General features: G+C 48.4%; 1 protein-coding gene across 1 annotated transcript; it reads right to left on the bottom strand.

Annotated features, from left to right (window-relative positions):
• Positions 1-10,888: 10,888 nt before the first annotated feature.
• SCARA3 (scavenger receptor class A member 3) lies at positions 10,889-47,851 on the bottom strand. The gene is made up of 6 exons (XM_054576006.1): positions 47,747-47,851; positions 32,503-32,598; positions 31,132-31,251; positions 27,970-28,068; positions 25,983-27,026; positions 10,889-12,734 (listed from the first exon to the last, which is right to left on the bottom strand). Exons 1-6 carry the CDS (start codon positions 47,751-47,753, stop codon positions 12,283-12,285), a joined length of 1,818 nt encoding a protein of 605 aa, XP_054431981.1. The 5' UTR covers positions 47,754-47,851; the 3' UTR covers positions 10,889-12,282.
• Positions 47,852-60,948: the final 13,097 nt, after the last annotated feature.

Here is a 60,948-nt window from a genome sequence, read left to right as displayed (position 1 = left end):
TATTGAGGTATAAATTGCATACAATAAAATACACACATTTTAAATGTATAATTTGGTGAATTTTGACAAATGTGTATGCCCACATAATTCACCATCTCTAATCAAGATATAAAACATTTCCATCACCTCAGGAAATTCTCTCATGGCCCTTTACAGTCAATTACATCCCACTTATGCTCCAGGTAACCACTAATCCTATTTCTAAGACTTTTGATTTGTTTTGCCTGTACTAGAATTCCATATAAATGGAATCATGCGCTTTGTACTCTTCCTTGGGTATGGGTTCTTTCACTCAGCGTAATTATTTTAAGATTCACCAATACTTTCGTGTTTAGCGTTAACATTTACCTTGTTATTGCTGAGTGATATTCTGTGGTATGGATGTACCACAACTCGCTTATCCATTCTCCTAATGATGGACATTTGGTTTGTTTTTACTTTTTATCTGTTATGAATAAGTCTTCTATGAATATTCTTCCACAAATATTTTTTGAATACATGTTTTTGTTTCTCTTGGATAAATTCCTAGAACAGAATGGCTAAACCATTTGATAGGTATGTGTTGAACTTATAAAGAAACTACCAAACTGTTTACCAGTAGTATATGAGACTTTCAACGGCTTTATATCCTAATATTTGCAAGGTTGGGCTTTTTAATTTTAGCTATTCTAATAAGTGATATATCACTATGATATCATAGTGATATCTCATTATGGTTTCAGTTTGTATTTCCTTGATCACTAATGATGTTGACCATCTTCTCATGCACTACTGTCTTTTGTGAAGCGTGTGTTTTGAAGCATTTCATAATTTTTGTGGATTGTTTTTATTCTTATTACTGAGTTGCAAGAGATATTTATATATTCTACTTATAAATTATTTGTCAAATATTTTCTTCCTGTTTTGTGACATACCTGATCTACTAACTGACTCTCTTACTGTGCAGATTTGAATTTTATGAAGTCTAGTTTATCAATTTTTTTCTTTTATAGTTAATGTTTCTTTCATTTTAGCTGAAAAATCTTTGCTATCCCAAGATTATGAAGGTATTTTCCTGTGTTTTAATCTAGAAGCCCTATCATTTTAGCTTTTGTAGTTGCTCATCTTGAATTAATTTTTGTTTATAATATGAGGGAGAGGTCAAGACCTATTTTTCACCATATGGATATCCAACTGTTCCAGCACCTTTTTTGGTGTTGTTCACATTTATATGCTAATGTATTGCTAGGAGAACAATAGTAGAATGGGAAGTGAGCTAGGAAGGAGGAAAAACAAATACCAAATTGTGTGTTTCTGAGTCAAGTACAGTTTCAAAAGAAAACAGCTGGTTCCACAGTCATGGGGAAATCTGTAAGGCACAAGATGGGAACAATTACTGCCAGATTCCTGCTCTCTACTGTCTCGTAGTTATTAATCCCCTCACCTTTTTCACCCTGTCTGCCAATCTCCCTCCCTCTCCATCTTTCTGTTTTCTATATCTATGAGCCTGTTTCTATTTTGTTCTTTAGATTACACATATAAGTGAAATCATGCAGTGTATGTCCTTCTCTAGCTTACATCACTGAACAATACTCTCTAAGTCCATCCACACTGTTGTAAATGGCAAGATTCCATTCTTTCTTATGGCCCAGTAACATGTCCCACAATGTTTTTTATCTACTCATCTATTGATGGGCATTGGAGTTGTTTCCGTATCTCTGCCTTTTAATTGGAGTGTTTAGCTCACTTAAATTTAATGTAATTATATAATTAGTTTAAGCCTACGTCTTTTTTGGTTTTTTATTTGTCCTATTTTTTTTGTTCCTTTACTCCTCTTTCTCATGTATATTTAGATCAACTGAGTATGTATAGTATTTCATTTTATCTCCTATATTTGCTTTTCAACTGTATCTCTTGGCCTTATTTTTTAGTGGTTCCTGTAAGAATTACAACATACATCCTTAGTTCATCATAAGCTGATCTTAAATAAAGACAGTTTTACTTCTTCCTTTTCAATCTAGATATCTTTTTTTCTTTTACTGCTTTATTGCATTGGCTAGGATCCCCAACACGTGATTAACTTAGAGTAGTAAAACCATATATCCTTGCCTCTTTTCTGACTCCAGGGAAAGCATTAAGTATTTTACCATTAACTATGATATTAACTGTAGGGTTTTTTTCTTTTTAGGATGTTCTTTATCTGATTGGAAAAGTTCATTCTAATCCTAGTATGCTGAGTTTGTTTTTTTTTAAATAAGTGAATTTTGGATTTTTTTCAAATGCTTTTTCATATCTATAGAGATGATCATATTTGTTTATTTTCTGTTACTGTTGTGAATTATACTGATTTTTACATGTTAAAACAACTTTGCATTCCTGAAATAAAACTCATTCATGATTGTGTATTGTGGATTCAATTTGCTAAAATTTTGTTAAGAAATTTTTCTTCTGTGTTCTAAAGGTATTGATCTGTAATTTTCATATAATGGCTTTCTTTTCCTGTAATATGATCAGGTTTTGTTATTAAGGTAATGCTGGACTCTGAATGACTGGCAAGTGTCCCCTTCTCTTCTGTTTTCTTAAAGAATTTGTAAGAATTTGTATTATTTTTTTCTTTAAATGTTTGGCAGAATTAATCAGTGAGCTCATTTGGGTCTGGAATTTTTTTTTGTGGGAAGGCTTTTAAATTAAAATTTCATTTCCTTATGAGTTATGGAGCTATTCACATTTATTATCATCTGTTTTTTATTGTGTGAGCTGTGGCAGTTTGCACTTTTCTAGAGGTTTGTCTGTTTCATTTAATTTGACTAATTTATTGGCATAAAGTTGCTCATAATATGCTTTTGTTATTCTTGTCATGTTTGGAGGATATGTAGTAATGTCCTCACTCTTATCATTGATATTAGTAATTTGTGTCTTCTCACTCTTATTTCTGATTACTATGATTAGAGGCTTATCTATTTATTAATCTCAAAGAAAGAGATTTTTTGTCCTATGAAATTTTCTCTATATTTTTATTCTCCATTTTCTTTTATTTTTCTTTTTATTATCTCTTTTCTTCCATTTATTTTGCATTTAATTTGCTCTTTTTTCCTGTTTTTTTAAGGTTGAAGTTTAGGTTATTGATTTGAGAGCTTTTTCTTTTCTAATATGTGTTCAATGCTATAAATTTCCCTCCAAGCACTGTTTTAACTATATCACACACATTTTGACATTATGTTTTCATTTTAATGAAGTTCCAAATATTTTCCAGTTTGTCTTGTGATTTTTTTTTGACCCAAGGGCAATTATAAAAGTGTTGTTTAGTTTCCATTCATTTGGAGACTTCACAGGTATCTTTCTGTGTTGATTTCTAATTTAATTCCACATGGTCAAAGAAAATATTCTGTATGGCTTGAATTCTTTTGAGTTTATTGATACTTGTTTGATGGCCCACACTATGCTCTGTCCTGATAAATATTTTGTCTGTACTTGGAAAGATTGACTATTCACCGCTTGTTGGGTGCAGTGTTCTGCTTGCACCATCAGGTCATATTGGTTGCTAAGTATTGTTCAAATCTCCTATGTCCTTAGTGTTTTTCTGTTTTGTTATTCTGTCAACTGTTGAGAGAGAGAGATGCCGTTTTAGGCTTTGTTTCTCTGAGTCTAGCATCAGCTCCCAGTCAGCTCACAGGCACCCACAGATGGGTACCCTGCACAGCTGAGCCAACCACTGGGGAACTCTGTGCAGGTTTCTGGGGCTCCTTTTCTGCGCAGCTCCCTCCTGCCCAGTACCCTGCCTGGTATCTAATTCTAGCTGCTTTGTCAGCCTCAAACTCCGACCTTTTGTTCTCTCCACGCAGTGGGACCGTTGCTCTCTATCTGGGCCCCACGTCCCTGTGAGGTGGTTTGAAAAGTGTTCCTGGGCAGGAAGCTAAAGTGAACCTGGAGCTCACGTCTCCTGTACTGAGTACAGTATGTGGCAGTTAGTCGCACCTCTATTAACTTTTTGTTAAATGAGTGAACAAATGCAGTGGGACCCCCCCACACTGTTAAGTTATTAAATGTTTCTATGTCTAAAAGAAGGGAGCTCTGTGAAGCTGAAATAAGGACAAAGATGGATAATGGGGAGCAAGCAAGTTCCTAGTTATAAACTTGGTGGGGGAGCAGGGGCGGTCAAGCGTCTGGGGCATTTATGGGTCCCAGGGGCTCAGAAGGAGGGTCATCAGATTACACATCTGGGTAAAATCATCATGTGAAGATTCTTTCTCCCTTTCTGTACGAAGTTCTGCTCTGTCCAAAGGAGGACATCAGAAGCAACAGAGCTGGCTTAGGACAATAGTGTTCAAATATTTTGATGCCACCCTTATTAGTAAAAAATTTTTGTTCATTTTTTTATCTCCTAAGATATGTAAATTTATTTATTTATAAATTATTTTCTACATTTCTACTATTGGCTAATATCTTAGGGCATAATTGCACTTAAGGTGATATTTATCATTAAGGATAGTAAACACTAATTCATTTTCAAATCGGGTTCTTGGTCATTCCAAACGTTTTGTCTGACTTCATGTCAGATCTGATTGTGTGAAAACAAAGTGTGACCTCGAAAGGATGAAACACAATAGGAAAATGTTTGATTATGTAACAGTTTGTTTCTTGGCCTGGAGGGTTGGTTTGGTTGGGTGCCCATCTGGAGACCTGGGGTTTAAGGAAAAGGCCACCGGGAGGTTAGTGGCCTGGCGGAGGGCTGGCACAGGGTTTCCCTTCACCCAGCCCCCAGCTGCCACAGTGGGACGCATGTTTCTGTCTCTATCTCTTGTACTGCTCTCTCTAATCCCTAGTTATGTTTAGTGACAGGGCAGCTGGGATGGGGGAAGCTCTGAGATTTGGGGCTTGGTGATCGCTTTGTCACTAGCTTACTCTGGGACCTCAAACAAGTCTGTTTCTGCGATTCTTGGCTTTCTCAGGTATGAAACACAGGCTCCCTAAATTCTCGGTCCCAACCATTCTGAAAGAAGTAGTTCAGGGTAGCTGGCTTCCATAAATCCTGGATTCAAATCCATGTAACATCTATGTGGCCTTCGATGAATCACTTTACTTCTCTGAGCCTTATTGTTTGACCTATAAAATGAAAATACATTTAGTTTGTAAGGATCAAATGAGACAGTATACACCCCCAAAATAATATTTTCCTTTCTTCATCTCTTACACCTGTGGTTCTCAAATTTTATACTGGCAATCAGAATTCCCTGGGGAATCCTCCCCCGACTCCTACTCCACCCCATCTCTGTGATTCTGAAGCAGCAGGTCTGGGGTGGAGGCCCGTAGTCTGCATTTTTATGGGCTCCTAGGTGGTTATCCCTACCCAGAGCACAACACCAAGCTTTGTAGATCTCCCACCACATCAAACACGGAGGCTTGCGATTTGAAGTGTTGAAAAGAAAACAAAAGAACTAGACAGGTGAAGGCAAGGAAAACAAATGACTTGTGCTTCTGAGGGTCAAGCCGTCCCCAGGGACCACTCAGTGAACCGCCCGTGTGTGTCCAGGCAGTTCCTTGTCAGCCCAGCCAAGCCCCACCCTGCTGGAAAGTACGGGCGGTCAGACCATGTTTGTCAGCCCTTCGCTCTCCGCTCCCCTGGCTCTGTTTTGACAGGTGTGTTCAGGGCTGGCGCCACAGACGTTGCCAGCTCAGCCCCTGCCAGGGAAGAGTTGCTGGAGGAAGGCCTGGGGGTTCTGCCCAGCCCACTGTCCTCCCCCGCTGGCTGGAGGGGTGGCGAGGCCGTTGGGGAAGAAGGATGGGGATGTCTGGAGGTTTTAGGGGTGCTCACGAACGTACCCGAGGCCTGTGGTGTCCAGGGAGCCCTCCCACTCTCCTTAGAAGGAGGCCCAGGAGCTCCTTTAAGGCTTTGTAGATCTGGCTGGGATTCAGACACCCCAGAGGTGAAGGTCATGATTTTAATCCAGTGACTAAACCCTTCGAGCCATCACCTCACAGTCTGGGGTCAAGCTTTATCGCCTTGGCCCTGGCAAGTTCCAGGAAAGTCACCAAGACGGGCAGGAGGAAGGGCACTTTGTTGGTTAGAATTGCCGACCAGAGGAATCCAGCACATTCCAGAAGGAGTCAAGACCAGGCCACTCTCTGTTTCCTGATAAAGAAATCGAAGGTCAGAGCGGGACAGGGTTGGGCCAACGGTCCCACAGTGAATGAAGGGCCTGGTGGGGGGAGCCTGACCTGCCCCGGTTTCATGTCCACAGAGGGGCTCCACTGCGAACCCACGCAATGTCCTCACGCAGATATGGCTGGATCCATTTCACCAAGTTTATGCACAGGACAACATGTGGGTGCCGCGCGCTCGCTGCGCCCTTTGCGGTGCTGCCTGCCCGCCCCACCAACCCCCTGGTCGGCAGTACCCGGGACGGCCCGGGTTCTCGGGGGAGTTGCTTTAGTTCCAGGAGTTATCTGATGAGGTGGGACAGAGGGATCAGAGTAGGGGCCCTTTTGGGGGAATGCGCAGCAGGAGCTGTTCAATGGTCTTCCCCAACAGGAAAGGGGCCTGAGACCTAGAATGGCAGCCAAACCAGAGGCATGAGAAATTGCATTGACCAGGAACCAAGACACCTGAGCTCTAGTCCCAAATGGGAGGTAAACCCCTCAGCTGCTCCCAGCCTTTGGTTTGTCACCTGAAAAGTAAAGCATTTGAGCCTGATGGCTCTGCAGCTTGGTCCTGGCTCGAACCATTAAGGGAATGTGGGAGCGGGAGAGCGCTGGGCCGCCAGTTCTGGCCACTCGCCTGCAGAGGGACCTGGCAGCCCTGCGATTCAAGCAACTCTGGATCGGGGCGATGAGGGCCATCGTGCTAACGGCTGCGGTTCAGGGAACGGCAGCCACTGCCAGGTGCTCTGGACAAATCCGGTCGCTGAAGCCCTAATCCCCAGTGTGACTCTCGGGGGATGGGTCTTAGGAGGTACTAAAGGTTAAATGAGGTCCTAAGGGTGGAGCCCTAATCCAGTAGGCCTGCGGCCTTCTAAAAAGAGGAAGAGACCCTCTCTCTCTCTCTCTCTTTAAATTAAAAGAAAGTTTGTATGTATGTATGTATGTATGTATTTTTAGAGCAAGAAAGAGAGAAACCAAACAGTTGCCTCCCATATGTACTCCCACGGGGATGGAACCCCAACCTAGGTATGTGCCCTGACTGGGAATCAAACCCATAACTTTCTGATGCATGGACAACACTCCAACCAACAGAGCCACACTGGCCAGAGCAGCTCTCTCTCTCCTCTCTCTTCCCCCCACTTTCCCCACAACTGTCTCCCTCAGCCATGTGAAAACAGAACAAAAAAGCAGCTATCTGCAGGCCAGGGGGAGCTAGAACCTTGGTCTTGGACTTCCAGCCTCTGGGAAAGTAAATTTCTGTTGTTTGGGCCACCCGGCCTGTGGTATTTTGTTATGGGAGCCCGAGCTGACTAATACCCTGGGCAGCTGGACAAAAGGATCGTCTTACTTCCTCCTCAGCAGCCTCACAGGGGAGGTTTGATTAGAATGCCCATTTCACAAGAGAGGAAGAGGAATGCTCGAGGTTAATTCACAGAAGGCCGAGTTTCAACAGAGAGATGTCTAAAAATGTCATTGTGTGACCGTGGGAAGTTAACTAATCTTTCCAAACCTCAGTTCCCCTATTGGTAAAGTGGTAATAATAATAGTATATATAGAGATAGATAGATAGATAGATAGATAGATAGATAGATAGACAGACAAGCATGATATATGGAAATATATAGCTATATAGATATACTAGCTACATTATAAATTGTAGTGAGCATTCAATGAGTTAATATACGTAAAGTGCCTAGAATGGTATTCTGTGGCATAGTAACTCTTCCATGGGTGTTTGTTATTATCATTGATGTTATTCTCTTAGTCCTATGTTGTCAATTGCAGATTTCATGTCCAGCTTTGCTCGTGTTCACTCTTGCTCTTTGTGCCTCTAGTTTTACCACACGACCCCTCTTACTCTGCCTCTGCCTCGCCTTCCGTGGTCATAGCCCATTGGATCAGGGGCAGACCCCCGGCCCAAGGGGTTAGCAATCCAATTGCTCTCCTAGGCTTGGGAATCAGGAACACTGGTGCTGAGTCCTTTGGTGGAGCTGCAGCCTTGTTCTGCTGCGCCTTGTGCAAACAGAGGATGCTGGTAAGGAGAATGGAGACAAAGACTGGCAGAGAAGAGAGATCAAAGCCACTAAAAGAGAGATGAGAGGCTGGTCTGTTCTCTGGAGTAAAGACAGAAGCCTGAGACACTGGCAGCTTCACATGTCTAGAAACCCTGAGGCTTAGCTACACTTCTGTTTCCATACCCTTGACTTTACCGGTTGTATCCTTATCACGAATGCCCACCCCACATTTCCTTGCTTGAGAGGACCTCTGTGACCAGGGAGACCAGAGACCCGGACCGACTGCATGGGTGAGCTCAAGGTGCCTGCCTCCACCCTGTGCCTTGGAATCAAGTTGATCCTTGAACCACATGGCCAAGATATGTTGGTGGCAATTGTCCAGGACCCATGGTTTCCTCTGCCTTTGTTTTTATGTTCTTGAATTGCTGCAGTTTTTGATTCTTGCGGACTTGTCTCTCGTTTTGGCCCCACTCCCCCTTTGGAAGTGACCTCAGGCCCAGCTTTTCTGCATTTTGACCCCAGGGCATCTCTTGCCCTGCTGCCTGGGCTCTTCCTGCCCCGACTTGCCAGGTCCAGCAGTGCCCCTGTCACACGTGACCTCCGTCTCACCTTGGGCAATGAGTCATTAGAGTCTCCTGGAGGTTTCCTTGGGGACCCAGACTGAAATGATACCACTGGCTCAGCCCCGCTGCCTCCTCCATGACCCATCCTCTCAGTGCCACCACCAGGGGACACCTTCCCTCCCTGCTCAGCCTCACCTGCCAGACTTGTCCTCAGGCGCCCCTCCTAGCCAGCCCTTGGCCAGACCCACCCACGGCTCACGGTGGAGAGCTGTCTTTTACTCTGCGCTCCCCTCCCCTGCTAGAGATGGGCACCCTCAGGACAAGGCCTCCTTCACCCACCATACCTAACTCGGTGCCTAACACGTTCCGCCGTTTCTTGGAAGGAGAGACCCCATGCCACCATCGGTCATTGAGCAAATGGTGGGGGCTTCTATAGTGGCCTGATTAGACCCATCCCTATCCTTCCACTTCTTCACTCACTTTCTCCACCAAGAGCCCTGGGAGGGTTATTTTCACATACCAACTTGACTGAGTCACAGGATGCCCAGGTATCTGGTTAAACATTATTTGTCGGTGTGTCTGAGGGTGTTTCTGGAAGAAAGTAACCTTTGAATCAGTGGACTGAGTAAAGATCAATACCTCAACTACAAAGCATGTAGTTATACAGTCTGTGGAGAGGCTGAGTAGAACAAAGAGGTGAGGAGGGGGAATTCTGTCTCTGTGTCTGACTACATGAGCTGGGACCTAGGTTTCCTGCCTTGGACTGGGACTTCACCTCTGGCTCTCTGTGGTCTACAGCTTGCAGATGGCAGATCATCTTCTCAACCTCTCTCTCTCTCTCTCTCTCACACACACACACACACACACAGATATACACACACACAGATATATATACACACAGATATATGTGTGTGTGCATATATATCTATATATCTGTATCTTCTTTTAGTTCTGTTTCTCTGGAGAACTCTGATTAATGTTTACTCCCCACTTCCCACTCCTCCCCCCCAAAAAGTAAAACAGGGCACAAGGCTTATACTAGGCTACGTTTTACTAGAGAAGGGAGTTACTGTGCTGCCACAGACTGAAGGCTTGTGCACCCCCAAAGTTTGTATGTTGAAAACCTAACCCCCAATGTTAGGAGGTGATGCCTTTAGGATGTGATTAGGTCATGAGGATGCAGCTCTTATGAATGGGAACAGCGGCCTTCTAAGAGACCCCGGAGAGCTCCCTGGACCCTTGTGCCGTGTGAGGACAGTGAGAAGATGGCTGTCTGTGAACCAGCAAGCGGGCTCGCCTTGAATCATGGTGCTTGGTCTTGGGCTTCCCAGCCTCTAGAACTGTGAGAAATAAATTTGTTACATTTATAAGTCCCCGGTCTATGGTATTGTTATAGCACTTCCTATGGACTAAGACATAGGACTTAAAGGCTGGCCCCAAAGGACACCCCCACAAAGTCCTGCTTCCTGGAGCAAGCCAGCTGATTCACTGGGGACCGAGCTGTCCTTTGTGTCCTGTGGACCCTGGAGAGTCACACCATTTGAAACAGGTCTATCCTGGTCTCTTCATCCTTTTCTGTTTTAGCTCCTTGTCTTAGAGACAAAAAGGGGAAGCAAGAGGTATCACTCAGCAGTCCAGGCCTGTTTTATTTTCCAGTCTCATTTTATCTTTTAAGATTTTATTTATTAATTTTTAGACAGAGGGGACAGGAAGGAGAAAGAGAGAGAGAGACATTGATGTAAGAGAGAAACATCAATCAGTTGCCTCTTTTACACACCCCGGCCAGGGACCAAACCTGCAGCCCAGGCATGTGCCCTGACCGGGAATCAAACCAGTGACCTTTCACTTTGCCAGACGACTCCCAATCAACTGAGCCACGCCCGTCAGGACTCCAGTCTCCCTTTACCTGCTGCCTGATTAATAAAGCTCCCCTTGTTTCCTACCAGGTCCATGCTCTTCATGGGTAATTCCCTCAGACACCCCTGAGCCCTGGTCCCAACAGGACCCCTGTGAGCTCCCAGCAAAGCTCAGTATTTCTGGAGGGAGGAGACGGGATTTAGACCCAGACTCCACGCTGGGAATGAATACCTGGGGGACCGCTGCTCCACAGGTTCGCTTTCAAACGCCATGTGAGGCAGAGCCCCGAAAGGCATCATGCCTCCAGTCGAGCAGAAAGGACCAGACAACACCCCCTTCTTGGAAACAACTCTTTACTGAGTCAGTAATACTATGTTGCATGATATCATATGTGGACAGAAGAATTACATGACAGTGGGGACGGGCGAGAGTGCAAACCAGTTGCACATCTATTATGAGCAGAGAGATGGCATCAAGGCAATTGGAATGGGGAGAGGGGCTCATCTCTGAGTCAGGCTGGGGAGGAGACAGCTCCCTGCTCCGCCCCAGGGGTGGTCGGGCTCTGCTGGAACACGAAGGCAGGGCCGCTCCCCGAGTTGAGCCTATGGGAAGCCTTCTCCCCACTGGGGGGCTTCCGCATGCTCCCTCCTGCCGGGGTGTACAGCAAGTCAAGAGGTGGGCAAGGGGTGATGTCCAAATGAGCCTCTTGTGGATGTTCAGGGCCATCCCTCCTCGTTCAGTTGTGCTTCTCATGCAGAGAGGTCGTGGGCCATTCTGGGTCACAGGGCGTGAGGTCACTGGGCAGAAGGAGAGCTGGGTGCAGAAGGGAGAGCTGCCCTGTTATCCGCGGTCAGTCCTCCCCCAGCCACCACAGAGAGGCCCCCCCCAGGAATGGACAGCAAGGGGGACAGCTTTCTAGGCAGCCTAGTGACCACAGCCTTCGCCAGCCGTCCTCCACCTTCCATGGGCTGGGCGCCACTTTGGCGGAATGGTCCAGTGCCTGGCGAGTATCCCTGCACAGATGAAACTGCATAGATTTCTTCTGGAATGCTCCTGACAGGTGGAAGCATGGGTGAAGCAAGGAATTTTCTGGAGATGTGGAAAACACTGCTGAACTCCTGAGGGCACGGTATGCAGGACGGCACTGTCCTGAGGACGGCGGCCACAGTGGATTCCTCTGTCCCGTGTGAGGCCGGGTGCTCCCAGGTCTCCGCTCCCACAGTTAGGGGGAGGATCTGCCAGGCGCCAAGTCCATCTTGTCCCTAGACTTTGAACCCTAATCCCCTGTAAAAGCTCCCCTGGGTCCTTTTAACCACTGAGAGCCCCAGGAAACTGCTGGCCGGGATGGGTGTGAAGATGCTGGGAAGTCTGACGTTGGTCACCAATTCAGGGATAAGTTCAAGGCCTTCCTCCCGAGGTAGCCACCTCCCTGGCTGGCTCAGTCATGGGAGAGGGAGGCCTTCCTCTCCCCCCTCCTCCTGCCCAGCCAGGGAAACCCAGTTGGCCCCCCGGCCAGCAGGGAAATGCATGTGTGTGTGTCTGGGAGGGACTGTTTTCCATGGTACAGCCACTACAAGGGAGCCCAGAGGTGCAGGGTCCAGGCCTGGGGCCAGCCCCCTCGGGCTCAAAGGAGCACGGTCATCTGTACGTGAGGCTTTCTGGGAGCTCGCTCTGCCCTAAGCCCCCTTCCTGGCATTCTGCATGGCAGTGTCTGGGACTGGGGACCCTCCTCAGTAGCGGACCTGGCTTCCTGGTGGGCCTGGGGGCCCAGGAAGCCCAGGGGGACCCTGGATCCCGGGTTCGCCCTTAGGTCCCACGGGCCCCCGCTGGCCTGGTGAACCCGTCTTCCCAGCAATCCCCGGTTTTCCCTGAGGCCCCTCTGGCCCCGGAGGCCCTGGGGGCCCCTCTGGCCCTGGGGGCCCCACATCCCCTTTGGGGCCTGGCTGTCCTCTTGGACCTCCAGTTCCAAAACTGCCCTTCGAGCCTTTGAGGCCTGGGAAGCCTCGCAGGCCAACTGGCCCCCTCTCTCCCATGGGTCCGGTTTCCCCCGGCTGCCCCTGGGGGCCCTGAGGTCCCGGGGGACCCAAGCCGCCAGCATCTCCTTTTGGTCCTCTGCCACCAACGGGCCCTTTCATGCCTACATCTCCCTTGAGTCCTCTTGGTCCTGGAGGGCCAGGGGCACCTAGGGTTAGAGAGAAGAACGGAGAGGTCAGTCTACGAGGGTCAGGTCTCTGAGGTTTTCTCATGAAATAGGGGCAGTGCATTGGGCACTGTGACACCCGTGGGTTCGACAGACGCAAAGCCCAGGTCTGCCAACTGCAGGCCTGCGACTTGACCTCTCTAAGCTGGCTTTACCGTCTGTGAAGCAGGGATGAGAATACTCACAGATTCTGAGATAACACGTGGAAGTGCCCAGCGTGAGGCCTGGTGCACGGGGGGCCGCCGCTGTCCTGACTCCAGGGTTTGTCCATAGTTCTACACGTGCGCTCAAGTTGGGGACTAACAGCTGTCCTGCTCCAGAGGCTGGCCTAGCCTTCCACGTGTCCTCTTGGTCCTAGTTTACTGTACTCACCCCTGCCACACCCTGCTCCCCAATCCCAGCTCCGGGCTTTGAGCATGACCTGATAGGCCTCTGAGACCAGGAATGGAGTCAGATGTTATGGAGGAGGCCAAGAAAGTGAGGCATGAGAAGCAGATGCCTCCCAGTGTGAGTGGGCACAGTAACAGCCCAGAAAGAGGGCATCTCCTCCAGGAAGCACACCCTGACTACTCCAGCCTCTTCTTTGAGCTCTTCGGGCTACTGCTTTCGGAATATTTTAGGTGGCACGTAGTAAGAGAAGTCGCAGGACAGAGAAAGCAAACCCTTGGAGCCTATCTGGTGGGTCCTGCGAGACTGTGGAACCCCAGAAAGATAGTGAGGGCCTTGGTTTACATCCTCCATCCTGGGATGGGAGCCTAGCACGTGGCAGGGAGAGCTCAGTATATACTTGAAGAGGGTGATTCATCAAGCAGCTGTGGACACCTGCTCCCACCCAGCTCTGGCCTAGGGCCTAGGGGAGATGCCAAGATGAAGACATGGCCCCTCCTTAAAGGGCCCAGTCTAGTGCCCACGCCAGGGTTCAGAGGCGTGCACATCACCACATCTCAAGGCTGTGCTGACCCTGAGGACACAAAGCAGAGTATAGCCATCCCTCTGCCCAAGGCACGTCAGAGAGCTCGGGGCACCGAGGCAAGGAACTGCCTGGCCTCGCGAGGATGGCAGTGGGGAGAACAGCTTTAGCCCCGTGGGGCCAGGGCTCAGCAGAGGCCTGGCTTTCTTCTGTGGGCTCGGCATTGGAGTTGTAGGAGCTGGGGACCTCAGGGCTGGCCTGGGCGGTGAAGTCCAGTGCCCACAGTCAGCTCTCTTTGAGAACTCTGCTGTTACATCATCCCTTTGGCAAAGAGAGCACTGGAGTTCTTGGGCTGGGTGGGAGCCAGTCCAATTCCTTTATTTCACAGAGGAGGTAGCTAAAGCCCAGAGAGGTGAAGTGATATCCCCAGAGGCCCCCACGTGGAAGCCAGACCCAGGTGGCCTCCCAGAAAGAAGGGACCCTGTGTGCCGGAGGCCGGGAGCCCTCCCCGTGGCCATGGTCCGGTCCTGCGTCAGGGCTCGTTCCCTGGCTGCTGCCACTGCTGCCAACCCGTCCTCCCCCACGCTCCCCACCCCTGCCGGTCCCCTCTTGTCTCCTCCCCAGAGTGTGTGTAAGTGGGACAAAGCATCTGTGAATACCGTCCTCTGTTGCCATCTAAACTGGAAACCAGAACCCAGAGGGAGTCAGCCCCACCAAGGCCAACAAAAACCTTCCAGCTGTTCCCTGCACCGCCTCAGTGCCCGCCTCCCACACACAGCAGGGCTGTGGCTTGCGTGGGCTTGACTCACGTGGCCTGCCAGCATCAGGCCAGCTTGGGGCAGGGGCGGGCATTGTCCCGGCCAGGTCGTGGCTCCAGGTAGGACCTGCCCTCCGGTCCAGAGTGAGCCCCACCCCCACCCCAACAAGGCAGCCAGAACAGCACAGAACAACAGGAGCACAGGGAGATGCCCGAGCAGGGACTGCCTCCCCCACTTTGGCAGGATGGTCTGGGAACTGGCAAACCACCACCGTCTTCACCCCAACTCTGCTCTTGGCACGGGGCAGCTGAGGCTGGGAAAGCAGCGTGTCCAGAGGAGGCACGGCCCTGGAGGCCGTGCAGGCAGACGAGAGTCAGGAGGCCATGGAGGGACATTCCGAGCTCAGGCCCTCATCTGTAAAATCGAGGGTCTCACTGCCAGTTCCTCAGGCGCCGTGACTCCACAGCCACCGTTACTCCTCTGCCTGCTCCTTTCCACTCATGCTCTGCCCGCACGAGGAACCAGCTCCCAGGGCTCATCCCCGGCTCCCTGGCTCTTCACTCTCTCTTCTTACAACCACTTCTGTGGCTTCCACTCTTGTCCTCTGGACGGATGGTCCACATCCCCTGTCTCTAGCCTTCACTTGGCAGAAACCCGAGAAGTTTCATCTCCATGAGAACAGCCGGCCTGCCTGGCCCCAGGCCCAGCTGGAACCCCTCCTTGCTCCCGTCGCTCTCCCCTGTTCCTTCCCATGCCACCTCTCGCCTTCTGCAGGGCACAGAAGCCGGCTGCAAGATTTCTAAGGGTTTCTATGCCCTCTCTCTCACTCCTCCCCATCGGGCCCTTCGCTCCTCTTTCTGGGGAAGCTCTTGGTATCTTCTCTGGATGGGGAAGGCTGAGCACCCGCATGCCCTGGGTGAGGGTTTGTGCCGAAGCCTGGGTCACAACTCTACCTCATTTTCCAGGGCGCTGCAGCCCCCAACATGAGTGGAAGGAGGGCGATGAGAAGGGGTGACTTCCCTCTCCATGCCTCCACCACCGCTGCCACCGCTGGCACCACCTCTGAGAACCCAGACAGGGGTCCCGGACGCACACCCAGTGGGGCGGCTTCATCTGGGGCCACTAACAGGTGCCCGCGCTGCAGTGTGGCCTCCCTTGCGGGCCAGTGGGTGCAGCCGGCACCACGTTGGTGTGCCTCTGGCCGCCCTGCACCGTGAAGCCTGTCTCCCTCTCCAGCTTCTCTGTGACCTGCCTTCTCTCGGAGCAGGGCAGGGCGATGAGAGCAGAGAACTCTGAGTTCGCTGAGTTCTCTCAGTTCATCCACTGAGTCTCTCCTGTGGACACGGAGAGCACTGCCCCCACTTTACCGATGAGAAACGTTAGAACAAAGAGTGGCAACTTGCCCGATATCACCAACAAGAAAGGGGCAGAGACGGGATTCGAACCCAGGCGCGAGAAGCTCTGAAACCCATCTCCCTCCTCCCTAACCAGCTGCCTGTGCTCATCACATGGTGGGTGGTTGGGGCTCCTGGCCCTTTCCCTCACCGCCCCATTCTCCCACTGCCAGGGCCTCCCGCCCTGCTACTGCCCTGGAGGAGGGGGTGGCGGGTTCCCGCAGAGAGAGGAAAGGGTCACCAGAAGGACTATGTTCCCCAGGTGAGCCCAGCCTCTGCCTAGCCTTCCTGGGCCCGCCATGAGTCATGTGGTCGGAGAACGGAGACGGGGCAGGAGCTGGGTCTGGCCAGGAGGAAGTCAACAGCCATGCTCTGTGGTTAGCACAGGCAGAAGGCATGTGGATGCAGGCTGACCTACGCGCTCTCCAGGACAGGGTGCCCCTGACCTAGCCGGGAACAAGGTCTTGGCATCAGCAGAGCTGAAGGGCAAAGGACGGGAGGACTGAGAGCTACTCTGAGCAGCAGGGGGACATTTCAGGCAAAGGAGGCAACGGGAGCAGCAGAGGCTGAGCTATGGAGTTGGGAGCGGGGAACAGAGCACCCTGGCGTCCTGGGGAGGCCCGTAATTACGCAGGAAGCCAGAGGCTGTAATTACGCCATCCTGGCCCATTAGGGCAGAGCCGCAACTGACTGCATGTCTGGGACAAATAGGTGGCCTGCCCTGTCTGCACCGGGAGCAGGGAGGGTGTGGGGAGTGAGCAGAAGTACCAAGTCTTTCGGGGCACCAACACTGCCCGCCCCGGGGTTGGGGTGGTGTATGGGCCGGAGGGGCCCAAGATCCACCTGACAGCCCACAGAAACAGCCAGCATACAGGGCAGAAGGGCATGGAGGCAGAAGGGGTCCCCCGGGGGGAACTGGCCTGTGCCATGAAAGGCACATGGCCTGGGACTCAGGGGACGTGGGTCTGAGTTCCAGCTCTGGTATTAACACACGGGGTGGCTGGGTAAGGCTCTGTCCCTCTGTTCAGGGTTCCCTCTGTTCATGAGAACATCGGTCTGGCTCCTGAACTCTCGAGCCCGGCTTTTGTCACCCGAGGAGCACTGAAAAAAGCGCCAGTGGACTTCCGCTTCTACTCTAATGGTCTCGTTTGTAACAGACTAAACCTCCCAGCAAGTGCAACCAGCATCATTAGATAAAATACCAAGACAGCTTTCTGAAGGCTTTGGCGAGAGTTCAAAGACCAAAAATCCCAGGGGGAAGGGAGACTCATTGAACTAAGCCTAGCATTTGTTGATTAGGTTTGGGCAGAGAGGCTGAGAAGCAAAACGGAAGACTGCAGCTGTCAGGCGGAGAAGCTGAGTAGGGCTTTCAGCAGCTTCGTGGGACTACAGGTCAGGGCTGCCAGTTCAGGGTTGGGATTCGGGAGAAGAGGAAACAGTGTGTGCACTTGTTAAAAGAACCACCAGGCAAAGAAGCTGAGCAGAGCGTTCAGTTTCGTTGATTCAGCCTTGTGGGCTGGTGAGAGTTCAAGGCCGACACAACGGTAGCGCCCTCAAGGATCATGCCCTGGAAGTAAGTCTGTGTCAAACATCACGGTGAGGTCACCTGCAGGAACCAACAGAAGCTCCCACGGCCCTCCTTTTCATCAACCACCTTTGCTGCTCAGCAACAAGCAATTGCCCACTGCAGGCACTTTCCTCACTTCCTCATCGCCACCTCCGCAAGTAGGTCCTCTGCCCTAAACAACAAAATAATGCGACACTCTGTTTTCGTCTTTTTAACATGTAAGCTCATACACCCTTTGGTGTGGGAGAAGGCTGGAGAGTGGTGCTTATGGAACAAGATTGCAAATTTAACTCCTCTGCACCTCGCCTTTCTTGCCCAACCTCGGCATCCACCCTTCGTTCACGCTTTCAGTTACTCATTCACGGAGCAAACTTTTCCCAAGTAGCCTCCCAGAGCCAGGCACGCTGCCGGGCTGCTGGGAGCTTGGGGAGGAAGAACACAAGGGGCCCGCCATCAAGCAAATCAGAGTCAGAGTCGTCCCTTACATTAGGTCACCTTTTATATTTTGCAACAACGTGTTCACACTGATGCTCACAACTACCCCATGGGATACAGGCAAGGCAGGTATTTTATTTGTGGATGAGGAAACTGAGTTGAAACCGAAGCCAAGAGCTTCGTCCAAGGTCATTCGGCTAATAAGCAGTGATAGATGGCTTCCTGCCTCCAGTTCCCAATTCCCATAAACACTGTCTAGCACAGACATAGAACTCATCATACAGGGTAGGAAGTGAGAAATATTCTGAGAGGCACAAACACTCTGGAAATACCACAGGCTTTCTGTTGAATTAATCACAGAGATGGAAGAGACCTCAGAGAACAGCTGGTCTTAGCCCTTCGTTCATAGATGAAAACAAGCAAACAAACAAACAAACAGCAGCTCAGAAAGATTAAGCGATTCTCCTAAGGACCCAGAGCAAGTTAGAAGCCAGGCTCCTTTCCCACGTAGTTTGAGCGCAGGCCCTGCCACCGGCACCTGGTGCCTCCCACACTGGCTGAGGCCATCGCTGCCCCCGCCCCCTTTATTCTAATCAGAGAGCAGCTCTGCTCCAGCCACCGGGAGACCTCAGTGCCAGCTCCAGCATCGGGGCCTGTCACACCTCGGCATGCGTGAATAAGTGAGTGACAAGTTCCTGTAGGAAGACAAGTACATTTTGCCCTTAAACTTTTCTTTCAGGTATGATCTATTTTACATGTGGTGATTTAACAACCAAGAGAAATGTGGGCCCATAGAAAATGTAAGCAAATGTGCAAAGGTTGAACTAAGAATCAGATGTAGCTCAAACAGATGCCCCACCTTTCTCTCCAGCTAAGACAAGGTTTTTTGATGAGAACTCTGCTGTGATTAGGACACCAGCAAACAATTTCCCATGACTATGGTTAGGTTATACTTAGAATGAGGTCCTCGAGCAGTTCCCCTGCCAACGCTGTTGGTTCGCCGACTCCCCCTTCTCTGCTCTCTGCCTTACACCCTACCCCTACCTAAACAGGGCCAGGCAGAAATGCCGTTTCGTATTTGCAAGCTCATGCTCTGAGGGTCTCCTCTTCTGGCTGGGCACTAGACGTGTGCCTCTCAGGGCCACAACGAGGGGTCAGGATTTTAAAGTACAGTGTGACCTTGAGTTCATTCCTTAACATTTCCCAGTTTTGGGTCACTTCTCTGTAAAAAACAACACCAACACCTTGTCCACTGTACAGAGTTGCTGTGAGGCTAAAATAAAACAAAGCGTGTTAACAGGCATGGTCATGAGAAAGCTTTCTCTTCCCTTTGTTCTTAGGTTGAATGCAACAAAGATACAAAATATTAGAAGATGAGCCAAAAGAACAGCCTACTAATGCCTTGATTGGAACACTGTGTTCTGAAGGTCCCACAGATCCACATTCTAGGGGAATACTGTGGGAAGATTTGCTGCCAAGGAAATACTCAGTAACTGGTTTTGTTACAAAAGTATGACAATAGGCAAACAAAATCTGCACTCCCATGAGCCCCCAAAACCACCAATCTAGAGTAAAGGGAAAATTATCCCTAGTGGCAGTAGAAATGCTCAATGATGCAAAAAGCAGGCAACACATGTTTGATACTAAATGGTAAAGAGAACCAGAGAGTCAGAGAGGCTGGTTCTAAGTCTGAGTTCCGCAAAGAGAACAGGGTTTCCTGGGATAGTGGGGGGCTCCCTCCTTCCTCCTGGAGATCCCTGGATGTTTGGGCCCAGATATATGGACCCCCAAATGTCAACTATATGTTGTGGAATGACCAGATCTCCGTGGCTACATACTATTCTCTAGAGCCAAGAGCTACTACATTCTTCCCACAAAGGCACATACTTCCTGGGGGAAGGGTCTGGGGATCTGGCTACAGCCACACCAATTCCTTGTGCAAAGGAATCCTGAGTAGGAGTCTTTGGGGCCATTTTCCAAGAGAAAAACTGTTGGCAATATTGCTGTGAAGGACTAGAATGGAAACATAATGGTGTTCATTAAGGGTTGAACTGTGTCGCCTCAAAATTTATATGCTGAAGTACTAACCTCCAGTACCTCGGAACATGACCTTTCTTGGATAGTGTCTTTGGAGGTAATTGTGTTTAAATGTAGTCGTTAAGGTGGCCCCGAATCTATCCAGTATGACTGGTGTTTTCATAAAATGGGAGATTTGGCTCTAGAGACACATACACACAAAGGGAAGATGATATGCATCTAAGGTTGCATCTTGCAGAGTCAGGAGGGGCCCTAACAGTTTGGCTGGCTGGTTGGCTGACCCACGGGCCTGAAGGAGGCCCACAGAGAGTGAGTTAGAAGTGCTGGGCCCGCCTTGGGTTCACGTAGCCGAGGGGATTCAAAGGCTTGGGGGACTGGAATGTCGGAGTGGATTTCTCATTTGAGACCTGGCCTCCCACCCCGGGAAGGCACACCCGTGAGGGAATGAATCTGCGAGGGGAACCCGCGGCCGAGCGGAGCTCCGGGGTGGCTCTTCTCCGCAGGCCGGGCCTCGCAGTGGGAGCTGCAGGCGCCCAATGCCGAAACCTGCGTGCAACGGGGGTGATTGGATGTCGGGGGTGGCGGGGACAAGCGACAGCACTCCATCACCAAAGGCAAGGTGCGTGGGGTTCCTGAAGGGACAGAGTCCAGCAGCAATCAGAAGAGTCTGACACGGGCAGAGCCACCATGGTGTCAGCTCGCCGAGCATGGCGTTCCCAGGCCCGAAATGGAAAGGAGCCCTACAAACGTCTCCTTTGTTCCGTGTGAGCAGAAAAGTTCTAGGCCAAGGGAATAAAGTCTAGTCTGAATCATAAACGCAGGGAGTCGTGGTCCCTCAGTCCATTCTCAGACTTGAGCCAGTTTGCAGACCCGGCGCCCTTGAGTGAAAGGGAGGCCGGTCCCCTTGATGAAGGAGTCGGGACACCACCCAATATTTACATTGTGAACCTTCCTCCAGCCTCCCCCAAAGGGCTCTACGGCCTGTCCCCGGGGTAACTGCACTGGGGAAAAGGAAATAATCAGGCCTTTGGGGACCACTGGCCCCTGGCTCTGAGCTGACTCCGACTCCAGGACACCCAACGTCACCGTGGCCCAGCAGGCAGAGCAGGGGCTCACGGAGGTCAGGCGACCAACGGGGTGTTGGCTCCAGCCCCTCGCACAGTGCGCCCAGTGAGCCCCCAGCACCATCCTGTGGTGATTCCCCGGGTCTGGACTGTGTAACTGGAACAGACACGCCGAGCAGCTGGCAGATCCCCACACTGGTCCCCTGGCCTGTGGCACGAGGGATGTTCTGTGGGAAAGGCCAAGCGGAAGCCACTAGAACTGCCCCTACCTAGGACACCAGTGAGCCAAAGTGACGCCATGTTCCTGGTTCCAGGAAGGGCTGCAGGGAATAGCGCCCCCATCAGGATGCAGGTGTAGCGGTTCCCACCACATCCCCACCCATCTCTCCTCTCCGGCCTGGGCAGAAGGGTGGCAGGTCTGAGAAAGACAGAGGACCACTGTCTGCTTAAGCAGGTGGTGGGCCTGGCTGCAGCTCCTGTGCCAGAGGTGGTTCCAGGATTGAGCAGATGACCGTGCCCCCTGATACTTGATTACATTTAACAAACGCTTTTTTGCTCCATTCCATCCCAGTCCATAGGCCCACTCTGCTCTCTGCTGGTAAGGCCAGCATGGTCCCTTCACGGTCCGGCCTCAGACCCTATCAACGCTCCAGGCCTCTGTCATAACTTAGGTTGCACGGATCTTGTTTTCCTTTCTCTTCCACAAGATAGCACATGGATCCACTACACTGACATCATTATGCTGAATGCACATAGTGGGCAAGTAAATAGTAGCTCACTCTGTCACAGCTCTATTTGTAAGAGATTTATGTGTCAGAGGTTGGGAAACAAATCTGACAAATTTTAGGGTCCTGCCACATTGGAGGAATTTCCAGGGGTCCTGTGGGTGTGGTATATTCAGATACCCCTTTACAGGTGAGGAATAAATGGTTGCATCTGGCCTCTCCTACAATCAAAAAGCAGGCACCACACCTAGCGGACCTGTTTGGGTTTGGGAGGCAACATATATCCCTCATTCGGGTATGAAACTCCAGCCCATTTACTGCGTAACCCCAAAAGCTGCAGGTTTCGAGGGGGCCCAGAACAAGAGAAGGCTCTGCGACAGGTCCAGGCTGCCGTACAAGCTGCTCTGCCACTTGGGTCATCTGACCCAGCAGGTCCGACGGCGCCTGAAGTGGCCGTGGGAGACAGGGATGCTGTTTGGAGCCCTTGGCGTGTCCCTACAAGTAAACTGCAGTGCAGGCCCTTAAGATTTGGGGGCAAAGCACTGTTATCCTCAGCAGATAACTATTTTCTTTTTGAGAAATAGTTCTTGGCCTGCTGTTGGACCTGGGTAGAGACTGAATGCTTAGCCATGGGCCACAAAGTTACCATGCAACCTAAGCTGCCCATCGTGACCTGGGTGTTATCGACCCACCAAGCCCTACAGTTGGCTGTGTAGAGCCGCACTCCATCACCCAACAGACAATGTACGTAGGTGATTGGGCCTGAGCAGGCTCTGAAGGTACAACAAGTAAGTTGTATGAAGAAGTGCCCCAAATGCCCATGGGCCCCAGTCCTGTGGCACTGCCTTCTCTCTGTGGCATCATGAGGAGTGCCTCACGATCAGTAGACAGGGACGAGGAGACTCGATCCAGCACAACATGCAGGCGTCACCTCAAAGTGGAGAGTTGCAGCCTCGCAGCCCCTCTCTGGGACATCCCGGAAGGACAGGGGTGAAGGGATAGCCTCCCGGGGGGCAGAGCTTTTGGCAGCACGCCTGGCTGTTCTGTTTGCTTGGTCCTTGAATCATGTCATTTCATTATAATGTTGATGAGAAAGAAAAAGTCAGTTCCCAACCAGAGTCGCGGTCTGTGTGGAGCTGGTACGGTCTGCCATGTCTGCATGGATTTTCTCCCGGGGCTCCAGTTCCTCCCACACCCCAAAGACGTGCACATTAGGTTACTGGCGCTTCTACATGGTCCCAGTCTGAGTGAGTGTGGACGCGTGAGTGGCCCTGCTGTGGAAGCATGTCCTGGCCAGGGTGGGACCCAGAGCATTAGGGAGCGGCTCCAGCCACCTGCAACCCTGAACTGGAATAAGCAGGTTGGGAATCATTTTCTTACTTGATTTTATTCATTTCTCTCAAATGTATGTAGAGCTCACATTTATTTCAATGTTTAATATTAGAAGTGTTTTTGGAGTCTTTATTTAGAAGTTTGGTTGATGTTTTTGTGACCAGAAATATGCTGTGGGAATTTAACTTGTGTTTATATCAATTAACTTACGGTAAAAATGGTTTTGTTATACGTCATTTCACTTAAAGTTGCAGTTTCCAGGAACCTACTGACAACATTAAGTGAGGACTTACTGTATATCAGTTCACGATCTGTGGCCAATGATTTGGCTGGGTGGTCAGGGGCGTGGGAGGAACACAATTGGAAAATTGGTTGGAATGAAATTTGGGGAAGAGGTATGTGAATAGTTCTCTCTGAATGGGCAAAACGTGTGAATATTTGTGTCCAATGTGAATGCTCACCAAAGGGCGAGCTCAGCGGAGGAAGATTTTAATACTCAGGTGGATGAGACAGCCTGACCTGTTGAGTCCAGTCTTTCCCCAGCCCCCATCATCACCCAATGGGCTCATAGTGGCCATAGTGACAGACTTGGAGGTTACTCATGGTTTTAGCAACACGAATTTCCAGTCAACAAGGCTATTGTGGTGAGAACCACCGCTGAGAGCCCAACCTGTCAACAGAAGGGGCCAACAGTGAGTCCCTGATATGGCACCATTCCCCAGGGGGATCAGCCAGCTCCCTGGTGGCAGGTTGATTCCATCAGATTACTTCCATACTGGAAGGGGGCAGTGTTTTGTTCTTACTAGAAGAGACACTTACTCTGGATATGGATATGCCTTCCCTGCATGCAATGCATCTGCCAAATACACCATCCATGTACTCACAGAATGCATTACTGCCCATCCTGGCATTGTACACAGGTTGCTTCTGATCTAGAAACTCACTTCACGGCAACCATAGTGTGACAGTGGGCCCATGATCATGGAATTCACTGGTGTTACCATGTTTCCTGTCATCTTGAAGCAGCTGGCTTGGGGGGCAGGTGGAATGGCCTTTTCAAGACTTAGTTACAGTGCCAGTTAGGGTTAAGCACTTTCAGGGCTATATATGCTCTGAGTTCGTGTCCAATATATGGTGCTGCTCCTCTGATAGCCCAGATTCACAGATCCAGGGATCGGGGTGGAAATGGGAGTGGTACCACTTACTGTTATCCTCAGTGACCCACTAGCAAAATTCTTGCTTCTTGTTCCTACACCCTTATGCTCTGCTGGCTTAGAGATCTTGGTTCCAAAGGGAAGAATGTTTCTGCCAGGAGATACAACAATGATTCCATTGAATGGGAAGTTGAGACTGCCTCCCAGGCACTCAGGGCTCCTCGTGCCTCTGAACTAACAGGTAAAGAAGTTGCTGTGCTGACTGGGATGACTGATCCTGACTACCAAGGAGAAATTGGGCTGCCACTCCACAATGGAGGCGTATGTCTGGAGTACAGGAGATCGCTTAGGATGTCTCTTAGTAGTACCATGCCCTGTGATTAAGGTCAATGGAAAACTACAACAACCCGATCCAGGCAGAACTACAAATGAGCCTTCAGGAATGAAGGTTTGGGTCACCCTAGAGTTGCAACCAACTGAGTTGCTTGCTGAGGGCAAAGGGAACATGGAATGGGCAGTGGAAGAAGGTACTTAGTTATAAATACCAGCTATGAACATGTGACCAGTTACAGAAATGAAGACTGTGATTATCAAGAGTATTTCCCCCTTATTGTGTTATTAATATATATAAATATATGTAATACATAGAATGTCTTTGTTGCTTCCTTGTCTTATTCCTTTATCATGTAACATAAAGTATAAGATGTATTGACTTTATATCACAGTATATAAATATTGTTATCTTTATATCATAGTATTTAAGTTATGAGATATTAAGGAGAAGAGTTGGGTGAGAGGGGTGGGGTGGGTGGAGGGGGGCAAAAGGGAAAAAAGAAATTGAGATACCTGCAACAGAAGAAACAATTTAAAGAAAAGTAGAAGAGTAAACATCACCGAATCACTCTACCTCCTCTTTTGGGGAGGAGGTCAGTGTGTTGTTTTTGGTTGCACATGGGATAGTTACATCATGTACAGTAGATGAAATTATGACCTTGTTATCGTCTTCATTTGGGGATTAAGTATGATTTAAGGAGATATGTGTGAGTGCCAAGTTGAAAAGGGGTGGGCTTGTGATGATTAATTTTATGTGTCAACTTGACTGGGTTGTGGCCAGATATTTGGTCAAACGCTATTCAGGGTGTGCCTGTAGGGATGTTTATGGACAAGATTAACGTTTAAATCCATACTGAGTAAAGCAGACTGTTCTTCCCAATGTGGGTGGGCCTCATCCAATCAGTTGAAAGTCTGAATAGAACAAAAGGCTGACTGTTCCCCGAGCAAGAGAATTCTCCTGCCTGACCTGACAGTCTTCACACTGACACGTCATCCCTCCCTCGTTCTACAGCAGCTTTGAGTCTTTGGACAGGAACTAGGACATCAGCTGTGCAGATTTGGGACTTGCCAGCCTCCATAACCCTATCAGCCAATTCCTTAGTCTCTCTCCTATTGGTTGTGTTTCTCTGGAGAACGCTGACTAATGCAGGGGTGAGATAGGAGAAGATAGTATCAGAATGATGGGTGTCTGAGGGCCAGATGGTTGAGAGCACTGGTAAGAGGGTGGGAAGGCAGAAAACAAGAGCAGACAGTTTCCAGAAGACAAAGTCTACCTGTTTTTCTCTGTGGAGCCATTAAACAAATCCATATGTGAAAATGCAGATATGTATGACAGGCAACATTAAGAACCGTAACACCTTTACAAAAGAGGTTTGTAAGTGCATTAAAACTGCCAGTTGCCCAACAGGGTTGTACTAGCCCACTAGGATTTTTGCCTGCAATCAGGTATTTCTGGGTCTGGCAAGATGACCAAGGCCCTCTGGGAGCTTTTTAGGAACCCAGCCCAGATCTCGCTCTCACCTCGTACAATGGTGACGTTGCGGAGGATTTCCCCATGATGTGTGTCCACGGCCTTCATCTCCTCCATGATCATGGACAGGTTGCGGACGTTGAAGTCCAGGCGGGCGCTGAGCAGGCTGAGGCGCTCCCGGAGCAGGTCCGTGGTGCCCAGCATGAGAGAGACAGACTTGTTAAGGTAGTAGAGCTCCTCGGCGTGGGTGTGGAAACCCAGCGTGCAGGACAGCCGCACATCATCCAGGTACTTGAGCATGCTGTGCACATGGCTGTCGGTGGCATTGATGTTGGTGAAGATGGTGCCAATCTCGATCTCATGAGAGGCCATGCGTCCTTCCAGCGTCTCGAACCTCTCCACCGTGCGGTTCTGGGCATAGCGAGTGTGGTACTGCAGGTCGTGCATGTTCTCTTCATGGTCGTCCAGGAACGATGAGATGTTATCCAGCTGCAGGTGCAAGCCCATGACCTGCATCATCAGGTCATGCATGCTCTCAGAATTCTGGCTGATGTGCTGTGATGTGTCCCCCAGGGTGGCCTGGATGTTCTTGACTGCTTCTCTGGTGGTGGCCGAGGTGGTGCGCAGGCTGCCAAAGAGCCGGGTATAGTTCTGCCAGTCAGTGACAATCTTCTGGAGGGTCAGGGTTTCCTCGTCCGTCTTCCGGCGAATCCCATGGACCCATTCTGAGGTCTGCCCCACGGTGAAGTTCATCTGGTGCACTGCAGCCTTGACGTCATAGCACTCCTGGGTGAGGTCCTTCAGAGAAAGGTCCAGGCCGGCTGTGGTGGCCTGCCAGCCTCTCACCTGAGTCAGGAAGATCCCCAGAGTCTGATTGACCTGGTGGATGGAGAAGGAACAATTGCCCATCTCCTGGGAGATTTGACTGCTGGTGGTGGAGAGCAGCTCATGGGTCTGGGAGGTCTGGTCCAGCTGGACCTCCTGAGCCAGAAGCATCTTCTGAATCCCCTCCAGCTCCTCCTGCAGTTTTCTGATCTCTTGCCCCAGCTGCCCAGCCTCATGGCAGAAAGAGCAGTTGTTCGGGGCTTTCAGATCTTCAGGAGAAAGAAATAACATTTTAGTTGCTGAAGGATCATGGGACAAGGTAGGCTTCTTGAAACGAAATATTTCAGAGCATAATGAATCGGCAAGTGGCTTTCTGATTCCTCTTCCTTTCCTAAGTCCTGCTATGAAATCCTTTTTGGAAGTGCCTTGCCATCTCTCTAAAATCATTTTTATCAACTGACTTGCAGTGTAGGATTTAGGATATTTTCTCCGTCTCGCCACCAAATTCTCGGGAATATACCTTCCTAACATTTCTGAGGTTGTCAAGAACCTCCCATTTACATTTTATTTTTAAATTTCTCCAAATACTTTTATATCTGTTATCAGATTTGACCCTCTCACACTAAACTTGTGGAGAAAATGATGCAGGAATTTTTCTGCTGTGACTGATAAGAAATGAGGCACCTAGAAGTGGCTTGACAAATACTCATCGACAGTGGTGGGACAGGGCTTCCTCTTTCCATGACAGCAGGCCACCTCTAACCCCTTCTGTCATGGCTCCAGAATGTCCCTTGGTAAAGCAGGAGATAGAGTGACACAAATCCTGTACGCTTTAAGCAGTGAGGAGAAAAGGGCCGGCTTATCAAGAGGTCTATTTGAGACCTTTGGAAGGTCTTAAAGATAATTTCAGATACAGGCAGACAATGGGGAATTGAACTGTCTTGGGCTTCCTTCCCTCTCTGTAGGCTCTGGCCAGACCTGTACCGCACACAGAACCTCCAGCCCCAGGGTGGCTGCTCTCCTCCAATGGGTGGCTCTCCAAAGAGCGGAAAGCCATGGCTGTCCTTCCCTTTGTCTAGGTCGGGGGAGGCTGCCCTGCTCCAGGTACCAGGCCATGGAGGGCCCACGGCATAAGAGGGGGCCCTCGCCCTATGTCAGTTGACATCAGTTGCCTATCACAGCTATCAGCACATCTGGACACTGGACACTTACCAAGTCCCTGGAGATTTTCCTGCACAGACACAAGCTTCTTGTCATAAATGGCCTGGGCCAGGGAGATGTCTTCTGAGAGAGAGTCTACTTTCCTGAAAACTGTAGGGCAAAAACAAGTGAGACACTGGGGCAGGGCGTTGGCTCAGGGAAGGGCATTTTTATCGGCCCTTCTGCAACCAAAACCGTTCACCCTTCTTCCATGGGGCTTCCCAGTGGTGGCGAGGGAAAATTCTTCTTATGCCCAGAGCTCGTCACACATCTCCTGAAAATACGTGTCTGGGTAATTGTAGCTGCCTATAGACATACATATTTGTTTATATATGTTTATATATATTTTTAAGTGTATATAGTTATGTATACATTTATCTATCAGATATATGTATATATTATGTATGTATATATTATAATGTATAATTACATATATACACATATACATATATATATATATAAATTCTCTCCTCCCCAGATTTCAGAACTAGGCAGGATATGACCACAGGATAGAATAGGGAAAAGGAGGGGAAAAAATATAAAAAGAAAAGAAATACTCTTAATCTTACCACTGAGAGATAATTGCCATCCACATCTCTGTGTAGCTTTTATAACCTTATTTATCTCCACCATTCTATAGCTACATAAATGTACACATTTTTAGAAAACAACAACACAGAAAATTGAGATTTCTGAATATCTCATTTATTTCATTTTGTGTTATTGGTACCATGTCATGGACATTTTCTCATTGAGGTTTAAATTGTTTTAAAATCACACTTTTTAAAAAAAAATTTTATTTATTCATTTTTAGAAAGAGGGGAAGGGAGGGAGAAAGAAAGGGAGAGAAACATCAACTGTGGTTGCCTCTCACCTGCCTCCAACTGGGTACCTGACCCACAACCCAGGCATGTGCCCCAGCTGGGAATCGAATCAGCGACCCCTTGGTTTGCAGGCCAGCACTCAATCCCCCGAGCCATACCAGCCAGGGCTAAAATCATTACTTCTAATGTCTGTTAACACACTCTATATAATTGATTCAACAATTACATAAAAATCTCTTAATGTTGGAGACATTTAAAGTACCTCCCTTTCTGAGCCTACAAATGAAACGATCTGTAAATCTGAGCAATTCTTGATCCTATAAATAATCCCTGGATACGATGACTGTGTACACATGGTTTATCTCTTAGGATACATTGCTATAAATCGGATGAATAAGCCAAAGGGTGTTAACGTTTTTGGAGTCCTTGATACATGTCGCCAAATCACCCCTGGAAAAGTGATTCCGGTTCCCACCGCATGGGCAGCCTCACCCCCTACGCAGGCGCAGGGCGGGCAGTGGTTAGAGCGCAGCTGGGCAGCACCAGGGTCCCCGGCCTTCTTCGTCAGGTGCCTGGCTGGGCCTCGTAGTGAGAGAACGGCACAGACTGGACGGAGGCTGGGCAAGATATTTCCCACAGGTCCTACGAAGGTCAAGTGTTAGGGGATGGAATCAGCCCCACCAAGAGAGTTGGGTAATTCAACTTCTAGTCCAGATTGGCCTCAAGTGTGTTGAGGGGTGACTCCAGGCAAGTCAATTAATCTTTCTGGAGCTCAACTGGATCATCTGTAAAAAGAAAGTCTGAAGCTACTCATAAATGATTTCTAAGGTTCTTACCAGCTCCAAATTGCTATTATTCCAATTTTTTTAAATCTCTGGGCCTTAATTACCATTGCATTGGGCAGAGCTGTCGAGGTTGAGTTAGTAATAGTGACCCGCTGAGAGAGCCGAGGACTTCTGAGTGAGGATGTGCGTGATGGGACTCCCTGGGACGGAGGGGCGGAGGGGCGGAGGGGCGGAGGGGCGGAGGGGCGGAGGGGCGGAGGGGCGGAGGGGCGGCCTGGCCAGGGCGTACTGCCTCCGCGCACGGGGCTGGGGGAGGGGCTTGGCCGCCTGCAGCCCTGACCTGGCGCTGTCAGGTTGGAAAACACCCTTACCTGTTCTTACTCATCTTTCTTAAATGTATGTACAACTCACATTTATTTCAATGTTTAATATTATCAGTGTTTCGGGTCTTTATTTAGAAGTTTGGTGATATTTTTGTGACCAGAAATATAATATGGGAACTTAATTCTTGTTTATATCCATCAGTCTATGGTGGAACTGGTTTCAGTATATGTTGTTTCCCTTAAAGTCGCAGTTTCCAAGAACCTGTCGATGGCTTTAAGTGAGGACTTAGTTTATCCGGAACCAGGCACTCCCTCTTAAGGGTCGGATGAGGGCAGCGTCAGCACCTAGAATGAGCACCCTCCACGCCTCTCTTGTCTTACTCTGGTCCCAGTCTTGTCTTTAATGTCTAGCCCATTAGAGCAAACAAACTTACTGCTTCTCCAGTGAAAAAGCTTGGATTTTTAAAATCAGAAGCTACAAATGGCATGGGATTGCAGTGAGAAGCCATCAAATTTGTGTTCATCAGTTTACCATAAACTATTAGCTTCCAGAAGGCAGAAGTTCCCTGAATCTAGCTGTGTGCCCTCACCTGGGTCAGCTGCCACTCACATAAACTGCAGTGTGTAAGAGAAGCACAAACTTCAGATCCCTGGGCTTCCCCTGTGGGACTCTGAGTTCGTAAGTCTGCATGAGACCCAGGAATCTGCACTTCAGCAAATACTGACGTGATCGTGACGCAAGTAGCCATCCAACCTCGCTTTGAGAAACAGTCGCAAAGACCATGGAAGGGGTTAGAAATCGCCCGATCCAGTGACCTCAACTCTGGATGTAAACAGAATCATCTGGAAAGCTTAAAGATACGGATTAATTCCATTATCCAGGGAAGGGACCAATCATCAATATTTTTTAAATCTCCCAAGTGATTCTAACATGGAGTTAAAACTGGGAACAGCTGATCTAGTCGTGGCCTCTCATTTGTCCAAGGGGAAACAGAGGTCCTGAGAGGGGAAGGGCCTTGCTCACAGCCTCACACCAATTACTGACCAGAAATCAGGAGCCAGTCTTCGCAGTTTGAATCAGGCATTGAGATCCCCTGGTGGCGGGCCCTGCCGCAGAGATCTGCGTTTGTCTGTGCAGGGGAGTTTTGGAGCCCTGATCAGCAGTGCCCTGGGTGAGCGCGGCAGGGCGTAGGGGTCAGGGAGCCCTGGACCAGCCAGATGCGGCCGGGAGTCCGCACTCACCCAGAGAGGCCAGCACAACCACAGCCACCAGGAGCAGGGCCAGGAAGAGGTACAAAATCCGCACGGATGTGTGCAAAGACAGGTTCTTCTGGCAGCGGCTGCAGCGGGGCCCCAGCTGGCCTGTGGGGGGACAAAAAGAGCACAGTGTCTTAGACCAGTGGCTGAGGCTGCACCTGAAAGGTCAGTTCCACGTTCCTGCTCTGGCCTGTCTCCTTGCATTTCACGTTCCAGATCCTCATTCTTCACCCATCTCACTGCCTTTCCTCTAGGCTCTAGAGCTTTCAGGAACAGACGAAACCAGAGTCAGGGTCTTCAAAGAACACCCATCACCACCATCACTCTGGCATCATCATTCAACCTGGACTGTGAGCAAACATGGCCGATACACAGGCCTCACTGATGATCCACAAGGTGGGGCAGCCAGGACACGCTTCCCCACTGCGGGACCAGCTCATCCCGGTTTGCCTAGGATTTTCCTGAATTCAGCACTGAAAGTCGCACGTCACGGGAACTCCTCAATAGGGAGCAAACCAGGACATTTTGCCAAGACAAAAGTCACACACCCTGGGCAGCCCCTTCAGTCCCAAGCAAACCAGAAGGTTGATCACCAGTCCCCAAACTTAGCAGGTGACCAACAACTCTTATGGAAAACAAATGAATTGCTCAAGTCCACCAGGTGGTCCCTGGTACGGAGAAAGAAGAGAGCCAGGTATTCCCGGCTATGCTGGCAGGGGGCCAATGGCCAGTGGGAAGGTGGTAGTGTTCCCAGTCGTGGAGTCTCTAACGTTTGTTCAGTTTCAGCTGCACATTAGGAGCACCAGGAACATTTAAAAATCCTGATGCCCCGTTCACACCCCAGACCAAAAGACATCAGCATTTCTGAGGGCTGGTCTCAGGCATCCCTGGGTGATTACGATGTACATACAGCCAAGGTTGAGAACAGCCGCTCCAACCTATTCTGAAACCCACCCAGAAGCCCTACAGCAAGTAACAGCTCAAGTGAACCAAATGCCACGCTGGATCCTGTGGGCCTGAGAAGGACAGGTGACTTGGCTGGCATGGGACACAATGAAGGGGACAGCTCTGGACCAGCTGAAAGATAAGCCTTGGGGAGACAGCAGAGGTCCCAGACAGGTCTCACAAGGAGCCCTGGAGACAGATGGCACTTGTGTCAGACTCTGATTTCACCTGTACTGCATAACCCAGGCCCGTGCCACTCTGTCATTTTACTCCCACCCCAGGAAGCAGAGAGCAGCAGGACAGCCAGGATTTTAAAGCCATGAAGAGAAGCAAGTGACCAGCCTGAGGCTGGGAGCGAGGAGGTGCTTTGAGCACAGAGAAGAGATCAGAGGCAGCTCCCGGAGCCCTTACCCTCCTGTGTGCACGGGAAGGACGGCATGTCCTCTTCGCCAGCCAGCTCCTCTTCTGAAACACACAACGCATCTCCGTCGCCACCGGCCGACCTCACTGTGATGGAGCCAAGTGCCGTCAGACGCCAGGTGGGGACCCGGAGCCACGCCCACCCCTCTCTAGCTGGTCCATTCATTAACAATCCCTGCACCCTGTGCCCACCCCCTCCCACCCCTGGGTCCAAGTCAGTCCACTTGAGCACCAAGTGACCTGACAGTAAGCAGAGAATCCAGGAACAAAGGCAAGAATCAAAGTGGCTGAGGAACGGGATGTCCCAACACATCTGGGAAGAAAGATTCCACGATCTCCCACAAGCTGGAGAAGACACACAGGCCAGTTCAGCTGCCTACTCACTATGTGCCATGCTGAACCCTCTTCTAGTGAAGTGAAAAGAAATTAAAGCCAGTTGCTTGATCTGGCTCAGAGTCCTTCCAGACCCTGCCACACAGGGACTGAGGCACGCACATTTCCCCCCAGCCTCTTGCCCCTGCTCCCCTTTTTTCCAGGACCAGACTGGCTGGGCCAAGACTCAAAATCTTCCATCACAGGTATGGGTGCTGACCACTCAGTGGGAAGACTGACCGATCAGAAAAGACTGGGGCCAACCCCCTCCCGCAAAAACACAGAATGGCTGTCTTAGCGTGATGCAGTGTGGCAGGGCCTGGGGCAGCACCTCCTAGGGTTGGGGCTTTATGCTGGGGTCTTCGGTCCAGCTGTCCCCTTGTGCCACTCACAGCCTAGCCTCCTCCTAACACCCAGAACTCTAGGTTCCTGACATCCAGCTTCTGTATTTGTTGACCCATTTAGTTTCAGCTCCTAATTGGAGATTGTTTTTTGGGGGGGAGGGGTGGCTCTTGGTCTTTGGGGATTTCCACTGTTTTCTTTCAACTTTAGCTACGCATTTGGCAGTCTGCCTATAGTTTATCTAGTAGGTAAACTTTACACCCCAGGATATTTTAAGTCAGCAAGGCTGGAAGTAGAAGCTCCAAGTCTGGCTTTTTTCCTTTTTTTCCATTTTTTTAATGCCATGACAGGCTGGGTCTTGCTTCGAGGCAATCTCCACAACCACCACCTAAACTTTATGGTCTAAAGTATCACTTTCGGGGTCAAAAAGACAGAGAGGTTCAGAGAAATTAAGAATGTTGCTGAACAGCACCAGCATATGCAGTGAAGCTGAGATTTGAACTCAGAAATCTATGCTACCATACCTACTACCTCCTCAAAGTAATGAGCCAAGGTTCTACAAATGCTAAGAAACTGGGTAGAACTAAACGGGCCATGACTGAGGGTGTGACAGAGCCTTACGGGCTCTGACAATGGCCTGGAAGCAGCCTGAATAGCACCGGTGACCTAATTTCCCCAATGCTGTGACCACGGAAATCCAAGCTGGAGCCAAGAGGCAAAGCAGACAAGGAGCACTCGGAGAGTGAAGGTAGCCCTGAACGAGCTCAGCAGAGGAGGAACTGTGGGTGGCCCGAAGTTAAAGATGCCACCATCACTGCCATGAATGTCCTCTGCTTCGTCTTCCAGGTCACAGCTCACATGTCACTCTCAGCGGTCTTCCTCGAGCTCCCAGACTGGAGTAGGCCCCTTGTTAAGTTACTTCCGCGGGCTCCGTATTTCCCTCTGTGGCATGCAGTGCACCTTTTATTACTTTCCCAACAGCTCTCTTCCCCAGTGTTTAAAACCTGAGAGCGGGGAATGCGTCTGTCTTGTTGTCTGCATTTTCCAAAGCCCCAGCACGGTCATTGGCACAGAGAAATGACAAATCAACACACTTTGGAATGAATCTATGATTTTGCTTCGTGCTTTCCGGAAGTGGGTCTACACCTGCCTGTGGATCATTGGGGAGCTTGAGACCAAGGTCAGCACTGCACCATCAGAGATTCTGAGTTAATTTGAGGGAGGGTGGATATCTGGGCTCATTTCCGTTATCCCATTTGACCCCCTACAGCTAACCTGATAGTATGAGAAACTGTTCTCTCAGCTTTTCAGGTAAGGAAGCTGAGTTGGCAGGGCGGGGGTGGGGTGGGGGGTGGGGAGTTAACTTTTAATGCCAGGCTAATGTCACAGAGCCAGCTAGTGGCAAAGCCTCCTGAGTGCTGGTTGAGTTTTCCTCTTCACAATAACAGACTCCAGGGCACCTCTCTTTGATGGAGCTGGATGTGCGTGTGCACATGTGCATGTATGTACAGGTACTTTGGAGGGGGCGTGTACAGTGGCAGAAAGAAGGCTGACATGGTGGGCGTGGCGGATCCCTTTATGCTGAGTGGGCAAAAGTAGGCCTACAGTTGTGAGTACACAAAACACAGTTTATTCTTGTATTATTTTTATAGAATTTATTGGGGTGACACTAATTCAAAAGAATATATACACTCCTATGTTCATTGCAGCATTGTTTACAATAGCCAAGGTTTGGAAGCGACCCAAGTACCCAGCAGTACCTGAGTGGATTAAAACAGCTGTGGTACATTTACACAGTGGAATACTACTTGGCCCTAAAAAAAGAAGGAAATCTTACCTTTTGTGAAGGCATGGATGGCTCTCAAGGGTATTATGCTAAGTAAAATAATCCCATCAGAGAGACAAGTACCATATGATTTCACTTATATGTGGAATCTAATGAAAAAAATAAACTAGCAAAATAGAAACAGATTTATAGATACAGAGAACAGACTGACAGCTGTCAGAGGGGAAAAGCATTAGGGGGCTGGGTGAAAAAGGTGAAGGGATTAAGAAAAAAAACAACCCAAAACTCCTGTACATAGACAACAGTATTGTGATTACCAGAGGGAAAGACGGGTGGGGGAGGGAAAAGAGGGTAAAAGGTGATAAATGGAGACTTGACTTGGGGTGGTGAGCACAATACAATATACAGATGACATACTGTAGAATTGTACACCTGAAAACTATATAATTTTATTAACCAATGTCTTGTACTATTATTTACTAATTATTGTATTATTTATTTGTATTACAACTGTTAACCTGCTTTGGCCTGCCCCTGTATATGTATTCTAAGAAATCAACCTTTTTGGACCTGTTTTGTGTCTTAGGCTGTAGCCCATCATCAATCTGCCAACAGTTTACAGGGTAACTTTGCCTGGGAGGTTACCAGGTTTACTGTGCCTTTCCCATGAACTGGGGCCTCAGGAGGGGCTTATGAGGATTCCTGGGCACCTTCTGACTCCGTCTGACCCAGACCTCAGGCCCTCGCATCCCCAGATGATCTCGGCCAGAATAACGATGGCTCTGCGTTGGGCTATTGGACTTACTGCCAACTCAGGCCCCCTCGGGGAGATATTCCTTCCACTCGCTGGAGCAGAAATGCCTTCTAGGCTTTCCTGCCATGTTCCTCATTTTTCCCCACCCCTTGATGGTGCTTCTCTACCCTCCCTTGTGACCAGGCCTCCTCCCAGTTCTGGCTGCAGGGCTCATTTCATCACCTCGCTGTTTATAGCCTTTGCAGGGAATCTGGGAAGACTTAAATCAAACAAGGCTGACAGCCACCTTCAGCAAACACCCCCTTGAAAAGCACACAGACTTGTCATAACCTTGCTCTCCCTCCAAGAGCCCCGCAAATTGGCAATCATTAGCAAGTGGGAAGTAACAAAGACCCTGTTCCGGTTCTTTGCAGAGCAGCCCATGGGAGGGGAAGTGACAGCTGCCAGCATGAGTCTCAGCTCTCTCTAGATGAGGGGTTCACAAGTATTTGGCCCCATTTCCTTTGCTGACATCTCAGCTCTATAACTCACAGCCCTCCCCAATCCCCAAAGAGCTCTCTTCGCTTTCTAATCCTTTGGACTTCCTGTCCACCAGGGCTGAGCCTCAGGCCTTGGGGACCCCTCACTTACCTATGTCTGGAATGCTATAGCAACTCCCTGCTTGCGCCTTGTTCATTTTAATGAGAACACAATCCAAAGCATTTCTGATGCTTTTATAAGCCAAGCCCTTTGCAGGCATGGGCTCATTATGCTCACATTACCCCAAGATTGTTCCGGTCAGAGAAGGAGGAAGGAACAGACATAGGAAACTGGGAAAAGCTTGGCTTGAGGACACAGAGTCTATGATTGATTAGGAAATGGCTGATTAGACAGGAATCTGTATTCCTCCCCTTGTATTGGGCCAAGCAGGCTTGACAGAGAGACAGGAAAAAAATGTTCCTCCCTCTCTGCCCCTTTGCATGCCTTCTGGGGTGACCTTACTTAGTGTAGGGTGTCCCAGCCTCCTGAAGTGTTTTCAGAGAGAGGGAGTGTAGACAGAAAGGGAGCCATACACTAAACGTGACAAGCTCAGGGGAGGCCTGCATGGTGGCCTTACAATCTCAGAGACCGAAAGTAACTACATGGAATCGTTTGAACATAAAAATTTCTAACTAAAAGCAAGTCATGGCAGGTAGTCACACCCTAGGCCTATAGCTTCCTTGACAGAGGTCAGTCTTTACCACAAGTGAGCCTGTCTATTGTCTAAGATAACATGCATGGGGAATGTCAGAGTAACCCCCTTTTCCTGGGCCCCTCAGAGCACACCCAGCAGCAAAGCAGAGACCACAGCACCCCTCATTGTTTTCTTGTTTGCCAAATACCATCTCTATGTGCTGTAAATGTTAACTATCCTGTACCCACCAACGTAAAGAAGTATGTGTCTCTATGCAGTCTCAGAGGTTTCCCCACCTCTTTGCTTCGCTTTCTCCCACCTCCCCAACCTACTGCCAATGGATTTCATGCAACCTTCCTTATGTCTCCTCCTTTGACTCAACGTATAAAATAAGCTGTAAAACTAACATTCCTTGGAGCATTTTCTCAATCCACTGAGATGTTGCTTTCCAGCAATTGTCATCAGTTTGGCTCAAATAAACTCATAAAAATCTCTACAGGTTTGGATGTTTCTTATGTCATTGGGAGTAGGAAGGGAACTCGTAAGTCACAGAACCCACCCATTGTGTTACAAGGGCTCACAGAGGTGAAGGGACCCGCCAGCTAGTTCCTGGTTTGTAAATGTCCAGGAACCTGAAGCAAGATATGAATACCTACAGAATTGCACATACCCGGCTGAGACAGGTCACAGAGCGGGGCAAAGACTTTCCAGCCAGGCCTGACGTCTGTTTACGTGTCTGGCCTCCCAGCGATTTGTCATCTACTTGAGGTCAGGAAATCCTCCTGCAGCACAGGGCTGATCGCCTGGTGTGTGTTCAGGATAGATGTGTTTACTGACCCTTTGCCGCCTTGGTTAATTGTTAACTTCTGCTGTTTCCGCTAAGGGTTCATTTTTATTCAAAAATAATGACTTAAAATGTGGTTTAAATAAGGCCTATTCTCAAAGTTCTCCATGGCTAGGGAGTGTTGGGGAGCGCAGATGGGTTGAGGAGGCAAAGGCTTAAGACAGTAGAGGTTTAAAATGAATACACACAGGCCTACAGTCTGAACTGAAAAGGAATGAACTGGGGGGAGAGTGCAGCAAAATTTAGGATCTGCTTCTCCTCCCTTTCTCAGATCTAGAACAAGGGGTATAATAATTCCTCTCCTAAAGCTAAAAGGCTTCGTGTGTGTGTATGTATGTATGTGTGTGTGTGTGTGTGTGTGTGTTGGCGGGGGGGCAGGCGGGTTCCATGAGTGTGCTGGTTAATTACTTTAGAATACCCCCTGGCATTTTTATGCCCGGGTCCTTCCCTGTGTCACACATACATTATCCATGGTTGACTGAGGACTTTTGCCATGCTGAATATGGAGAGGCACCTGAGTCTCAAACATTATGCATTGCCAGGTGTCTGGAATAATTAGAGAATCGCCATATTGTAGATCATGGGTGTCTGAAGAGAGGCTGTTTCCAATAGCCTGTGTTGCCTTCTCTCTCTCTCTCTCTCCTTGCTTTTTTCATTTTGCTAAACCCGAATAAAGGCTATTGGGACAGGAAGGGGGTGAGCTTGGGGAAGGACACTGGAGAAGACGTGGTAGTGTCTGGACTTGGGGAAAGCCCCATTTCGGGAAAAGGTGAGGACAAGCTTGGAACAGCGTGCTGCCCTGCGTAACAAGCATCTAAGGCTCTGTCAGCCTGCTTCTGCCTCCCCTGCTCCAGAGGCCCCAGCGGATTGTAGCCGTCAGAAAGGAGCCTTCTGATCCCTGTTCTAAAGAAGCCAGGCCCACGAATGACCCACCAAAGACACAGCCAGGTCTCGCTCTTCATCTAGCAATCTCTACCCCAAAGACAGGCAGTATCTTAAAAAAACAAACAAACAAAAACTAAAGAGCCTTCGAAGTCAGTGCTGTAAGCTCAGACTCATAAAGCAGGGGCAACCACTGGAGATTTGAAAGAGCCTCTGTTCCTCTCATACCTAAGGTCATAATATCCAACCCAAACAGCAGGACAGCCACAAGAGGAACTCCTTTTTTTTTAAGCCTCAGCTCCCACAGAGCCACGTGGAAGGTTGGATTGAAGGTGCATTGTTGGCACATTGCGAGGCGTGACTGCCGACTGCGGGGGTTGAGCCTGGTTCGCTCTCCTTCTGGAGGTGGAAAAGAGCCCGGACCAGTTAACCAACTGCTACCTCAACTGTGGTCGCCGCCTCCAGCTTGCTTTTGGTTGACCAAAAATGCGGAGTGAATTCGCCCTTTAGCCTTTCTGCAATCTTCCAACTGAGTCAGCAAGGGGGAGAGACTCGAGGAATTGAATAAAAGGTCTTTCTTTGGGAACTTCAAGGAACATATTTTGATGATTATCTTCTACTACAGAGTTCACAGAGTGGGTTTTCAAAACAGCCAATTGGGTCAGTAAAAATAAAGATTTGAGAGTCTTCTCAGGAGCCAACGCTATATTTAAAATTGCAGAATAGCAATAGTCTAAGATTGGAGAGCACTGTAATTAAGGTTGCAAAATTGTTTTCATTAGAAACCCCCTGCTATTACCCCTCCCCAGAGGCTTCCTTTGTGGACGTGTCTCTGCTCGGATGGGAATCCATCAGCCCATCTCGGCTTCAACGAATCTGGTCCTTCCCTTTCAGACTCTCCTGCTCAACAAACTGTCATGATCTGCTTTCCTGGAACCCTCGCCTCCTTCCTGCTCCCTCATTCCTGAAATCCACACTGGGTGCTCTGGGGCAGGCACTTCCTCTCCCCCTGCCACCTCTGCCTGAATCTGAGCCCGCCACAGCCCCCCACCGTCTACTGCCGTCCACGCTGTTCCTGGCAACCACAGAGCTTGTGGGCAAATTCACCCTTTATCCCAAGTCCCCTTTATCCTAAATGACTTTCCGCCCCTTTCTTGACCTCAGTATTTCTAACTGGGGCACTAGTGGCATTTGGGTGGCACGAGGCCTCATCAGACAGGACTTTTCCCACCCTGCACAGACGTTTGGTATCCTGGCCCGCTAACTTTCAGTAACAACCCCTGGTCCTTCTGATAACTCCAAGTGGCCACCCCATTTCTAAGGTGTGGTATGGCCTCTAGTTGAGAAATGAACCCAGGCTGTTCACTCAATACAATAGACCCCAACCCTCCCCCATCCCATACACACTGGTCTCCGCTGTGCAGAGAGCAACTCCTTGCCTGAACCCCACAAATCCAGGGGGGTGGGAGGGTGGAGCGGTCTTGATGTCTATTGTCATCTCTTAGCCTTCACACCCCACTTGAGGTCCATGCTGTCTCTCACATGGGAAACGTCCTTCCCTTCTCTGAGCTTCACGAGCAAAAGTAGTAGGAATACTGCCTGCTTCATAGAGCTGCTGGGAAAATTCAATGAGGCAATATGTGAAAAGTCCCTCGTGCATAGTAAATACTTGATAAATGGTAGTAACAGCCATTTTTATAGGGTTATTCTTCTGTCCTACCGGAATGGCTGCTGTCATTTGCCCCCTTTCCCAGTGCCTGTCACTTGCAGGACCAATCTCCAATTTTCAACAAATCCATTTTCTAAAACACGTCCTACAGAATGCTAGTTCCAAAATACTTTTTCAAAAAGAGTTCTTTGATCAAGTAAGTCTGGAAAATGCTACATATTTTCACTATCTTAGAAATTCATAGTAATATGCTAAAAAAATTTTTGTCCTTCAAAAAAAAAAGCCCATTGCAATTAGATATTTAATTCCATCTAATTCTGTGTGTAACTAGATATTTCTCTAACTTATTTGACCATAGAACTTCCTGTCACTTTAGAAAAATGTTATCCAGAGGCACACCTACTTCGGGGAACACTGTTCTGGGTTAGTCCCTCACCTGGACTGGGTGATTTCTTCATCCTGTCTCCTGCCATCAACTTCCATGGGAGTGACATTATTTTGAAAGCACACTGGTCCTCCGGACCTGGAATCCGTAGGTCTCATCTCCTTGGCCGTAGCTCAGCCTGACCACATACTGCCGTCCGCCTGCACAGTCTCAGCTCCCTCCTTCCGCCTCTCCTGCTGTTTTCCTAATGCCGCCGCACAAAGCCTTTACACAATGTTCTTCGCCTGGGCTATCAACCTAGCCCCCTGATCGGCAGCGCCCACTCCCTGGAGCCTTGAGCTCTTTCTCCTGCCCTTGCGCCCTTCCTTGCTCAGCCTGTTTTCTCTGCTCTGAGCTGGGACGACCCAGTTGGGTGAACGTGTGTCAGAGAGCGGAGTGGGCCTGGCCCCAGTCAGGTCCTGCCGTCTGGGTCCTCCCTCCGTGTTCCTCCTCTTCTCCAAAGGTGAGCTCACCTCCTCCCTTTCTGGAAAGACCAAAACCATTAGGTTTAAGCTCTTCACCTTCCCCTAACTCCTCTGGCCGTTTTGTCTCAAACCCAGTGTCGGCCCAGGTACGGGGACACGGGCCCTCTTGTACATGGGGGCACAGAGTGGCACATACTTCCACACTTCACATAAGCCTGCCTTTTGATGGGGCAACCCCCCTTCTAAGGATATGGCCCCCTCACAGAATACATATTTAACTTGGCTGAGATGGATGTGTACAGATTGTCACTACAGGCTATGATAAACCTGAGGAAAAATGTAAATCGCTCCAATGCCCATCAGTAAGGGATTGGTTAAATAAATTCTTGTAAAATTGTACTTGGGAATATTATGCAACCATAGAAAAAAATAATGCAGCTCTATATTTATTGCCCAGGAATGATATCTGTGTTCTATCACTGAATTTTAAAAACACATACGGACAGTGTCATCTTCTGTATGTAAGAAATCGGTGTGCAGACACACATGGAAATACTCAGGAGAACGCTCATCCAGATCTTGTTGATTATCTCTGAGGGTTAAGAGTCCATGTGAGGGCTATTATTTTTTCCTTTTCTGAATTTTTTGAAAGTTTTCATAATGGCTATATATATCATAAAAAGATTACATGTGCCCTGGCTGGTGTGGCTCAGTTGGTTGGAGCATCATCCCGTAACCAAAAGGTTGCAGGTTCAATTCCAGATCAGGGCGCATACCTAGGTTGTGAGTTCACCCTGGTCTGGGCGCCTACCCCTGGTCCTGGCGCATACCAGGGGCAACCAATCAGTGCTTTTCTCTTGCATTGACATTCCTCTCTCTCCTTTCCTCTCTCTCTAAAAAGTGATGGGGAAAAAAAAGTGTCTTCAGGTGAGGATAAAAAAGAAAGGATTAAATGCAACTAGTAATGCAAAAAATCTATATCCATATTCTTCCCTGGGGACCCTAGAGAGAGCATCTCTTCTTTCCAAGGCAAAGCTCACCCACTCCAGCCTTCTTCGTCACCGTGTTCCTGATCCTCCCTTCTTCTCTTTCCCTCCGCCTTCCAGTGAGCACCTAGAAAAATGCTTCATGACAGCCCTGCTTCTTACTCTAATGATTTAGTTCCCTTTTTCTGACATTTCTCTGATACGAGGCCTCCCTGCATCTTTGCTTCAATGTTCCCCATCCCCTCTCAGCCTGCGCAGCCTGGCTTTCTCTGGATCAAATAATCCTGTGCTAACTCTGTTGGTTAACAGCCAGCTTTATTGACGTTGTTGATTTTGCCCTTGGAACTCTCTCCTCTTGATTTCCATGACATTACCATCGTACTTCTCCGCCTGAGTCCCTGGCCACGCCTTTTGGCTCCCTCACAAGCTCATTTTCTTCCTCTCATTTTCTAAAAGGAGAGATTCCCCAGTGTCTCCAGGGAGAAGTATCAACCAAACCACCTCCTGACAAACCCTTCCAAATCCTCTCCAGTGTCAACAGCCCACATTTGGAAGTCCTTAGCATGGCACTCAAGGCCTCCTGGTCTCGTGACTCCTTGTGTCTCCCATCTCCAGACCAATGTCCACCCATCCATCACCCCTGAACACATTCACCTGTCAGGACGCCCAGCTTGCACCGGCACTGTTACCTGCCTCTTCTGACTGTCCCTTGAATGACCCCAGTCAAATCCTGCCCACCCTTCACCTCCTCCCTGAACTGCCCTGACTTGAAGTGCTCCCTTTATCTCAGGAAATTCCTATTGGATCTGCCGTAGACCCCACTCGTGTGTTCTTTTGTATCTTCTCCCTTGATCGTCTGGCTCGCTTAGGCGTCTCTGCCTGCTGGCAAGAACCATCCTTGTTTGCCTTTAGACCTGGGATGCCTCCTCCCCCAAAGAAGGTACTCAGTGCATGTTTGCTGATTGAAAAGTGCAGGATGACACCCCAAATAACTAATATTGTAGCTTGGGTCCAGATGGCTATAAAGGCGCCCCATCTGAGCCTTGAAGGAGGTGTCTGCAGGGCTGCACAGGGAGATGCTCAGGACCCTGCTGGAAAGATGAGTATGGAGCTCAGAGAGGTATCATCAACCTATTCCCACGTCACATCTATGACCCTGGGCAAGACTGGTCAAAGAACAGCTGTCCAGTAAGAAGCAAGGAACTCACGGTTGAAACCACAGACTCACCCAGAAGAGGAACAGCAGAGGACAGACGGAGAAAGAGCCCATAAGGCCCCACACCGCCTCCTGGGACCTCTCTCATGACACTTACCACTTTTTGTCTTTTTTGAATGATTTGAGCCCACTTCTTAAGTGTCCTAGCAAAGGGCGAGCTTCTTGAGAGAGAGAACAGAGTCAGAGCTCTTCTTTGCATCTTTCTTGGATGTTATACGTGCATGGATATACAAGCCCTGGCATTCAGCAGTTGGTTGATAAATTGAAGCACGAATCTCCACTGAATACCTACATTAGATTCTGGGGATACCGTGGTGTGAGACTTGCCTTTAAGGGTTCCAGCCGGGTGGGGGGCTCAGATGTACCCACTGAACGAATGCAGTGGACACCTCCCATGTGCCAGGCACTGTGCGGGAGTGAGACAAGAAAGGGGCAGACAGGGACCTCACACTCATGAAACGTACATTCTCATACTACCCTGTGGGCATTACAGTCCTATCCTAGGGAGGGGGGGATTTGTGTGTGTGTGTGCCCTCACAGAAAGAAAAACAGTAGAGTAGAATGTTAATACTGGAAAGAACCTCAAAGATCACCCAGTCCACTTGCAGATGAGGAGACTGAGTCCCCGGGAGCATCAGTGACTTCATCGTAGTTATATGGCTATAAAGCTAGCCTGTGACAGAGCTAGGCCTAGCCTTGAGCTTTGGCGCTCACAACACACACACACAGACTTGCTAAATTAAACATGATTAACATGGGCAGTGTATATATGACTGGCACAGTGTGTCATGCTGCTGTGCTTGCCAGTTCTAACACCCAGCACAGCTGCCTGTCCATGAAAACTGCCAAGCTACCCACCAACATCTCCTGAGAAGCAGAATTCTTTTTCCTCTCTCTGAAATTAGTTGTGGGATGTGTCATTCAGTCTTCAGTTATTAAAATGACCCCAGCTGGATGGCACGGTGACCAGTGTGTGTGTGTGTGTGTGTGTGTGTGTGTGTGTGTGTGGCAGAGAGAGAGTTTGGAGCTGACCCCTAACATCCACGCCCCTCCCCGCCTCCCTGGCCAGGGCCATTTAGCATGCCTTTGCGCCTTTGCCACATCCGTTCCTTTTCTTCTAGTCTCAGGCTCCTTCCAGAGCCCCGAGGTCTGGGGATGGAGGTCAGGCTTCCGAAGGGGACCCAGTCGGCGCACTCATGAGCAGGTATGATCCCCTCTCACCGAGCTGTGGGAGGTGGGTTTTCCTGGGATCATGCTGCTGTATTCCACAGCCCCCTCCTCCCCTGCCTGCCCTTTGCCCACAGGGCACTGCTCTCATTCTGCGGGGAGGGGCTGCTCCGCCCACGCTTGGAGAATGGGGGGGCGTGTCTCTGCCCTGTCGGTGGCAGCTGAGGACAAGTCTCCCAGGGGCAGAGAGTGGCCCATGCAGCAGGCCTGCTTCCAAACAGCTCTCTACCAAGTCACTTCCGCTCCCACGTGCATCAAAGCAGGATGGCCTCAGGGACACCCGGGAGACAGGGACCCAGAGAGGGAAAGAGTTTGAGTGCAGGGCCAGGCTGCTTCTGGGGTTGGGGTTGGGGAGGGGTCTCACGTAGCTGGGAGCGCTCCCATGACAGAACCCTCTCATCAGAACTGCGGAAACAATCCCACAGGTGGCTCCCAATGGCTCAGACAAGCCATTGGGAAGCTCTAAGGTGGGCCTGTCACCAAGGGGCTGAAAGCAGCTGTGTGGCCCTCAGGTGTGAGCGGGGCTGCACCTGGGGCCAGGTGCCAGACTGCATCAAAAGATGCGGTCGCCTAGGAGGCCAGGCTGGCGGGCAGGCAGGGGCGGGGGTTGGGGGGGCCTCCGGGTGGAAACAGCTTGGCTGGCAGAGCCGGCCCTGGCGCCCGGCCATGGTGGCAGCGCTCCTCCGAGAACGTGTTTTCTTGTTTAAGTACCATCCCTGCCAACACCCCTCTCCCCCACAAAACATAACATCACCATGTTTTGCTTTGAGCGGGGATGGTGAATCTTTGTCAACAGATGTAATTCTCAGAGTGGTGGGGCCTTTGGAGAAGCGTCTGAAGCCAGCCTCCCCTCCGGGAAGGGCTGCTCTGGAAGCGGCCGCCCTGCTGTGCCGGGCACTTTACTTTTTCCATGTGGGTGAAAAAAATCCTGATTTTTCGTACTCTGCAGATCCCAAAGGCCAAATATTTGCTGTCTGCCCTGCCTTTTCCATCTCAGGCAGAGGTGGCGGCAGTTCCTGGCTCCTGGGGAGGACTATTGAAGACCCTGAGGGAGGCGCGCTGGGCACTGGTCCTCGTCCTGCAGCCCAGGCTCTGCAGCCCAGGTCCCCAGCCCGTTATGGGGGAACATGGGAAGCCTTCCTGGAGACTGGAGGGAAAATACCTGACAGCTGGCCTGCAGGCCTCCGTGGGCAGGAATTGGGCCCCGCATGGTGCTGAGGCTGTTGGTTAAGAGCAGGAAAAGGAGGCGAGAGGGGCACGCTGCAAACTTCTTTCTGGGACTCCCAGCCTCCCAGTCAGCCAGCCAGGGGGAACCTGAGAGCTGATAACATGATGACACATTTCAGTTGGTCCTCCTCAGCAAGCTCCTCTAAATATTGTCACGCCAACTCTTTTCTCCTCCATTCAAAGGAGCAGAATTGTCTTGCTGAGTTTCAAAAATGTGGGTCATGTGTTCCTGACCCCATCTTGCCTGGGAGCTGGGTGTCTCCTCCATTTCACAGGATTTCACACCTGCCTGACTTTTCCACACTATTCTTTCTCACAGTGCTTGTCTGGATGGTTAGCGGAACCAAACCACTCTGAGAATGTGCAGCATCTCAGCAGCATCATTAAGGCTGAGAGCAGCGTGGGCTCCAGGCCTGTGGTGGGCTAAGACCTTCCCAGAGGTTTCTGGGTAGTGACCTGCTAGCTTACTGGGGAGGGAATGGCTCTGGCTCTGTAGACGTGGTAGCATGAGCAGAAACTTTCTCGGCGAGGCCCCTTCCTGCTGCCACTCGAACTCCTTGGGGCTGATTATAACTTGTTTGTGTCATCCTAGACAGCCCAGGACATGGTGAGGCCATCGGGAGACCAGAGGCCACAGGGAAGGAAGTGCTCTGGCCTGAAAGTCAGGAGTCCTGGGCTCTACTCCCCCGGAATAGCGATGAATCTTAAGCAAGTCCTCTCTCCTGCTCACAGGACCAGCAACATGATTTGCAGATCCCAGTGCAAAATGAGAGTGTGGGGATCCCTCATTAAAAAAAAGGATTAAGAATTTCAAGACAGAGACGGCAGAGCATTAACCTAGTGTGAAGCCATCCAAGCGCAGGGCCCTGTGGGAATGCACAGGTTGCATACCCATGAAGCTGGTACTACCTGTTTGGGCCTCAGTTTCTTCCACTATGGAGGCTGTATTCAATCAGGGAAACCCTCAGACCTTTATATGTAAAGGAGACAAACAGAGCTGCTTCTTCAGCATCACCTGAGAGTATAGTTTCAAGCCCTGCAGATGATCTCGATGGTCCTTTTCAGTTTCAACATTTCAGTAAGTTGAAGAGGTAGTGAGGTTCTCACTGTGGGAACACAAGCATCTGCCCTGGGTGCTACGGAAGGATTGAGGAAAATCGCGGGAGACAGCATGAAAAAATGAAAAACCCCCAACGGTTCCCTGCCCCACAGTCTGCCTCTCCCTTAGGCTGAAAATGAGCTTGAAGACCAAGCATGTGCTTCCCAGGCCTCGAGAAAGCCAAGCCCAGAAGCCTGGGACAAGCCTGATTCTCGTTTCCATCCCAAGAACTGGCTGCAAGGGCCACCGTTTAATGACCCACTGCCCTGGGGACATCTCAGGTCCGGACCACTGGTCTTCTCCAGCTGCTTTGTTCCCCGGAGGTTAGAGGGCAGGGCAGGTCAGCCAGGGTTCCGAGGCTGGGACAGGCAGAGCCTGGACTGAGGGACTCAGACACCGCAGGGCTCTCCTGAAGAACGGGTTTAAGTTCTGGAGGAGAACCCTTGGCCCGGCGCTGGGCAGAAGGCTAGGTGGGGGCTGCGGGGCCTGAGATGGAGCCTCTGGGTGGGGATTTACACTGCTGGAAGGTTGGGCTGGTGACACCTTTCTGCGCTGGCCGGTTAAAGGGATCGGAAACGACTCTGGGATTTAAAACATTTCTTCAGGTCTAGAGCAATGAACAGGACAAGACTATGAACGAAAGCTCCTTCTCTCCCCTTCTTGACTTCAGGGCTCCACGCTGTCCTCCTAATACCTTCCGCAAGGGGGTCGGTCAGGCAGGGAGAAGACCCCTGATGCCCTGCCCCGGCAAGTCCTCCTCTCCTCAGCCCCGCCTGGGTGAGGTGGTCCCGCAGGGTCTCGCCTCGCAACTCGTGCGCGCGGGGCTTACCTTTCATGGTCCCTTGCGCCGGGGCCTCGGGAGGGCCTCGCTCCTGGCGGTTCGAGCTGGGGGGTGACCGGGGTGAAGCCGGCGGCTCCTCGAGGGGCACCCGATCGCCGCCCTACGCGCCGCCCGCGGAAGCCGCGCTGGGTGTCGGAGTTCTGCCGCAGCGCCGGGGCGCAGAGACGGCGCGCCTAGGGGCGGGTTCGCGGGGTCGCAGCCTGGGGGCGCCGGGCCCGCCGCCCATCCCGCCGCCCGCGCGTTCCCCTCCGGAGGCCGGCGAGCTCTGCGGCCGCCCGATCCCCGTGCTCCCGCCCTCGCTCCCTCCCTCTTCGTCACTTCTTGGTCTCTGGCCCAGATCAACTCCTTGGTATTTTCAAAACTGCCGCGGCCAGGCCTCTTTGTGCAGCCGTGGGTCCCTGCGCCCGCGCCCACGCCCGCGCCACGGCGCAGGACCGCGGTGCAGCCAGCCGACCTCCGCGCCCGCAGAGGCTGCGGTGGGGGAGCGCACGGGGAAGGCGCCTCTAGAGCAGTCGTTTGCCTGTGGGGGCCGCCTGGTGGCGGGGGCTGGGGGGTGGGGATGGGGGTGGGGCTGCAAGAGGTTCGACCTGGACATTGTTCTCACCCATCTGAGGGGTAGAGGGGCTGGGAGCAAGTAAAATCGGCGGGTTCCAGTCCCAGCCCTCACTGTCCTGGTTTGCCTGGGACTGTCCCTGTGTTAGCGCTGAAAGTCCCGCATTCCTAGAAAACCCTCCGTCCCAGGCAGACCTTGAGGGTTGGTTACTCTTGCTCTGCCACCCTAGTTGGGTGACTTTGGTCAGTCACTTCATGTCTCCAAACTTTGGTTTTCTTTATGAGAGAACTGGGCCCCCAGCACTCCCAAATCCTGTGATTTTGTTCGTGGAGGAGCCTCTGGTGCAAACAGTGATATCTGAGGGAAACGGACCTAAGCAAGGAGTTGTGACTCTTGTCACAGGCGCTCTTCTGAGATTTTCACACGCTCTTCTTCACTGGTGGAACATTTAATTTACTGAGCACCTAACCATATACCAATCTCTGCCCCAAACCCTAGGAGAGTGTGGAACAATTCATACAGCTCTGTCTCCATCAGGGAGCATCTGATGAGGAAAGCCAACAATTAAAAAAGTAACGATGTTGACGTGTGTGAAGGCTATGGCAGGACAGGTCAGTGAGAGAAGGGACTACAGCGTGGGGACAACCCTGCCTGGTACCTTTGGATTGCTGCCCTCACCCCTTTGCCACATTCCCACCTACCGCCCCCATGTGCCTACCCCATTTGGCCCTTGAAGTAAAGTAGGTGAGGCCAAAGGGGCAGAGAAACTTTCTCCCACCCACTCAGAGAAGGTGATGTTCAGTGAACTCTAATTTCCTCCACTTTGCAATGATAAGTTTCAGTTCTCAAAGTGCATTTTCTCTATTATCTCAAAAGCACCTCTAGAGAACCCTGAAAGAGTGAGACCAGGAAGCCATGGTACCATTTTGAGGAGACTGGGGCTCAGAGATGCGGATGAAAAAGGAGTGCTGTGATAAATCTCACCAAAAGTAGGGTCACACGTTGATCTGATCCTAAATTCCTAACTGTGCAAGGCATGGTGGGTGGGTAGTCATGCCTCAGGCCTAGGTCTTCCCTAGTAAAAGGTCTATCTTTGCCTTAAGCAAGCCCTATCCGTTGTTTTTGTGCACATAGGTTAACACACTTTTGAAATGTCTCTTTCTCAGACCCCTCAGAAGCATAACCACTCTCAAGAAAGCACAAAATCTTGCTAACTCTCTTGTAATCCATTTCGTACTTTGCTTTTTCCTACCTTCGTGTAACCTCCTTTCTCTCCTTCCTCAATTCCAAATGTATAAAAGAAACTGCAAACTGTCATTCTCCAGGGCACTTGAGATCTTACTTTATGGTAATTATCATCAATTTGGCTCAAATAAACTCAAAAATCCTCTCCAGGTTTGGACATTTCTTACATGCACGGAGAAAATGCTGCCTACCTGGTAGTCACAATGTACTCCTAGGGCCTTGCATCTGGATTCTGAGTCAGCCGCGTGAGCCTCAACCTCCCAGGATTGGAGGTGTCGCCGTGGTAATGCAGAGGCATCAGCAAAGAGATGAAAGATACCTGTTTCTAGTTGTAGATGGGCCCTGGGTGAGCAGAGCTGGACCTCCGGCCTGAAGAGGTTCAGAGGATTAAGTCCAGTTCCAAAAAGGCACGCTGGGCGCAGATCAAGAGAGCTGCTTTGTAAAAACCCAGGAGATATGCACATCGGAGGAACCTTTAACTAGGCTATGACCTGTGTATTAACTTATCAATTCTCACAGCAGCCCTATGAGAAAAGCACTATTATAGCGCTCATTTTTCAGAGGAGGAAACTGATGTATGGGGAAGGTAAATAATGTGCTTGTAAGGGGAGATCTTGGGACTCTGAACCCAGGCAGGCTAAATCCAGCAGCTTAGCCAGAGCACACCACACTGCTTCTCATAGAAGGCACTCAAATCGTTGTTGACAGAAAGAACAGATGCCAAAACCCTTGATTTTCTCCATGCTTTCTTTAGTTGGCTCCATCCAAGATGCTTGGTTAAAAAAAGGGTCTAACCCTCTGCCATGCACCTCCCCCTTTGCGACTGGAGAGTTTCTATACCTGTGGTGTTGCTATGATAACACAGATGAATCAGCAGAGATGAACGATATCAGTGTCTGGTCATAGATGAGCCCTGGATGAATAGAGCTGCTCCCTAACCCTGAAGAAGTTCGGAGGATGAACTCCAGTTCCAAAGGACTCTGGGAAGAGGAAACCCAGAACTGTGGATTGGCCAGAAAGGGCTAGAGACAAGGTGGCAGACACCAGCGGCCAATGCACCAGAGTAGTTAGGAGAGGGAAGAAGGCAGAAAGAGGACCATAAAGGACGATCACGGATCAGAGATCAAGAAGGGAGGAGACAGGATTGCCGAGAGATTATGCCAGCCTTTGGGTGAAAGTTTTCAGTGGCCATTTCTACCAAGAACCAGAGGAATGGATCCAGGGTTAACTGGACCCCCTCCCCCTGAGAGACCACATTGTGGGACTACAGGGCTGTGGCTCAGCTGGGCCCACAGGGCAGAGGCTGACAGCAGCAGACGGGGTGGGGCTCCGTGCGATGCGGTTGGGGAAATGGCTTAATACAGTTTTCAACTGGAGCCAGCTGGGTGGGGGTGGAGTGGGGGCCGTTGACTGAGGCACAGAAACTAAGCTTATGTTGAAAGTCAAAGGAAATAGCTAAAAAGCAGACGTCATTTGGGGGAAAAAACAGAATCACAAATGATGGAAGCTTCCATGTATTAATGAAGGGAGAAAGTCCCACCTTAGTTCTCCAGCCATGGTGTAATTCGCTTAGAAAAAAACCTCCCAGGGTGCTCTGCAGACTTTCCTTTCTGTTTTCAAGTTCAAGCAAACCAACCAACCAAGAAACCATCTCCCTTTCTTCTAGAGCTCGGCGCTCCGACCTATGCCTTTGAGGCTTCCTCCCCCACTCATGCGCCTCTCCAGCGCCAGTCACCTCCGCTTCCCTTCTTACCATGTAGCTTCAGCCCTCAGTGTGCAGTGAAATTGCTCCCTTCCTTCTAGTTGTCAAGTATGACAGCCTTTTCAAAATCTCTATCCCCTTCACCCATGTTGTAGATTTAACACTGTATCAGTCAGATTTCTCTAGAGACACAGAAGCAATACCCAGCAGGCTGGATATCCAGGGAAAAGATGGTGTTGCAGCTACAGTGCAAAGCCAGTCTGCTGGCAGGATTCCCTCTTTCTCTGGGGAGGCCAGCGTTCTTTCTATTAAGGTCTTTGACTGATTGGACAAGGCCCATCACACGATGGAGGGTAATCTGCTTGACTCAAAGTCTGCTGATTCAAATGTTAATCTCATCTAAAAAAACCCTTCACATCTAAAAGCACCTAGAATAATATTTGACCAAATATCTGGGTACTATGGCCGAGCCAAGTTGACACATAAAATTAACCATCACAAATACTGTTGGCAATTCCTTGAATTTTTCTCCCCTGTTTTATAGAATTCTACATGTTTCTGTTTCTCCTAAACTTTAACTTTTTTCCCCCTCAAATGATTTTTCTTAGTTGGTATATTTTGTAAATACAGGCATTGCCTTATATTAATTAGTGAAATAACCTTGTTGGTATGGCAACAACCCCCCCATCCCACTCTCTTAACACAGCAAAGGTTTGTTTCTCATTCACATGATAATCAAATGTGGGTTGGGCGGTTCTCTTCCAAATGGTGACCCAGGGACCTAGGGATCTTCTATCCTGTATCACCACCACCTTCAACATGTAGCTTTAAAGCTGTTGCAAAAGGGGAGAATGGATTGAGCTCCAAGTCCAAGGGCTCAAGGTGCCCCCTGTGATCCTGTCCTTTCCATCAGGTTTGGAAGTGACTCCAGCCTCAGATGAAGGTGGGTGGATCAGATCAGCACAATAAACATGTCCGGTCAGAACAGGGATGAATGAAGGATAAAGTAGCTATTGGTCTGACCCCTCAGACAATGTAAAAGCTCCCGAAGAATAAAGATTTTTAGGTTTCTCATATCTTGCTACTTAATTGCTAAGTTTATGCCACATATTTATTTTTTTATTACAATGACATCCCAGTTCAAGATAATTTCTATAGTAGAGTAAGTTGCACTAGCTCTAACAAATAAGTGCAAGAGCCTAAGGACAGCACAATAATAGTTTAATTCTCATTCAAATCACAATCCATTGCAGGGTGGGTATTTCTCATATAAACATTGACTCTGGGATCCAGGCCTCTTCTCTGCTGTGATGCAGATAAGTAGCCTCCAAGTTCTTTGTAGAAGGGGAAGAGAGTTTGTAGGATTGCGGTTGGAGATTATCATGGGATGGGCCAAGAAGAGGCCTGTAATGACTCTCGGCTACATTCTATGGGCCAGGACTCAGTCACATGGCAACCAAAGGCAAGGGGACTGGGATATGCCCCTTCGCTGCACTACCACAAGGAAAGGGGAAGCACAGGAGCTGGCCAGCCCTGCCATTCGTTAACAAACCCCTCTCCAACCCAGACCTTTGCAGGCTTTTGTCCTTTCTCCCTCAACAAACTCCCTGACGCCATGGATTCAAAGTCCATGCAGTGCTACTGTCTTGTTAATGACAGTGTTTCCTTCAAATAATCAATCCTTCAGAAGCAAAGGAGCAAAATATTTTTGGAAGACAGCTATGCTTACCACAATACCATCAACGCTGTACAGGAAGGAAATATTTTTCAAAGGACACAGATTGCCAGTCTAGGGTATTTTGCGGCAGTTTCCAGAAAAGCTGGCTATAAGGGAAAAATAAAAATCTTATTTTCCTACTGGCTTCCATTTAAAATAAGTAATAGAATCCCCTCGTTAAAATAAGCAAGAGAATTCCCTGAGAAAGAATCCATCAACATTCTCAATCGAAGACATTTTTCCAGAGCAATATTAAGCTGGCTTCCCCCACCCCCGCAATCTCTGTACTATTTTCACAATGCTTAAGTTTCCTATCTTTTATTGCTTCCTCCCAGAAATTCACCTGAAATTTCTCCCATTTCTATAAATTCTTACTTTATATTACATTTACCAATATTGGAATTTATTAGTATAATGGTTCAACCTTATCCATGGGGATGCATTCCAAGACCCCTAAGTGGATGTCTGCGAACATGGATAGTACTGAACCTTATGTGTACTATGTATTTTTCTACACATACATACCTATGATAAAGTTTAATTTATCAATTAGGCACAGTAAGAGATTAACAACAGAAACTAATGAAATAGAACAACTATAAGAATATACTGTAATAAATGTTATGTGAATGTGGACCCTTTCTCCCATTATCTAATTGTACCCTATGAACAGCAAGGATACGCTGATAAGAGGATGACAACATCCCAGACAGGATGGAGTGGGAGAGTGTGAGATTTTCTTATGCTACTCAGAACGAAGCACAGTTTAAAACATATGAATTATTTATTTCTGAAATTTTTCATGTAATACTTTAGACTGTGGTTGGCTACGGTTAACTGAAAGGACAAAAGCAAAATTGTGGTTAAGGGATAACTAGTCTATCAATGGCCAAAAGGTGCCTTGCAATACCACCCTTTACCAGTGGGTGATGCTATATAATATGAATTCTCGCCTGTGAAATCCTTAAAGGGGGCTTCGTATTGTCCAATTAATACCTTATTTTATGAACTCTGTAAGGGTAAAGTTCTGAGAAAAGCAGTGTAATTACAAATTTCCCTGATTACTATAATGAAGTCTTAGCAAAGACAAACTACTTAGATTGTTCATCTGAATAAGTTACACATTCAGGAAGCAAGTGGCTGACTTTATCTAGATGAAAAAAGGAGCCTTGATGATCCGTATGAAGGAAAGACTCTTTTAGCCAAACCAACCCCTGCACAACGAAAAGGCTCCCTTCAGGAACCCCACAATTTAGAGGGTGGCAAATAGGACTGGAAAATCCCTGTATCCGGGTGGCCAGGAACTACACGGATCAAAATAAAAAGACTAGGGCTGAAGGGGCGTGATTGCTTTGGAGGAAGATAGTCTCCAAAGGATTTGGTACATAAGAATTCCTTTACAGCAGGCCTTCAAGAGGCTGGGCCTTTAAACTGATAAGGAGAACCCTAACGGACATTTCTATCTATATTTCCGATGGAGATCAAGAAGCCATGCTTATTTCTTTGCAAGGTTTTGTTTCTCATTCAAAACTGGAAGAACAAAATTCAGAACAATGTGGACAGGTGAATACAGGGCATTTGTAAGATAAAATTCTAGAGAAATCAATTTAAACCCTACATTTAGATTTACCATCAGTTGCAAAAGATGAAGCTTAGTAATTCAAATGGAAAGATCTAGTTGACATTGGGCTATTCATAGCTTTCATTCATTTATTAAACAAATCTGTGGCCAGCTAGTGCTGGGGATATGTTCCCTTGCCTCATGGACATTAGAGTTTTGATATAAATAAAAAATGGGGCGAGATTACTAAAAAAATGAGATCTTAAATTGCACTAATTGAACAATTAATTCGGGTAATTTAACATGTAGTTATTAAGCACCTATTAGGCCAAACTTAGAGAATGGGAACACAAAGCTGAATGAAAGAGGAGGAACATTTGAACTATAATCTGAAATTTTTTGGTATGATATGCTTGGTCAGGATTTCTCTAATCTCTCCACTGCCATAATGACAGAAGTAGCAAACATCTAAAGGCTTTCATTTTAAAAATGATAAAAAAAAATTGCATGCCATATCATAATGAAACAATATTTATTTTCATATGAAACTAATAGTTTTACTGGCTTGGGGGTGGGGGAGGTGGCCGGGTGGTGGACCGGTGGGTCATGTGGTCGAGGACAGCCACATTGGGACTTTTTTGTACTACTTATTTTTAGTAAGTTGTAATGCTTTATTTTTAAGTACTACTTGATATTTTAAAATTGTATGCACATCTTACTTCAATAAAAGAAAAATTCATTTAAAAATAAAAATAGCTTAAATTATTTCTAGACATGTTTCTAAATAGAAAGAACATAAAAATGTGTATGCTTCCAAAACTAAAATGTGCATTTAGTGCAACTATAACTACAATATCATTTTTTTTCAACTGGACAAAATTAATTTAAACTTTAATGTCCGTGATTAACCAAGAGAACTTGCAAAAGATGAGCGAGGGCAATTACATTCTCAAAATTAAATATTGTTTTAAAGCTATGTCATGAAAATAATATGTCACACAAATAAAGATATAAATCAGAGGCATAAACTGGAAAGTCCTAAAACAGGTCCAAGTTTCTCTGGGAAACTTCATAGATGACAAACTGGCACTGCAGCTCAGCATGAACAGGGAAGTTTAAGTGACAAACCATGTTGACATAATTGGCTCTATTTCGGGAAGAAATAAAGTTAGAGCCTTGCTTCACCTCCCTCCTTCACAAAGTCACACATAGGTGCACACACACACATTCCATTGGGATGATCTACAATATTTTGCCGTGTATAACATGCTCCTGTGTATAATGCATATCCATGTTTTTGGCCCAAACTTTCAGGAAAAAAATTATTTCATTTGAATTTTTTACTTCAGTTTTTTATTTATTTGTAGTTAGAAACAAAACTGATTATCATATTCCAGGGTATTATTTTGCATGTGAATATCATTATTGCTTTCTAGAGCTACACTTTCAACACATAAGCATAAATAAAAGAATTAAAAACATTTATATAGATATGGAATTAGTACTAGCCATATATAAAGCACACCCTTACTTTTCCCTCAAAAATTTGGGCAAAAAGTGTGCACCATACACGGCAAAATATGGCAAACACAAAAATTAGTGCAGTAGAAAGCTAGAGGAAAATTAGGAGAATGACTTCATATTTTAGTGGGAGGAAGGCATTCTTAAACAGGACAGGAGACTTAGAAACTATAAAGGAAAAACTAAATACATTTCACTACATAAAAAAATTTTAAAGCTTCCACAGCCAAAAGGTAAAAGATATGCTAGCTGGGTAAAAGTATTTTCAACACATATAGGGTTACTTTATTTATATAAGTTTTTGTATAAATTGATAGAAAAAAGGGTGAATAACTCATTAAAACAAGCCGACAATATGAATAGGTAAATCACAAAGGAGGTATTTTAGGGGGACAAAATTATGCTCAGAGACTGAGACCGTCTTTGACAATAGCTTAACACTGCTTCACTGCAGGAATTACAACAATTTCACAAGCCAAAAGCACACAGGAAAATACCTCTTAATAATCCAATAAAGAAATAACATATTTCAAAGCACTGGTAGATTTATCACACTATTTTTCCAGGCACGGGGAGATGAAGGAATGAAGTCCGAATTTACTTGCGACAGGCCTCTATAGGACTCTGTACTTGGGAGAGATGGCTTAGCCAGTCCAGAGCTGGCGGTCAGCTGCCAGCACAAAAGCAAAAGTCCCTTGTTGCTAGAGCACTTGCTAGGCAACGAGGGCTGCCATGCTGACAGGCAAGCTGTGCTCTTTTGTGGGTCCACTACATGCTTGTCACCACTACTGGTAAGAGTCACCCTTGTCCAGGCAGCCGTTAATGCCCCAAATGTCTGAAGAGAGCTGTTTAGATCAGCAAAGCGTAGCCTTGCCCAGACTGAATGCTCTCAGGGAGGCCTCACAAACTCCTGATATTTAAAGTCTAAACGTCCCCTTGCCATAGCTGCTCTTCCAAGTGTTCTTATTGGTAAGCCCCGCGCAGTGCCACTCATCAGCTGAGCGACTGAATGCTTGTGGGTGACAACGGATGTCATGACAATGTCCTGACACAGCCTCCTCATAAACTGCTTTATTTAAGTCACAAACAGATGAAAGCAAATTCACCCACGTCACAAACACCATATTTTGCCGTGTATAATGTGCACTATTTTGCCCAAATTTTTGAGGGAAAAATAAAGATGCACATTACAACGTAGGTAGTGCCTGAAACACATTGTATTTGTTCTTGCGTTTTGTAATTATTTGTTACATAAAATTTCTTGTACCATAATATGTTCAAAAATAAATGCTAAAATTCCTTTATAATACAAAAAAAGAAAACCCCACAAGTATCTAAATACAAATCAATAAAAACTGATTTAACAATTAAAATGAAAGACTTTTTTCCTGAGCCCTAGCTGGTGTGGCTCAGTGGATTGAGCTCCGGCCTGCGAACCAAAGGGTCACCACTTTCATTCTCAGCGTAGGGCACATGCCTGGGTTGCAGGCCAGGTCCCCAGTAGAGGGTGTATGAGAGGCAACCACACACTGATGTTTTTCACTCTCTTTTTCCCTCCCTTCCCTTCTCTAAAAATAAATAAAATCTTTAAAAAAAAAAGATTTTTTTTCCTGAAAGGTTGGGCCAAAAACGTGGGTGTGCGTTATATGTGGCAAAATACGGTAAGTGGATTTGAAATCATATCAAATCAATACACAGTAAGCTCTGGCCCGTATGACTCAGTTGGTTAGAATATCGTCCAGTCCCGTAAACTGAGAGGTCATGAGTCTGATTTCTGGTCAGGGAACATGCCTGGGCTTCAGGCATGGAAAGACAATCAATAGATGTTTCTCTCTCACATCCATGTTTCTCTCCCTTCCTTCCCCTCTCTCTAAAATCAGTAAGCATGTCTTTGATGAGGATTTAAAAAAAAAAAATCAACACACAACAAGAAGAAGCTTTATTTAAAGATGAATAGTTGAAAACAATAACCAGATGAAGAGACTAAGAAGATAGCAAAATATTTTACCCACTAGCTTGGCAAAAACTCCAAAGGACAACAACATGCAGCGATCCCAATTTGAGACCCTCCCTTACACTAATAAAGGCACCGCCATACGCGCAGAGGGCTATTTATTGTGGTACAACTGACAGTGACAGGAGAGGCTGAAATAGAGGAATGACTGAATAAAATACGTAGCTGCTAAAAAGTACAGGTTAGATCTATGTATTGGCTTCAAAGGATGTCTATAATATTTTATTCTGTGGGAAAGATCAAATTGCAAAGCAATACGTATAATATGATTTTGTGTTTATTTTTAAAGAGAAAAGAAAAAGGCAAAATCTCTTATAGGTTTATCTATGTTATACATTATGCATATATATTATATACCTACACTCTAAATATAAATGTATGTATAAATAAACAGCCATTAGAAGCAAGAGATTTAGAGAGGATTTGAAAAAAGACAGATGAAAGAAAGAGAAAGAGAGAAGGAAGGCTGATTTCTTGTTAAATATTAACTTTACTCCCTAAATCTTTGAGTGAAACTGCGGCCAGTTGCTTCTGCGACTTTGTGTACTCCCGGTGCCAATTTAGGAAGCAAGGCCTTCTAACAGTGTAAACTCAGGCAGATGGTGCCTTGGGGGCTAAGGAGGGTTTGTATCAAATCACAGGCAGCGAGAGTCTCCTACCCTCTCACCTGGCCAGCCCAAGCTGGTGGTGTCTTGTGTTTGTTCCTAAAGCTACAGAAGAAGGACAATGACAAAAGGGAGAACCCTAGGGGCAGGCATGAGCACAGTGAGGTAGCTGTAACCTCACTCTGTGAGAATCATAGAGGGCAGAGGACCTGTAAAAAACAAATACATTTAAGTTGAGATGGAATTATTTGCTTTTCGATGTTTGAAGGGCTGTCCTGTAAAGGAGGGAACAATTTAACATATAGTGCCTTAGAAATAAGATAGAGGAAAGAGGAGAAGGCATAAGGAGGCAGATTTCAGCTCAGTGTAAGCAGAAACCTGCCAACTAAGATTCCTTTGACCCCCAATTTTCTCTTCTGTAAAAATAGAAGAATACCACATGCTTTTAAAAAGGACATAGAGATGCATTAAGGATCGAATGGGCAACTGTAAACCAGCAATGTGTCTGCTGGAAAGCAGTGGCCCTCGACTCTGGCTGCATGTTCAAATTACTTGGAAAACAAAACAAAACAAAACAAAACAAAACAAAACAAAAAAAAACTTACTCGGAGAGCTGAAAAAATCCTGATGCTCTCTCCAGCTCCAATCATAACCTCTGGAGATGGGACTTGGGCCGTGGTAATTTTTAAAGCTCTTCTCAGGTAATTCCACCGTATAGTTCCATTGAGAACCACTGATCCAAAATAATTATTAGTTGCCTTCCAGGTGGCTATGGAAAAAGTAGATTTCACCGCAGGCAGATCTGGGGGCCAATTAAAAAAGAAAGTCTGTTAAGCTGTGAATTGAAGCAAAAGGTTAGAGCTGACCAGTCAAAAGCATGATTAACCGTGAAGACAGGTTAAGTAATATTTGTCTCCTTACAGGTCATGATAAGCCACTCACCTCTTTTCCCAAACAGATCCAAGGTGGGAAGATAAGGGAAACAGCGGATGAAGTGGGTGTTTTTGGACTTCAGGATCCCCCCAATAAGCACTTGGGATTCCTCTGCATCAGCTGTGGGCTGATTTTATTGTATATACTTTTATTATCCATGCTCTTTTCCCCACAACCCTGTAATTGACTGAATACGCCCATTAAATAATTAGAGCCCGGAGAGTGATTCTTAATTATAGGCCACAGGGTACTGCTCTCAGCCATTTCTACTTGTTCCAGTTCTATCAGTGATGGCTAAGCTGTCATGCTGGGGCCTGGCAATGGTGGGGACGGGGACACCAACAAGGATATTGGAATAAGGGAGAGGAGGTCGGTCAAGCATAAAGAGACAGAGAAACGTAAAGCTCTTTACCTTCTCCCTCCCCTCTTCCTGGCGCTCCCTCCACTCCCCCATTCCTCCTGTTCAAAGAAAAGAAATCAAGCTAAAAACCACAAACTTGATTGCCTAAGGCCACATGGGAGAAACAGCATTGCCAAAAAGATGAATTCTAATGAGTCAGCCAAGTGACTCAGCAGCTCACTGCAAGCTAACCTAGAACGACTGGGCAAGGGATGGTGGTCCTGCCCCGTGCTGGGGTCTGTCCCTCTGGTGCGGGCAGGCTCAGGGCTGAGCCCAAGGCTTCCAGACAGGCAAGGCCCAGAAGGCCAAGGGGCAAACAATGACAGAGCAGGGAGGTCAGGAATCAAGCGTCGTGTGAGGGCTGAACCAGTCGACCTCGATGATTTACTTCGAATAGTCATAACTCAGCGATGCGTTTATGGTGCTTTCAAAATTCACACTTTTCCCCTGGAGTAATCAAGTCATCATTCCCAGGGGACCACAGTCTTGGCTGTGAATCACGTTATTTTCTCCTAGTCCCTTCTTCCCTTCCTCCCTTCTCCTGCTTCAGCTGACTAAGGCAGATCTTGCCTGTCCTCCAAAGTTCAATTTTTAAAAATACAATTATCACAGATGTATGCGTCCGGTGCCAGACGCTGGGGGAGCCATAGAACAGAAGTTACAAGAAGCGCACTCGGGAACAATTCTTCTGCTTTTCCTCAAGCATTGATACACTAAGGAGGAGGCAGGAGGGCAGTTTCCTCAAAAAATGTAGCTGTTAATGATAATTAAAATTTTGTTTGCTTTTTTTTTTTTTAGGAAAAATAAAGTAAAGCCTCTGGGGAGAAACACTGCTGCAAATTTTCACTAGATTGTTGGGTTTTTTGGGCTGATGATCCTCTCACACTTGGCATTGTCTCAACTTAGGTTGAAGGGAGGACCTAGAGATGATACAATACA

The sequence above is a fragment of the Pteronotus mesoamericanus genome, unplaced genomic scaffold, assembly GCF_021234165.1.
Source record: "Pteronotus mesoamericanus isolate MK-2021 breed Mesoamerican mustached bat unplaced genomic scaffold, CSHL_Meso_final contig_32, whole genome shotgun sequence".
In the NCBI taxonomy this organism is placed as follows: domain Eukaryota; kingdom Metazoa; phylum Chordata; class Mammalia; order Chiroptera; family Mormoopidae; genus Pteronotus; species Pteronotus mesoamericanus.
This window is presented reverse-complemented; position numbering and strand designations above follow the sequence as displayed.

Excerpts from the sequence above, each read along its gene's own strand:
- SCARA3 (XM_054576006.1), bottom strand. Across the intron at positions 31,252-32,502 it reads CTTCCCGTGCACACAGGAGG|GCCAGCTGGGGCCCCGCTGC; the intron begins GTAAGGGCTCCG and ends GTCCCCCCACAG. Across the intron at positions 12,735-25,982 it reads CAACGTCACCATTGTACGAG|GTGCCCCTGGCCCTCCAGGA; the intron begins GTGAGAGCGAGA and ends CTCTAACCCTAG.